General features: G+C 47.1%; 5 protein-coding genes, 1 long non-coding RNA gene and 1 pseudogene across 15 annotated transcripts; 6 read left to right on the forward strand and 1 right to left on the reverse strand.

Moving 5' to 3' along the window:
- The first annotated feature begins 774 nt into the window (after positions 1-774).
- On the forward strand, positions 775-2,690 carry LOC112890025. Of its 6 annotated transcripts, XR_003228241.1 has the most exons (8): positions 775-967; positions 1,210-1,375; positions 1,458-1,520; positions 1,645-1,699; positions 1,790-1,940; positions 2,031-2,081; positions 2,250-2,322; positions 2,416-2,690. It is a non-coding gene; the product is annotated as an uncharacterized LOC112890025 (long non-coding RNA). The 6 variants fall into 6 exon arrangements; XR_003228242.1 differs by lacking the exon at positions 1,645-1,699 and having other exon boundaries at positions 784-967; positions 1,224-1,375; XR_003228239.1 differs by lacking the exon at positions 1,645-1,699 and having other exon boundaries at positions 786-967.
- A 7,529-nt stretch (positions 2,691-10,219) lies between these two features.
- LOC112890689 (26S proteasome regulatory subunit 6A homolog) lies at positions 10,220-15,437 on the forward strand. The gene is made up of 9 exons (XM_025957537.1): positions 10,220-10,471; positions 10,593-10,709; positions 11,643-11,750; positions 12,552-12,743; positions 12,942-13,133; positions 14,071-14,189; positions 14,614-14,821; positions 14,911-15,051; positions 15,252-15,437. Exons 1-9 carry the CDS (start codon positions 10,334-10,336, stop codon positions 15,327-15,329), a joined length of 1,293 nt encoding a protein of 430 aa, XP_025813322.1. The 5' UTR covers positions 10,220-10,333; the 3' UTR covers positions 15,330-15,437.
- A 226-nt stretch (positions 15,438-15,663) lies between these two features.
- Positions 15,664-16,945, forward strand: LOC112890690. Its single transcript, XM_025957538.1, has 2 exons — positions 15,664-16,165; positions 16,243-16,945. Exons 1-2 carry the CDS (start codon positions 16,137-16,139, stop codon positions 16,667-16,669), a joined length of 456 nt encoding a protein of 151 aa, XP_025813323.1. The 5' UTR covers positions 15,664-16,136; the 3' UTR covers positions 16,670-16,945.
- Positions 16,946-28,156: 11,211 nt separating this feature from the next.
- Positions 28,157-31,239, forward strand: LOC112890782 (probable galactinol--sucrose galactosyltransferase 6). 3 transcript variants are annotated; one of them, XM_025957642.1, is made up of 6 exons: positions 28,162-28,432; positions 28,532-29,638; positions 29,743-29,952; positions 30,052-30,186; positions 30,289-30,601; positions 30,709-31,239. In XM_025957642.1, exons 1-6 carry the CDS (start codon positions 28,242-28,244, stop codon positions 31,045-31,047), a joined length of 2,295 nt encoding a protein of 764 aa, XP_025813427.1. In that variant the 5' UTR covers positions 28,162-28,241; the 3' UTR covers positions 31,048-31,239. The 3 variants fall into 3 exon arrangements, with proteins under 3 accessions (XP_025813428.1, XP_025813426.1, XP_025813427.1); XM_025957641.1 differs by having other exon boundaries at positions 28,161-29,638; XM_025957643.1 differs by lacking the exon at positions 30,709-31,239 and having other exon boundaries at positions 28,157-29,638; positions 30,052-30,197; positions 30,289-30,456.
- A 420-nt stretch (positions 31,240-31,659) lies between these two features.
- LOC112890780 lies at positions 31,660-37,627 on the forward strand. Of its 3 annotated transcripts, XM_025957638.1 has the most exons (10): positions 32,066-32,083; positions 32,163-32,356; positions 32,705-32,766; positions 32,910-33,059; positions 33,392-33,568; positions 34,430-34,645; positions 34,742-36,390; positions 36,498-36,563; positions 36,681-36,750; positions 36,876-37,627. In XM_025957638.1, the coding sequence occupies exons 3-10, from the start codon at positions 32,710-32,712 to the stop codon at positions 37,524-37,526; spliced, it is 3,036 nt and encodes a 1,011-aa protein (XP_025813423.1). In that variant the 5' UTR covers positions 32,066-32,083; positions 32,163-32,356; positions 32,705-32,709; the 3' UTR covers positions 37,527-37,627. The 3 variants fall into 3 exon arrangements, with proteins under 3 accessions (XP_025813422.1, XP_025813424.1, XP_025813423.1); XM_025957637.1 differs by lacking the exon at positions 32,163-32,356 and having other exon boundaries at positions 31,660-32,083; positions 36,876-37,579; XM_025957639.1 differs by lacking the exons at positions 32,163-32,356; positions 32,705-32,766 and having other exon boundaries at positions 31,947-32,083; positions 32,910-33,568.
- Positions 37,628-42,739: 5,112 nt separating this feature from the next.
- On the reverse strand, positions 42,740-44,224 carry LOC112890784 (annotated as a pseudogene).
- A 3,208-nt stretch (positions 44,225-47,432) lies between these two features.
- On the forward strand, positions 47,433-51,080 carry LOC112890781 (probable galactinol--sucrose galactosyltransferase 6). Its single transcript, XM_025957640.1, has 7 exons — positions 47,433-47,805; positions 47,908-48,213; positions 48,323-49,429; positions 49,520-49,729; positions 49,819-49,953; positions 50,053-50,362; positions 50,486-51,080. The coding sequence occupies exons 1-7, from the start codon at positions 47,615-47,617 to the stop codon at positions 50,816-50,818; spliced, it is 2,592 nt and encodes an 863-aa protein (XP_025813425.1). The 5' UTR covers positions 47,433-47,614; the 3' UTR covers positions 50,819-51,080.
- Positions 51,081-60,486: the final 9,406 nt, after the last annotated feature.

A 60,486-nucleotide genomic window follows, 5' to 3' on the forward strand; every position in this document is an offset into this window, starting at 1 on the left:
ACGACCGCTCGCTAGCATTTCTACCAAGGATCGGAGGAGAGTCATGGTCGCGACTGGGCGAGCGCGGTGCACGGTAGTGAACGCCGGCGGGCGGTCTGCACGCCTTTGCCGTTGGTCTTAGGCCGGGCGGCGCGGCGCACTCGGTCGACGAGACCCGTCCCCGGCGCCCCTCCTCCAGCGTCTCGCAAGTCGAGCCGCGGCCTGCGAGCTGGCCGGCAGCGCTGGCGTCTTCGGCACCCCGCAGCGGGCAGGATCGGCAGGAGCAAGTCGTTGGGCGCGTATGCCTTTTGGGTCCTGCTCTCTGCACAGTGCGGCGTTAGAAGAGACGGAGTAGTGCCCTCTAGTGGTGCGTGGTGGTCTCTTGGTCGGACGACGCCGCCCGGGCCGGACGCATGAAATGATGGGGCCGGCTAGCTAGTAGTACGTTACAACTAACGCAATGTTTGAATGCAGGCAACGCACGTAGCTAGACCGATGCATAGAAGCATTCTATCCATTCCCATTTCGTGGGGATTAATTAGTTAACCCCCTACGTGCATGCATGCCCTTGGGAAGTTAGCCTTTTCAAAACACCTTCTCGCTAATTTAGCCATGTGCGCATTAGTGCACTACTAGTAGTAGTCTACTAGCACTCCAGTAGATTAGCACTGACATTTATCTCTACTGCTAAAAAGAACGATTGGGAGATATTTTTTTCATGCCCGCTAACTCGAAGGTTTTCGTCATCCCGATTTTGGTGTCACCAAGCCGAGATTTGGATGCGGTTTTAGCGTTCGCCACCTCGTCCTGCTGTGGGCGCGATCGATCCGCTCGGGATTTACGCCCACGTCGTCGCTCGCCAGCTCGTAACCGCAACAACCTGGGAAGACAGCGCCACCACCCGTTGTCTCGCTGGGAAGAACAGACCACCACCGCCTCCTTGACGTCCAAACTCCGGCCGCCACGGTGCATCTCCGCCGCGAGCAAGGTATAAAACGGAACGCCCTCAACCTCCTCTCTCTTTTCCCCCACTTTCCTGGCTCTCCCATGCCCTAAATCGCGGGAATTTTGGCCGACAGCAAGCTCCTGTCGCCAGCCAAGGAGGAGCCCGAGTTTTTGGATGTAGCCCAGGAAAAACAGTGTTATTCTGCTATTTTTCTTGTCTCTTGCGATTTCTGGAGAAAACCCCCTATTAGATCTTTTCACAGCTCCTTGGTGTGCTCATTCTAGCCTTCCAGGTGCAGAGAGGGGCAGAGGGCAGGCGAGCAGGCGGCCGGCAGGGGCAGAGCGCCGCCCGCCGGAGCCGCGGAGGAGCGGAGGACGGAGGGGCCGCAGGCAACGGCTGCCTCGGCGCAGGCGGCCGCCAGGCAGCAGGCCGGCGGCGGGCGGGGACCATGTAGAGCCTGAGCAGAGCAGGCAGGGGCTACCGAGCCCTTAACCATCAAAGTTAGTAAGAATTCGTCCATATTTCTTTACAGGTAATCCTCCAATCTAGGATGTCAGCCAAGGAGTGGTGCCTCGATTCATCGAGTTTCTCATGTGTAAGGACCATCCGTCACTTGTTTTGTAAGAATATTCGAATGGCAAGTCCTGCTCATAGTAGAGGCAAGGGGATCTTTTGTTGCATTCAAGTGATCAATTAGCTTTGCATTAGGCCTGTTGAAGTGGGCTTTTGGATGGTACATATGGATTGTATTTTTGGACTGCATTTTTTTGTTCGGTCAGTCATCGGACTATCAGATTAAGAATGTATGCCCAGTTTTGGATACAAATAGTTTATATGAATTATTTTCCTGCCCCTGTATTTCAGGTTCCTACTCTGTTATCCAAGAGGTCTCCATAGTATGCCATCAAGTATGCAAAAGTTTACTAAAAGTATGTTTGAATGTGCCAGTCTTTGGGACCCGAGATGAAGCTGGATGCTCACGGAGGTGTCTTTTCTCCTAAAATTTGGCACCGAGGTGAGTGCAATCAGTCAGATATATACTACAGATTAATAGTTACATTTTAGATTATTTTTTTATGGCTGACTTGCTGTGCGACATTTGCAGATGCACAGAAGAAGGGGAAGATGATTTAGCCAGCAACGTTTCCTCCTGCAGGTGGATTACTCACTGCATTAGTTATATTTTATATTGCTTGCTTGATTCAGGCATTTTTGTCTGCAGTATATGATTGGAGTACTACTGTCAGATTTTGAAGTATATGATTCAGACATTTGCTCTTTGGAGTGTGCTGAAGTGAGAGATGTCCATATTTTGTGTCATCAGGGAGGCATTAGGGGCCATGGCGGCAGCCTTGGCAGCTCTGATACTGTTGCAGCTGGGAGGGCAAAATAAGATGGTAATATTTTGTAACAAAAGAGATGAATTTGTGTGAATAAATCTATTCTCGGTAGTCCCACTTGGCTTTGTTACGTCTTCATTTTCTTTACAGATAGGATATTTGCATCCAGGATACGTAAAGCTCCAGCGTGTTTTCAGTTGATCTACTGATATAAGCAGCAGAGAAGCTTGCTTGGTCCGAGTGGCTAAAGTGCATCATGGCCTGCTAGGAGGAATTTGGACATATTCTTGTGTTCGAAATATTGTATGATCGAGTAAACGTGCTTTCTTTATATACTTGCATTGTACGTGTGTAGCTCTTTTCTAACTAAGGTGTGCTTCTTTAGTTGACCCATCAATAAATCTGATACCTTATTCACTTATTAATATTCCTTTTCTTTTCTTTAGTGGTGACTGAGAAGTCCGAAGTGTCATTTGTATTACCCTCTTCTCTCTTATTTTACACATTAGCAACTTTTTCCTTGTTTAACTTTGTTTTTCTCTAAGAACGGTTCCTCATAGCTTTAGTTTAAGGTGTGTTGGACTGATCCACAGAGCAACCATTTGTTGAGAGACACTTCTAAAGCATTTGAGCAAAGTCAAACTTATATTTGAGGAATTGAAAGAAAGATCGGTAATTGACTCATTTAAAAAGCTTGCTAGAGCTACGCGGCTAAATCACATGAACGAGGAGAGCATCTTGGCCGTGTGCTCTCTAGCAAGCTTTTCAAAATTTTCAAATGAAGAATCAAATGCATGGTCACACATTCTAGCAAGCTGCGGAAAAGCTTGCTATATGCCTCCATGCACATTTATATTTATAGATAGGATTCATTTCACCTGTATCAACGCATAGGCATACACCTATACAAATTATTTTGCATTCTTTGAAAATACAGAGGTTGCTCACAGATTTTGGAAAAGAACCACCCAAAGATAATAGGAAGCTCAGCAGACATCAAGAGAGGATGCGATGAAGACCCCCACCTTCGGCACTTGCTACTGCTGCGGGCCAAGATGAGCCGGATGCCCATCTCAGCCTCAGCACGCAAGGCCAGGTTCCACTTCTTCCTATCTCTAATTAGGTGATTAGATCCAAGTTTTGCGATCATAGAGAAGGGATTTTGGTTTGTGATGAGGACTAATGTATTTGCTAAATGCTACTTATTTTGGTTATTGACCGGTTCACGTTATTGTATTCTCATAAACATTTTTTTTGAGTGCATGCATCAGAGAGTCCAAACAGCCTGGAGTTGGTTGAGAGAGTTCAACATTGAGGTGGAGAGGAACAACGTGAACATGAGTATACATATCTCGTTGCCGTATTCCTTAAATTGTTTTAGATGGCATCTTTCTTTTAGAATCTTGATACTGAAAGTGGCACCATGCTTTGTATAAAAGGTAATAGCAATTTGTGCTTTCTGAAAAATGATCGATTCAATTCAGAACACATGAGGTGGAGATTAAAAAAACGTTTTAATTGCTTCTACTATAATTATTGAGTTAATCACAATCACCTCTGGAATTAGCCAGCATGATTATTGTCTGGACTGATGACTACGAAAATGTATGTGGCGTTTCAATTTTCATACGAAATTTCATTTGGTTTTTTATTGTATTTTCTTCTGGATCTGCAACTACGACATAGCCTACTTGGCTTTCTTAAAAGTTGCAGTTTTCTCTAGCCCATCGAATGCAAGAGATCTATGCATACTTATTTTATTATTCATTATACGGAAAACTTTGGCGTATGATCAACTTATGCAATGGGAGGGGAGAAACCAATTGTTGCAATATTTTATCATTGTGAGTTGTTTATGGAAGCTTTAAGATGCACATTTCCCATGCAAACAAATTGAATTAGTATATACAGTTTTTGTTTCCCATAGCAACGCACGGGTACTTAACTAGTTACGCTAAAAAAAATTGCTACCAGTTGGTGCTTCAAAAGATGTCACTGCATAGGTGGCGTGTAGAAAATTAAAATACATGCTTCTCCTGTGTTAATAAGCCATCTAAACTTGCTTAATTTGTGCTCGGAGGTGCATGGCTAGACGTCTCGCCTGAGCAGAGGTTGCGTTGCGTTAACAAGATTGGATTGCAGGCTTGCAGCATGCCACCACGAGGGATTCCGCGGTTGGCCTTGTCTTCCCGGGCCCACAGAATCTTCTGATCCGATGATCATTTGCCGGACTCCACGGCCATATAATGCCGGCGCCCGGTGGGGAGACAGAGAGCACACAAAAAGCAACCTGACAGGAGACAACCAGCACTACTACTGTGTATACTGGTGATTGCTGCTGCTACTACTACTTCCGGGTGAGATCAACTCGCGGCTGCGATCCAGCGCGCCCGTTCCGCCCGCCTCCCCCGCGCGCGCGCGGTGCGGGACAGTACAAGGAGTCGAGGTCACGCCGGAGCTGCGGCGCGCGGCCGGGGGGGGGGGGGGGGGGGGGGGGCGTGCTGATCGATCTGGACCTGGCCGTCCCCACGGCGCGAGCGCGGCCGGCGTCCCGCCCGAGCTCGCCTCCTGCGCTTCCACAACGAGCCCGATCTCGCGGCGGCGCCTCTCCCCGCTGGTGAAGCTCCGCCGGTGCCGGGCATGTCGCCGGCCCGTCGCAGTAGAGACGGAGACGGCAGCGTGATGGCCGTGCTTCCCAGCCTCTGCGGGCCAGCGGGGGCCGTGTCACGGAACATCCTGGCCTCGAGCATGCTGCCGCCGATGGCGCATGCAAGCGCGAGCGCAGCCGCGTCCCTGTGGTCGTGCCGCCGCCTCCACAACAAGGCGGATGCCGGGGCAGCGCTTCTCGGCGTCTGATGAAGCAACGTGTACGGCGCCGTGCGGGACGACGAGGCGGAGATACGGGACCTGCTCGGGTGAGGTCCGCACGCGGCGCGTACTGGCCGGATTCTCCGTTCGCGCATCCAGGACCAGCGGCCTCTGGTCGCCAACCTCACCCTCTACTCCCCCCAGGCGAACCTTCATAGCAGCCGCCCGCACCCTGCACTTCGCCGTCCTCAGCGCCGGCTTCGCAGGGCTCTCGGTCGCGTCCCATTCCCATCTCCTCAAGGTCCACAGTTGCTGGGCTCGTTTCCTGTCGGTACCTTTGTCCTCGGGGCGTAGAGGGAGGTTGCCGGCGACAGACCCGTCTGGCGGTGGAGGCGGGGCGGCAAGGCGGCGGGCGAGGCGACAGACATCCGGTGGTCGGGGGCGTGTGGCGGCGACGGGACCGGCGAAGCCGATTTAGTGCGGCGGGGGCGGCGGACTTGACGGCGGCGACGCAGTCGAGGGCGAAGCTTCTGGTTCTGGACGGGAGGTGGGGGAGCAGGCATGTGTGCAGTAACGACATTAGGACACGAACACACAAAGGACTTGAGCCAGAGGTTGAAAAAGCTGCAGATATCGTTGATTCTCAATCCAACGGCTACAGTTCATCGCCTGAAAAAGAAGAAGAAATCAGTTCACCTGATTTCAAAAAAGATAAAATAATTATTTTCATCCCTCAATTATCATCCAGAGCTCAATATCATCTCTCAAATATCAAAGAGACCAATTTAGCCCTCAAGCTTTTCATTTACACACAATTTTATCTCTTGTGTCATGCGGCATGCCTATTATATGTGGCTTGCCAAGTTAGCTTGACATTCTTCGTATGCTACCAAAATCAAACATCAATATCAATTCAAATACAATGTTGACCCAATAGCATAACAAAAGTAACCGATTTTTTATTTTGTATCTATAAATAAAGAGTTAGTTTATACTTTTTTACATTTTCTTTGACCATTTGAACTATGTTTGTGTACTATACATTTAACGAAAAAAGAGTTTTTTATATTTATTGGCTCACTTTAGGTCACCCATCACTAGCTAGGCATGCCAATGTGTCACGTCACATAGGACCAGGGATAAAATTGAGTCCAAATAGAAAGTTTGAGAACTAGATTGACCAATTTAATAATTGAGGGATGAATTTGAACTAGAACCAAAAGTTGAGGGATCAAATCGACTATTCCGTCTTTCAAAAATGAAGTGCAGTGAAATGAGTAGAATGCTCTTTAGGGTTGGCTTCAAGATAAGAGACAGAGAGAAGGTAGAAAAGACAGATTGTACGACACCATGCCTGTTCCTGCGTTCCACCGCAAAAATGCCACTGTCACCTACTCTTATACCTCACTCAAATGCTTCGCTTCCACCTTTCAAGTACTAGTGTAGACTCACGTGCCCAGGCACATGATTTTTATTAGAAAATTAACCTATATCACATTTATTTATATTTACACCTTCCATTTTGATTTATCCTCGAGTGAAAAATATTTTTCAAGAAAAACTTTTCTTATAATATAAAATACTTCCGAACCTAAACGATTAAGATACGTTGATAAATGTGTGCAGACATTAATTTTCATAATATAGTGGCAATGGATTTCAGATGTTACATTGACATAAACATTATCGAGCTAATCATTTCATAAACATTATAGAGCTAGCTATTACTATGTAACATATAGACTTTTACAGCATCATCCATTGTGATAAAAAGCTATCACCACCACCGAAGACGTGCATTCATTCACGCGAATATCTACGTGCTCCCTTAGCATGTGTTCCACCCACAGTCCAGCCTTGTTGGTAAAGCAAAATGCATCAAAATTCTGAGTACAACTATATTAATATTACTGCATTTCCTCTATTATAAAAATGTAATTGAACCAGGTAGTCAATAAGCAACTAACATTATTAAGTACACTTGATATAACCATCTAGTCTTTGTTCTCTTTGTCATTCCCACAAGTCCATAAGGAAAAATTTATGTGCATCTCAAATTTTCTCTTTCCTTTCTAAAAAATGGGCACTTGCTTATGAGAAATCAAAGAAATATTCTAACCTTCATCACCAACAAGCCAACGGAAAACAGAGCCAACGCGCTATCTTATCTCACATACTATTCTTCATGCAAGGTCAATGCTGGTTAGCTAAAAGAAAGCCTACAATTTTTTATTTGACCTGTAAATCCCTTCAAGTACGAGTGCTATTCTTATCCATTGCAAATCAAATTCTTCTCTAGGGAACACAGCAGCCCTACCCTTCTCAATACCACCGCAAACCAAAACACAAGAATCGCCTAGAGCAAGTAATTCACCTCCCCTCACCAGTTCACTCTGTACATGAAACTTCACTATTCTTTTGTGTATGATCTAGTTTAGTGATGGTACAGAGTAGCAAACAGAGAACTAAAGCAAAATATTATGTCATTTTGCAGTGGTACCATATGCCATTATCCATGAATAGTCCAAAGTTAATGCCTGCTTGAAGGAAAAAAAGATATATCATCTAATGTCAGCACAACCATAAAAATGAGATCATATATCAAATTGTGACCTTGTTAGAAACTAAGAGGTCTCGGATTCAGATTTCCTTTACTACGATTTAAATAGATCAACCTTATTTTCTTATGTTTCCAGATCACCAGACTACTCAAAATTTTAACCAAGTCAATGTAATTACCTAGCAATCAGATCACATGAGAGAGGAAGGGCAAAGCAGAGGTGGATCTTGCTTAAAAGTCAGAGGGATCCATCACTTCCCTTGTTGCTTTGACAAAAACTCACCAATGCATAATTCCATTATGCTGCATGAGGATCACGAATAGTCAATTAATTCTTAATATGGCAAGATTTGGCATGTGCGTTTTTAAGATTAGCTTCTTCAAAAAAAAATATCTAATTGAACATCTAAAAGCATTCCATGATAAATTGGAATTGTGCATCCTAGTCATAATAAATATGTTCTGAGAACACATTACAAAAAATATTTCCCTAGCTGGATAGTTATAAGAACCTTACTACAAAACATGGGGAGGTCAAAATTCCATAATTTAGATCAAATTGTTTCAACGCTTCAGATTTTAGGCTTAATTCATGCCGATTATAGTGGATTTCACATTTTAATTACTAAAACATATTGGTATCCACTGAATTTGTAAAACAATCGAGATTTGGATGTATCCTAAATAACTAAATAAGAGTAGGAATTGGAGTGCTTGTCACTTCTGCCTTCATAAATAACTGGATCAGATTTCTACAGTGTTAGTTCTTCTGGTAGTCATCACTGGCTTTAGATCTAGAAATCAGAGATCTTGTCATAGCCAAAATCACCATAATAAAGTAATAGGCATCAAAACACGACATGTTAACTATTAACCATAGAGAGTAAAATATGTGGTTCTGTTGTCATAGACAAAAAAGGTTATATGTTACAAATTATATTTTTGATGTTTTACAATGAGAGAGTAATAACCATGGGGACACACGGATGCATTGTTAACTGAAACAATTTCATGATGCAAAGGATATCAGTCACCAGGTTAGTAAAAAGACATGTATATATATAGGACAGGAGAATTTAGATTTGGGCAGAAAGAGACTGCATCACCTGTTAACTTAAATTTAATAATTGAAAAGACTAAGGTATTTTGATGTTCTTATCCCTGCTTTGAAGTGTAATTGTGGTTTTGTCTTTTACTTTTCACAAGTCAATACGATTTTATCCTTGGTCTTTGCGTATTTTTCCCTATTTTGATTGTTGACTAGGCAGTGGCGGTGAGATCTATGTGAAAAATGTTTCTCAAAATTTCTTTATTTATAGTATAGATATAGACTTGGTGAGCAACAAGAGCTTTGAAAGTAATTAATTTTCACTGCAGTAATCAGTTTAGTTTTTTTTTGCAAAATATCAGTTTCGTTTACTTGAATATTATTGCCACAAAAATTAGCATGAAGCCAAATCAGATTAGATATATCCTTTACTAAATACCACATAATTTTCCTCGCAAGAAAATACTACTCCATCCACCCATAATATTTGACGTTGGTTCGTTGCATTTGTATAACCAATGTCAAATGAAGCGGAATGGTGGTAGGATATATCTAGAGTGCTAGGCATTTAAAATTTTCCTATAAATTAACTGATGTAGCTAAGAAGATTCAGAATGCAATTGTGTTTGATATAAAATTTTCAAATTATGTATTCGAAGAATCTTGTACAAGGTCACATGCGCTCTCAAACAGAGCTCATATATAATTTCCGGTGGTTAAGAGTTGTAGTTTTGAATCCTACAAGACTCATGTAGCTTAATCATTGCAGCCTACCAATCTCATATCAGTGACATTCTTTTAAAATTTTCTTATACTTCCTCCATTCTAAAATTATGTTTTGGCAAATTTTAGTATATAATTTTTGCTAAGTATCTAGATGCATAGAAAAAGCTATATATCTGAAAATTCTAAAATAACCTATAATTTAAAATGAAGGGATTATTTGATTAAACAATGTCCAAACTATATGCTAATTCAACATTTTATAAAGATCAGGGTGCACTGCTTTTTCCTCACCTTACCCAAGTTGCTCCCCCTCTGATACATATTTCATTATTTTCGTACAACTGGTTTAGCGATCAACAAACTTTGATTCAGCATTTTGGATAGGATGATTCATATTGATATACTGCATCTCCCCGGTTTAACCTTAATTATCCATCTACGGGTTAAATCTCAAACACTCAAAGTTTTATAATAAAAAAAGAAATGCTAAGACAAAGATGTCCGGACGGGATGAAAAATTGGACGCTCCGACATATATTTTAATAGTTGATCTTCGATGTTGCAACTATTATTTTCACGTATTTCATGGTGAATCTTGTATGAAATACAGTGTTCATGTTGCGGTGAGAATTTCTGTATCCGAGAATCAAACGACTTATTTAATTTTTTATATAATTTTTAATATTGCAACTGTATATTTTCGATGTTGCATCGGAGCTTTTGACGAGAAAGTTGGTGTTGGATGTCCGAACGCTAGCAAGGCTAGCCCACTCCCAATCGCGTGGAAAAGAAAAGGCCAAACAACGATTAGAAAAAACGAAGGAAAAGCCCAACAGAGCGAACTCGATCACTCCCAGCCTCTCCAGCAGTAGAACCCGCTTCTCCTCCTCCCTTCCTCACCCCGACGAAACCCTACTCCGCTGGCGATGTCGTCATCCGGCACCCCCGGGCCGGCGGCAGCGATGGCCGTGGACGACGCGGAGGACGACCAGCTCGCCTCCATGTCCACGGAAGACATAGTCCGGGCCTCTCGCCTCCTCGACAACGAGATCCGCGTCCTCAAGGTGAGCGAGCCCAGCCCTAGATCGGATCCCCTGTGGTCTGCCCCGGGGTTTCTGAATCCTCATCCGGCGTTAGGGTCTAGGTTTGATTCGTTGGGTTGGTTTTGTTTTTGGTGGCACGCAGGACGAGCTGCAGCGGACGAACCTGGAGCTGGAGTCGGTCAAGGAGAAGATCAAGGAGAACCAGGAGAAGATTAAGCTCAACAAGCAGCTGCCCTACCTCGTCGGGAACATCGTTGAGGTAGGATGCGCCGCAGCGCCCTCGGATTCGTTTCCAAATTGCTAGGCCTCTGGTTATTGTTGTTTCTGATCTTAATTTAAATTATCATGGAAGTGAATGGGTTATTGTTGTTTCTGATCTTAATTTAAATTATCATGGAAGTGAATGGGTGAAATGTATGTTACCTTCATTGTGAATTGTTCTCAATTTTCCACCTTCTAATTTTTTTTGGATCTTTACGTGTAAGGGCCACAATATGCAACAAAACAAATGTTCTGCTTGTTTTCCTTTACAAATTAGTAAGGAGTAGTTTGTCCTTATAGTAGTAATGATTCTATAATTTGAGTAACCATGTTCTGGTTATAGGAATCCTAACACCCAGATATTATTTATTGTAATTTTATTCAAACTTCCCCCCATCTCATGTTAGGCTTATGTGCATGAAAGGCTTAAGCACATGTTTCTCTTGCTCTCCTTTAGAAATTCAGCCACTTCAAGTTAGATAGGGGTAGTTTGTCTCTACAGCAGCTATCATTTAATTTGAGTAAACCATGATCTGGTTAGAAATCCTAATGTTCAGAAGCATTGGAACATGATTCCTGGTCTGTTTCAACACCCTTAGCTTTGAAGATTTCAAGTTCAAATGAACCCCATTAGGACATTAGCGCTATCTTTGAAGAATTGATGGTTTTGTAGTTTTCCTTTTTTTAAAAAAAAGAATCTATGCAGCATTCAAGTATCTCGATAAACCGTGATTTGCACAATGTAGTATGATTCACTGTGGTTGCTTACTATGCTCCACTCCACTCTTCATTGGGACATGTGATAAATAGTTGTTATTTGTTTTTTTTGGATCTTTGGCATTTGGTGAGCAGATGGTCTGTACATCTTTTGATTTGGAATATTTTCCTCTATGACCAACTTATCATTTTTCACCCTTATCAACTGTTTTAGATCTTGGAAATGAACCCCGAGGATGAAGCTGAGGAGGATGGTGCTAATATTGATTTAGACTCGCAAAGGAAAGGAAAATGTGTTGTTCTGAAGACCTCCACGAGACAAGTGAGCAATCTCTTTTCATCTCATTTCTGTCTTTTACATCATATTAACCGTTTCTCTTTTACTTGCGTTTACATTCATATAATGTGTGCAGTACACTTTCTAAACTTTGACCATTAATATGTGTAAAAGTATTAGATTTATAGTATGAAAGATATAGTTTAGTAAATTCTTCATCCAAAGTATCATATCATTGATAGTTAAACATTTTTTTGTTGTTACTAACATATATCTAAAGAGGGTAATTGTCAAAGGCTATATTGGATACCCTTTATAAAAGACAATAAGTCAATAAATTGGACGAATCATGATTACACTGCTTCTTTTGATCTTCAGATAGTGGATTTCAATTTAACGATAAATCTTAACTTACCAGGTCTAGGCATGTTGCGATCTAAATTTAACTTAATGTTGTTATGGTTTGGGTGCATGCATGACGCCATTAATATAAGTAAACTAAATGAAAAAAAGAGGAATATGTTTTAGCAGTCATAATTGGATTCGTTTTTTTTTTTGAAAAGTCAAGAGTTCTATAGAGCAGCTATATGCTTGCTCTAATCAGTAATTCAAAGGCTTTTCTTCTGTATGAGCCTGGCATTGCAGGTATGGATTATGTATATTTTACTTTGTCATTAGCCCATTAATTCTCATTCTTCCATGTCTCTGATTGAATCATGTTCTAAGGTTCAACTTTAAAGCATTGAAGCATTTTATGTACTGCATTTTTTCTTTGAGTATGATTTTGAGTTTAAGGAATCAAATTCACTGATTCAAAATCTTTGTTTTATATCTTGATGATTTCAGACTATATTCCTTCCTGTTGTTGGGTTAGTTGACCCTGACAAGCTCAAGCCAGGTGATCTGGTTGGAGTGAACAAAGACAGCTACCTTATATTGGATACACTGCCATCAGAGTATGATTCACGAGTGAAGGCAATGGAGGTAGATGAAAAGCCCACTGAGGATTACAATGATATTGGAGGTCTTGAAAAGCAGGTATTTTACTTTATGAATGTTGAAACCTTGTAAGTGTTCTGTTTAGTAAATGGCAATATGTAGAGCCAATTGTAGCTCTTTAGTGAATAGCAGAGCATGTGGCATCAGCCCATTCATTAACAAATGAGTAGTGTTGTTTTCCACTCTTTTGCTCCTCTATATCTTCTTCCTTGCATCTAATACAATTGAATATAATAGATTCAAGAGCTTGTGGAGGCAATTGTGCTGCCCATGACACATAAAGACCGCTTCCAAAAGTTGGGTATTCGTCCTCCAAAAGGAGTTCTTCTGTATGGACCACCAGGAACAGGGAAGACACTCATGGCTCGTGCATGTGCTGCACAGACTAATGCAACCTTTCTGAAGTTAGCTGGTCCACAACTTGTTCAGGTAACTATTTTAGTTGAGGAGCTCTGTTTTATCACTGAGTGACTCGATTTCATGTGATAATGTTTGTACTTGCTACTTCTTATTGCGCTTTGTTCATTCCTGGAGTTATCTCTGCTATAGCACCATACAAGATAATTTTTATGTACATGAATGGTTTTGTGTTTTCTTCCCTCTAACTCCTGTTTCAGGAAATGCTGCTATTTTGTTGGTTTCTGTTGTCTCCTGTGCAACCTTTTGGTTCTGGAGCAGTATTCTCCTATGTCAAGGTTCTCAGAAGCTAGTTTGGCATGTTTTGTGCCTTCTACCTTTGGGACATTGATATAAATATTGTTGGTTATCTTGTTTAGGTCTAGTGTGTTCTTCAATGTTTTAGTAAGCATTTTTTGCATGCATATTATTAGTAAAGGGCGTACCCAGTGCTGAAAGCTCACACACAAGGTGGGGTCTGGGGAAGGGAATTCCTAGGCAGCCTTACCCTTGCAAAATTCCTTTAAAATTCTGTTAAGAGGCTGGTTCGAGCCGAGGACCTCCAGGCCACAAGTGGAAAGTCTCTACCACTGCGCCAGGTCTGCCATTCACTTTCTGTTATTAGTGTCTGTGCAAGTAGATTTCATCTTTTTAATTATGGTGCTTGCACTCCAAATTTATTTAGTTGGACTTTTAGTCAGTTACATAAAGCACTTAGTGAATTAATTCAGGCTTTTGCATTTCATTTATATTTTATGTATTCTATTCTATGGCATTTGTAGACCAAAGCTGCATGGTTTAGTGGTTTGACTAAAATGTCAACCTGATTGCATGACTAACTTACCATGTGATCCATCTTTGAAGAGACACACATGAGACGATGCTTTGCCATGCAAAATCTGTTTATTTATTCTTTTATCTTGAGCATAGTTTCCAGTAGAGTAGTAATGACATTCTTTTGCTGTTTCAGATGTTTATTGGTGATGGAGCAAAGCTTGTCCGGGATGCATTTCAGCTTGCCAAAGAGAAAGCTCCCTGTATTATATTTATTGATGAGATAGATGCCATTGGTACCAAGCGGTTTGATAGGTATGTGTTTATGACAGTTTGTGTTATATTGTTTTGTTCCTGCATTAGTCTTGGCTGATGATTGTATCCTTCATGCACTGAAGACAGTAATCTCATCATGCATAGGATCACAGAAACCATATTTATTTGTCATTCAATGTAGTCCAAATAAAATATTCTTATTAGGAAAAAAGAATATCTTCTGTAGGATAACTATAATTTTGTTGTGTGCCTCTGCATTGAAGTTAGGTTTGTGTTATATTGTTTCATTCATGCATTAGTCTTGGCTGATGATTGTATCCTTTATGTACTGAAGACACTAATCTCGTCATGCATAAGATCACAGAAACTATATTTATTTGTCATTCAATGTAGTCCAAATAAAATATTCCTATTAGGGAAAAAAATCTTCTGTAGGATAACTATAGTTTTGTTGTCTCTGCAGTGAAGTTAGCGGTGACAGAGAAGTTCAGCGGACTATGTTGGAATTGCTGAATCAACTAGATGGGTTCAGCAGCGATGAGAGAATAAAGGTCATAGCTGCGACAAACCGTGCTGACATCCTTGACCCTGCTCTGATGCGATCTGGTCGTTTGGACCGAAAGATCGAGTTCCCCCACCCATCTGAAGAAGCAAGAGCTAGAATCTTGCAAGTAGGTCTCCCCAACTTGTTATAAATTCAAGCCTGTCAATGGCTTTTTCTAGGTCACGCTCCAACTAATGTGTTTATGGTTCCCTGTAGATTCATTCAAGAAAGATGAATGTAAATCCTGATGTCAACTTTGAAGAGTTGGCTCGCTCAACGGATGACTTCAACGGTGCACAGCTAAAGGCAGTTTGTGTGGAAGCTGGTATGCTTGCCCTAAGGCGGGATGCTACAGAGGTGACTTACATTCCTTCATTTGTATAATTCTGTTATTATACTTGCTTATTATGAACGTGAAAGCACAATAATATTGGGGAAAATGATACATTTATCCAAGTGGAGGATGGTATCTGTAGGTCGATCATAGTTCATTTTCTCTCTCTTCCTTTTGGGATGATTGTTTGCTGTAGTTCTTAAGACTGGTCTATCTTGTGCAGGTGACTCACGAGGACTTCAACGAAGGAATTGTACAAGTCCAGGCCAAGAAGAAGTCGAGCTTGAACTACTATGCTTAAGGAATTGTATGCTAAACGTTTGTAACTGTACTGTATGGATGATCCAGGATATATTTTTGCGTTTGCTTGGAGATGTGAGTTTTTAACACCATCAGGTCCTTTGCTTCAGCCTCTTATGCGCCAGAAAAGTGTAGTTTTAGGGTCTTTGTGTTCCCAGCTAAAATGCAGCATTTGTTTTTCTCAGATTCCATAATATATACCCCCCGAGAATCCACGATCCAGCACGCCCTTGCACTGATCGTAGGTGTTAGCTGTTCAGCGTGCTTCGAAGGTCCACGGCGTAGCATGGTGGATGACAGTGTGTACTGGCTGATCAGTGAGATGAGCTCCCCTTGCACCCGACCGGAAGCCGCTGCCTGCCCCACCACCGCACCAGAGGCCCCTGGCAGAGGCAGAGAGCGCGGAGGAACAGGATGCATGCATGGCGACAGCGGCTCCGGGTTAATTTGTTGATTGATGGAAGGAGCACCAGAATAAACTTTTCCTTTTGTTTAATGATGTTCAGGTTACAATTTGCCACAGCATAAAAGGAAACGCCACGCCGCTGTCGTTGTTGCGCGTTGCGTCTGTCGTTCCATGGATGCATCGAGCCCGGTCTCCTGCATTTCCCGGAGAAACTCAACAAATATTCAGACTTTTGGACATGTTACATCTACGACCAACCGCATTCCGTCTAAATGGGAAATGCCCTGTTTGTACAACATCACCTCTTCGGTGTTAAAGACCACGGAGTGCGTCAGTTGGGTGGGTGGCTCGTAAGACGACTCATGCAATCCCTGTTGCTGGTTCTGAAAGGATACTTCAGACATGGTCAAATTGGGAAGCCTTTTGTTGCTGTAAGTCTATCTTTTAGTTTACAGCTTGTGGATAGTCTTGCCAGCAATTTGTAAAAACAGTTAAACTTTTGACCCAGGAATCAGGAACATTGGCATTGTCCAGCAGAAAATGGATGGCTTGGCAATGGCACTCAGCGTCTCAGCTCACTTCCCCTGCTCTGGTCGACCTCCCAGCTCCCACTCGTCGCCACCGTCTCGCTCTGCGTAGCTTCCTACCTCCTCGCCCAGAGGAGGCGCCCGGCAACAAGCAATGGCCCACCTGACAGATTCCCTTCTCGCTTCCCGCAAAGCCACACCGGCGGCAGGCAGCCAGAGCCCAACCGCGCGCCCGCCCCCCTCCTCAGCGTCAACCACCTTCGCTTTCATCCGCCGCGACTCCACGACGCGGACGCCGCGTTCGCAGGTGCGGCGCACCACTCTGAGAACACGCCGTTCCAGGGGGCGCCGTGCTCGCCGGCGCGTGGCGTTTGGCCGCCGTGGACCGCGGCCAGGGGGTGGTCGTGATTTGGTTTACCGACCGATTGGTTGCCGGGGAGCCGTTCGATTTGTATTCCACGGTCTCGATTGAGCAACGAGGCTATAGCACGCTGTGAAAAGATCGTAAGAACAAGAGCGCGCCTCCGTCTCCGCCATCCCGACCGCGCCGCTTCGCCGGCCTCGCCGCCGCCGCCGCTCCCCGGCGATCTGCCGATATTGGATGCGCCTGTGCTTGCTCGAATGGTCCGCGGCGAGTTTCGCTTCCTTTCGCGGCGGTAAACCGATGCATTTCTTCTCTAACTGTTGGACATTCTGAACCCGTCTTTTGCTACGTCCATGGCGAAAGGCGAATCCATCATATATTGGATGCGAGTTCGTTGCGCAAAAGAAATGGAAAGGCATTGGCTCCCAATGCTTTGTATCAGTGCGTTATTGTCGGTTGGTGCTCTAAAATCTTCAGAAGTCAGAGAAGAACGTATTCTAGGCTTAACCACTCTTCGGTATAGGAGGCATAGAAATGTGGTTTAGTAAGCTTCTTATTTGTTTCACAATTCCAGTAAGTATACGTCCTATTCTGATCAGCTGAGATTCTGTAGGAAACTGAAAGCAGACTTGCCAATGCCAATGGACAGCAAATCAGCAACAGATTGCTCTTCAAATTTCTTCTGTCCTGGAAGACGAGCTGCAGCATCCCCAACCGTGTCAGCCTGATGCGTCCAATGGATCTACCATTTGATCATCTGTATATGTACCGTGATTGAGTTGTTCTCTTCTGCATTTCGTCAAGAAAAAGGAAGAAATGTTCAGACATTCTTGCCTACCGTAGTCCCTTTTTTGGAAACAAAAAATACTAGATGAAGGCATTGGGAATACCCAGCTCTTGACTTACAAGTATACCATTCAACCTCACACTTTCTGTACTGCTGATTCAACGAAAATGTTAGTCTTCCGTTGACTGAATTTCTTTACCCTCTTCATGCTTGTCTTTTCTGAAAATGTATGCAGTTCTCACTCGATTTTCATTCTAGCGAAGCACATTATTTATGAAATTATATCACTTGTGCTTGTCCCTAATACGCTGTTATTTAACTGAACTTTTGGACTATGCTTGGACTCAAATGCTAGTACCTTTGAGTTCTGTACTCCAAAGGATCAGTTCACAAATTTAGTAAGCCTGAATCGCAGTGATATCAGATGAAACAGAGTTGGTAGTAAAACAAACTTATTAGTTAGCACTCCTTGCCAGTGAAGCCAGCCCTGCTGCAGGAACACTCTGTTCCTCGAGCTCCCACTGGCCTAAACCATGTTTCCTTTGGAAGAAATTGGATGTAAAGATCGAGTCTACGTATAGGGTACTATGACGAGGATATCACCATACTGGATACATCCGAGATTTGATCTTCTACGAGTTACAAGTCGTCACCAATTTGATCTGTACGTCCGAGATTTGGTACAGTTCGTGCACACTAACTCCATCCATGGACACTGTTGCCTGCTTACGCTACTTCCTCAACAAGTACGACTACTCGGTGTCTCGATCGATTATTTTCTGAGGCTCGATCGACTACTTCAACAACTCATACGATTACTTTCTACTTCTTCAACAACTCGTACAAACTACTTCAACAACTTATACGACTACTTCAACTACTTATACGACTACTTCTTGTGTGACCACGACAAAGCGTCACCTATTTTAGGCCAAGTCAGCTTTGTATCATGTCAGGTCTTACATCCGGGTTGAGTACGCCCCCACCTGGTCACCCTCAACCCTAGGATATTTCCCCCTTCGGTATAAACTCAATAGTCGCCGCCACATCACGGTTTGTGTTTTATTTAATTCTAGTTTTCCATCGAGAAACGGATCTCTTTCATTGTAACTGTGATGTCGAGTCTTTTTCTGCGAATCAGAGCCTCCGTTCTTGTTCTACAGAGTTTGAACCTCATCTTGTTCCTTACTTCATTTATATCTGCAGTATCAGATTGCGAGCTTATCTTTCTTGCTTGTGTTCTTCAATTCGCTTTCAGTGAAAATCTTCTTGGCGAGATCAATTAAATTGTGTTTGGTTGATAACCAACGGTGCAGCGGTGTAACGGTTGCCAAGTTCGAATAATAACTTATTAGAAATCTAGATTGCCAACATCCTAACTCTACCAATCCAATTTGTCGTACCTACCGAAAGATGGCACCAGTGCTTCCATCACGCTGCGGAGTCAGTACGACGAAGAGGGCACCATCCGCCATGAGGATAGGAAACTCCGGCGGAGCCTCCGGAAACCCCGCCTCCTTGAAGCCGTCGAAACCCCAGCAGAGACCTCCTCCTCTTTCTTTCACTGCTCCCCAGGCAGTTCCGGCGTCCACAGCGTCAGCACGTCATCGGCGTATTCTGTGGTGCGATCGATGGAGACGAACCACATGGAGTCCCCGACGCGGGCCGTGGTCAGGACCAGATTGATCGACTGGTTCCTCGCCCTCAGCACCTGCTCCAGATCAAGCTGGCACTCGCCCGGAAACTCGATGAAGCCGAAGTCCACGGCGGGGTCGCTGGCGGTGGCACATAGGTCGCAGTACGCGAGGCCTTGCTTGACATCCGGCAGCTCTATTTTCTTGTGCATTCCCTGCAACTGCGGGCCGTCGCGGCGGCGACTCCTGCATGCTGCGCCTGCGCACGGCGGCGTGGATGTTGCGCCACCCATGGGCGCGCCTGCCACACCACGAGCGGGCTGCCCTGCCCACGTCCCGCGGGGCACGGGCGCACGCGGTTACTTGTTCCGGCGCCGGAGAGTTCCCGAGGCTGTCGTCGTCGCAGGCCGTGCTCTTGCCCCTCGCTTCCCTCGCCGCCTCCCGGGTCTCCGGCGGACGGCGTTTTCCGGCCTGGAATTTTACCCCTCGTAATCGGAGCGTTTATTTAAAATACTGGATCCATAATTTACGTATACCCCGATCGTCTTTATGTAAAGGGGAATATTAAAACCAGATTTTGCAAATAAACCCTCTTCTTCCTCTGTTCCTAGGAGAAATCCTCTCCGCCATTTCGCTTCTGGATAATCCGTCGACTCCGACGGCCGCCGCATCCTCCATCGAGGACAAGACCAAGGTCCAGCTCATGTACATCAAGTTATCAATTATAGAAACAAGTTTTCTCGGTTGGATATTCGCTATCTCCAGCGACCAGAACGTTGGAAGAGAGCGATTCGCGGCTCCAAATCTCCGATCCGCCGCCCTCGTCGTCCTTCGGCGAACAGGGTACAAGATGGACCTGCGGTTGCGTCGCTCAGGTGGAAACTGGATGGAGGGAGAAGCCATGAGCTGACCGTGGCAGGTCATCCTTACATCCGATGATGTCCGGTGAGGAGAGGAGGTTGTCTTGTCACATTCCAGTCCATGACATTGAGAAAGATACAGACAGATTAGGAATACACCTGCTACTGCGGACTACTGCTCTGCAGGTCAATTGCATATCTGTTCTACCATGTGCCCGTCATCAAGTGCATTATCATTCGCGCCTCCAATTCTTGTGCTATCTCCATTGATCTCGGCTCAATGCAGAGTAAGTTATTCTGACGCAAACCAACTCTGAATATTTCCTTGCCTGAATGACGTGTTTTGGTTTTAACTAGTGCAACTCTGTTACTGAAAAATTACAGGTGTAAAAAGGAAGATATGCACACATTCAACCGGCTGCTAGTGGCTAAAATTTGAAATGAAGATTGGACCGAGACTCATCTTGTTTTAGGTTGAAGTGCACCGAGGTATTCAGCTCGTGTCTTCCATTGCAGAAGTGCAAAGCTAGCTTTGTGCCACACTTGCATGACAGGTGTGAGCTGCATCTTGTGGCGTGCATCGCCCGTCTAGAGAAGGAAATGCCATGGTTGCTGAACTCGATGGTGACCAGTTTTTGATGTATCGATCAGGCTGGTCGGGATTGCAGCTTGCAATGCAATGTTTGTGCATGATCACAAAAAGAAAGGGCGTCTTGATGATCTCAGGAAGCCAACACAGCTTAGTTGTGTGTGCGTTAGTTGTCCAGAGTCTTCAGAAGTCACAAAAGAACTTACAGTCATTCTTCAATATAAGATGCACAGTTATGTGCTTTAATATGTTGCTTATCTCTTTTGCAATTTTATTGAAAAATAGAAGGTCTTGAAAACATATATACGATCCTACCGAACAAAACAATATGAATTTATTATAAGATGCATAGCTACGTGGTTCAGTAAGCTGCCTTTTCACTTTCACAGTTTTATTGAAAAATGGAAGGTCCTAAAAACATCGTTTCCTACAGGATAAATCAACATATAAGATGCACGGCTATGTTGCTTCGTAAGCTGCTTATCTCCTTCGCACTTTCTCGTGAAAACATCTGATGCTGCCAGATAATCATTGTTTCAATCTAAGATGCACAGTTATGTGGTTCATTAGCTGCTTTTCTCCTTTACAATTTTATTGAAAAACGGAAGGTCCTAAAAACATCTGATCCTGATGGATAAATCAACATTGCTAAATTCAGAACTCTAAAAGCTGAATTAGGTTGCAAGCTCGTGACCTTACCTTCTATTATCTTCCAATTAACTTACAAGGGAGCAACAGTTTACGTGAACCTACGATTTCTAAATCAAGCCTCTGAAATGGTATAAGGCATTACTATTTTCTTCATGAATTGCACAAATCCAGCATCATGGTTGCTGCACTACTGGTTCTACTGTACAGCGAAGTAGTATCACCATTTTCTTCATGCTGTCATCACTTTACTAGTTGAAGGCATTGGGAACACCCTGCTCATCAGGAGGTACAACATTGAGCATCGCACTTTCTATACTGCTGGGTCAACTAAAATTTTAGTCCTCCGATAATTGAATTTCTTTGCTTTCTTCATGCTTTTCTTTTGTGAAAATGCCGAGCTCTTCTCACTTGATTTTCATTCCAGCGAGACACATTATTCATATATTATATCACTTCTGATGGTCCCTACAACGCTTTTATTATTTAACTAACTGGACTCTGGGTCTTTGGCTGGATTCAAATACAAGTGCCTTTGTGTTCTGTATCGGTTGGTTCCAACAGGTCTGCCTCCAACCAATCATGCAAAGCTATCATTTTGCCTACTCCCATAACATGTATGATTTGAGATTTTAGAGGCAACTGAAAATGGGTGTTGACGATACTCGCCGTTGGCTTTACTAGTTGAAGGCACTAGGAGCAGCCGGCTCATGAGTACCATTATTCAGCATCACACATTTTGTACCGCTGGTTCAACTACAATTTTAGTCCTCTGTCAACCGAATCTCTTCAGCCTCTTCTTCCTTTGCGTGTTGTGTTTATTATGCTCTTCTCACGATGATACCTTCTACTCTGTTCATTTAACTGAACTTTTGCGTGCGAAAGAAATCGTCTACTCCCAACAACCGACGATTCAGCTTGCAGCCTAATGTTGCATATGCGTACATCATTGTCGCAGGAAAATATGCTTGGTTTTCCATTTGTGCTGCAAATTTTTCACAAGTCAGAGAAGATCTGCCCATTCTTCTATCTACGATAGATGGCTTACTAACTTTCTTATTTGCTTCATAATTTTGTAGAAAAATGGCAGGTTCTGAAAATTAATACGACCGATCCTGCCGGATTAATCAACAATGATAAATCATCACGAGTCACAACATATTTTCTACAGCTTATGAAGTACGCGCGCATCAGGCATCATTCAATGTCATACACCGAGCTGTTTTGCCCTCCGCTCTCCCAACCTCATGTTGCATTCTTAGACCATTTCCACCGCTGAGGTTTTTATGTTCCTTCAGTTGGTCGTCAGAGTGTGGCATGGCACTTTCTTATTTATCTGAACCGAATTTGTCCGTACCTTTGCCGATTGATCGGCTGACATTCTATGGGGAACTGAAACAAAACTTGCCATTGGACGATCAGTACATTGCTCTCGAGAGTTCTTTATAGTAAACGTGCTGCACCATCCCCAGCCGTCAGCCCTGATTGTGTCAAATGCACCCATCAGTTGAGAATCAGTGTAGCAATGTTGATTGGGTTCTCCTCTTCTGCATTTCCTAAATAAAAGCAACAAATATGTATTACGAAGGAAGAGTGCGTACAGGAAGGTATGTCAGACAAATATTCAGACATGCTGACATTCTGAACTCCGAACTAGGTATGTCAGACATTCTGAGTTAACTTGGAGCTCCAAAAATATTCAGACATTCTGCATTTCCAAATCTGAACTCCGAATTGGGATGTTTTTCTCCTCTGCGTTAATGGAGACAAAAGGGGACATTGCAGCGTCCATGCCTGAGCTTCCCCCGTGCGGGCGCACCACTCGGAGAGCAGTGAGCACTCCGTGCGAGGGGACGCTGTGCTGCGCTCGCTGATCACGGATAAGCAGCTCCCGGCTCAAGCAGAGTGCGTTGCCCACGCGGCGGCGCCGTCGAGGTGGTATGCCAGGGTTCTCTTCGTCAAATGCAGGGTTTGCGTCTGCCCTGCTCTAGGTCGACTGGTCCCTCGCCCTCAGCGTCTGCTCCTCAGCTCCTGCTTAAGCCGGCACTCGCCCGGTAACTCGATGAAGCCGAAGTCCACGGCGGGGTCGCTGGTGGCGGGCTGGCGGCGCACAGGTCGCAGTACGCGATGCCTTGACATCCGGCAGCTTTACTTTCTTCTGCATTCCTTGCGAGCAGGGGCCGTTGCGGCGGCAACTCCAGCACGCTGCGCCTGCGCACGACGGCGTGGATGCTGCGCCACCTGTGGGCGCGCCTGCCGCACCCGAGCGCGCGGCCCTGCCTGCGTCGCAGGGGCACGGGCGCACGCGGTGACGTATTCCGCCGCCGGAGAGTTCCCGAGCCTGTCGTCGTCGAGGACAAGCGTGCTCCTTGCCCCCCGCTCCCCTCGCCGCCTCCCAGGTCTCCGGCGGATGGCGTTGCCCGGCATGGAATTGTACATATTAACCCCGGATCGCGATCCAAACTAGGTGTTTATGTAAAGTAGTGCATTCATAATTTATGTATACCTCTGATTTGGATCGTGATTACTGATCGCGGTCCAAATTAGGAGTGCTCATGTAAAATACAAGATTCGTAGTTTTTAAACATATCCCTATTTTGAACCGTGATTATTAATTGCGATCCAAACTGGAATCTTTCTGTAAAATAACAATCCTATATTTTTCGAATAAGCCCTGTTCTACCTATGTTCCCTGAGAACAATCCTCTCCGCCATTTGCTTCTGGACGGCCGCCGTCGCGTCACCAAACTAAGCAAAGCTCACCGGCCCCGCTGTGAAGCTCCAGCTCCCTGTTCCGCCGCGTCCGCCTGCCTCTTAACCTTCTTGAAGCTCCGGGCAGGTGGGGCAGCGCCTAGAGCCTCCGACCGCGGCGCCCGGCAGTGGCAGGTGCCAAGCTTCCTTTGCCGAGGCTGCCTGTCATCGTGCTCCTCTGGGCAGGCGGCTTTGGCTGGCGTGTTCTATGGTCATTGGTCAGGGGACAGGGTGTGGTCGGTATTCCATTCCCTGACCAAAAGCGTTCGCCTAAAAATATTCAGATAGTCTGCACTTCCAAAGTCTGAACTCTGAATTCGGATGTTTTTTTTCCTCTTCTGCGCTAATGGACGAAGGGGACGTTGCAGTGTCGATGCTTGTGCACTGTGTCTTGGCGTGCTACTCGTACTCGGAGCGCACGTGGCGGTGTGGATGTTGCCGCACCCGAAGCCAGCCTGAGGTTGAAGATGTGCTAGTCTATAATGAACATAAAAATATACTAAGTACAAGCTAGCAATAAGGCCTATATAAACATTGTTGATATATTAAACAAACGACACGAGCACTACAATTATAAAACAAATCATAATACATGAAGAGATACATGTAGCGGTACCACATCGATGCAGCAAGTCACCATGGTTATCGCTATAAAATTATTATTTACTCCCGGTTATTAGTAGGAGTAATACTAAACTCTACCCACAAATATATTATTTTCTTCAACTATTTAGGTTGCCATCCATCTTATTTGGATACTAGACCATATCCATCACTTAGAACATGTCCATATTCATTATTTGGTCGTGAAATAAATTCCCAAGTTGATCACCGGCAAACCAAACCGCTCACTAGCCCCCATCCTCCTCCATCATCGGAGCCGTGGAAGAATTAGTAGCCCCAATATGTTGGTCACCAGCGCAAGCGGCCGCTTGGCTGCTGGTGCGCGGCCGCTTGCGCTGGACCGGTTGGCGCCGTAAAGGATGGGTGACTGCTGGAGACTAGTTGTTCATTGTGGCGTGCTGGCCACTGGAACCATAGCGGCTTGGGTTGTAGGCACCTCTGGCGAAGCTGAATCCTTCCCTGTTGGAAGTATTATTTTGAGCTCAAGGCTCGGCATCATAGAGGCTGACGTCGTTGATGCTATAGCGTTGCCTACGAGTAGGATTCTCCAGCCTTCGAAAGTACTTCTAGGCATGGTTGGAGACTTGCAATGGTGTTCTAGTGGTGACAAAGTACTTAGAGATGTTCTTTCAGTCTTCACGGCCATACACTTGCAAACCATGAAGGAATTGCCTGCATTAGCGCAAGGTTTAGGATGAACATGTCTGTCATGGTCCAAAATAGATAAAATACCACAACTTGTGTATGTAAGAGGATATAAGAATATCTAGGACAATAATATGTGCTACACCTTGGTCCAAAACCTGGTGCGTGCCCTCTCCATCCGAGGAGCGGGCTGCCTACGCGGCACCTCCTGTGCCACCCTCATAACCCATGTCTCCATTGTTTGATAACCAAGCAGCATGCCCATGTTGTCCATCGCAGAATCCTCTAGACGAATTTCAAAGTTGTTCACAAGGTCCCTACTCGCTGTCGCAGAATGGTAGGAGCCATCACCGGTGCCACTTGGCATCATCTCCACCATAAGATCAACATACAAGCGGATTACTTGATGCTTCTCCTTCACGGGGAACATTGTCTGGATCTCATTAATAATGTCACCGTGCTTCTTGTTCCTGTCACTTGAGACACTGTTGTTGGTATTGAACCTAGCAACGAGTGATTTCGCCATGTTGAGACGGTGGCTTGGGTCCCTGTAAACAATCATTAGCTGGGCTGGTCACTTGCAACGCTGGTTATATATACTAGGCTAGAAGAAGCTAATCAGCAATCGCAAGTGGTGGCCCTTTGAAAGCTACAGCTACGGCGGGAACCAAAAGATCTTCAGACAAGAAAAGAAAAAAAAAGCTTGGCATGATCGGAAAAACAAACAGCAACCAAACTTTGTTGCAGGCATTCACATAATCACATGCGTGCACGGTTGCTGTAACAGGGCTGCATGAGGTGCGCATCTCGCTTAGGATACTTTCGGGAGAGAAGAAGAAAAATATCTCGGCGATGCCGACCTCGAGCTGAACGATCGGGAGATGCACGGGCGGGCGCGGATATTTTCGTTCGCTCCCAGCGCTCTCTTGGCGCTGAGTTGGCCATCTCTGATGGCGACGTGGTGCCCCATCCCGCTTGTCTCTTCGCGGCGTCCATGCCGGCACGCACCTGCACGAGAGGACAAGCTGCATGGCTGTGCTGTTCCAGGTGGACCTGCATGCCGCCTGCAATGGCGGTTTCCTGAGTGCTCCATGGTGATTGGCGACGCGGCTAGGTCGGCTCGTGATGGGCGGCGGCGGCGGCCGCGGCTGGACGGACGAGTGGCGAGTTGTTTATGGTGGATCGGATCGGATATTTCGCCAATGGCGGTCGCGGCGGCGGCCGGCGGCTGGGGCACTCTAGAGCAAGCAAGAACAGTAGTTTAGCCCGCTGCCGACTACAAGAGTTTGCTATGTCATCTAAAATTAATATTGTAGTTAACAAATATAATAGATTGGCTATTATGTTGGCTAAAAGAGTGTTGCGTAATTAATATTAGACCCACTTGCATACTCTCATTCTCTCACCTCAGTCTGGGAATTTGTGCTATAGCCAGTTATGAGCTGGCTACTATCCTACAGCCAGCTCCTTCTCTCTCTTCTCTCTTCTCTCCTCCACCTTAGCATAAATATAATAAAATAAGGTTTATAGACAGCTGACTACGTTATTGTACCTGCTCTTGCACGGACGGAGGCAAGCGGGCTGCGGCAGATTCAGCCATTCGTGAAATGATGATGAATATCTGAAGATATAAATAAAACGTCATGCGGTTGATTAGAGCCGGTGGTCCCAGCACCGCAGAGGCGCCATGCCCGCCGCACTGTGGCGCTAGTGCTATCAGCGGTCCATGATTGTTGAAGCGCTCCCCCTCCAGTTCTACTGTAGATATGGATAGATATGGTAACGGATCATGATCTTAGCGTACTTTTAGCTCAAAATTGAATTATATAAGAGATTATCTAGATTAAATTTAAGATATTTTACCATCAATAGCTGTGGATGGTGTTACCGTGCTAGGGATGCAAGTTTGTGTCTCATTGGCTTATTTGGATCGACTTAAAAGCTTAATAAAATAAACTGATCTGTACTGTCGAAGCATAGGAAGTGGGATAAAAATTGTACTAGCGAGCTGACCCACCAGTGGGTACGTGGCAGCTAATTAATTACATGGCTATTTTAGTTAATCCATTTCCGTTAAATTAATAAAGTGGCATGCATTCTAGTTCATTTTAGCAAATTTAGTATTGACTTTTTTCTTCTTCTTTCTTTTCTTTTAAAAGAATACATTGGTTGTGGATCTCTAGAGGGAAATGGTGGCCATTCTGATAGATATACTGCGCAACTGGTATTCCAGCGGGTGCATGCAAGCAATGGCAGCAAAATTAACAAGTTATTACCATTGCGTTGCATTGCTCGGACACTTGTCCCCTACACACGTGCTTTTCTGAGAGTACACGTCATAACACAGTAGGCAAAGTGCGCATGCAATGAGGGTAAACCGACGAAAGGAAAATGGTGATCGGTGAAGAGGAGGCGCAAAGCTGATCGAGTGATTGCTTTGCTACTGTGCTGCAGTACTGAAGGTTCAGAAACTGAGAAATAACTCTGTCAGAGAATCTGCAGATAAACGAAGAAACATATACAGTCTTTTCCCGACCGTGAGTTCCTTAAGTTGATTTTTAACAGAAAAACGTGAAGGATCAGAAATGAGTTTCTTCCCTCTTGCGGTTTCTTGCTTGGTTTCTGATCAGGGCAAGATAGATTTTTCTACACGAAAAGAAAAAAATAAGCATATGGAACTATCTTATTAGTTCACGCGGGACGAGGAACTATCTTATGGTTACTATTACCAGTGATGCTTTGTCTCTGATTATGGCATTTCAGAATCGAATGATTGGCTGGAGTTAGCGATAAGTCCATAGCGACACAACACTGATGGGTGGCTGACATCATGCCATCACTAACCCATCTCAACTAGCAAGTGGTAGCAGATCGATCAGCCGCGGACGCCCGTGTCTCCGTGATGGTGATGGCGCATTTGGCGCGCAGGATGATTCCGCTCGCCGCCGCCGCCTCTGCTGCTGCGGCGTATATATACGCGCCTTTCCCGTTCCCGGCCACCCTCTTCTCCTGGTATCCTTGCCAAGCATCTCGCTATCCAACTCACGGAGTAAGGTCGCTTAGGTCGGCGAAGAGGAGATGACGATCGCATCATCCGTCAAGCTCGCCGGCGGCACGCTGTCGGTCGGCGGGAGGACGGTGCTGTCCGGCGTGCCAGCCGCCGTGGCGGCGTCCTCTGCGGCAGCGGGGGGAGCGGTCGACGGGGTCTTCGTTGGCGCCGACCTCGCCGAGCCGGCCTCACGCCACGTCATCTCCCTCGGCGCCTTAAGGTTTGGGGTTGGACCCGAGAACACGAGAGAAATGACATTTTTCGATCCATTCCGTAGGCATTGGGTCCGATTTTGGCGTTCAATTTTGCGATTGGGCAGGGGCGTGCGGTTCATGGCGTGCTTCCGGAGCAAGCTGTGGTGGATGTCGCAGCGGATGGGGGAGAAGGGCGGCGACGTCCCGCACGAGACGCAGTTCCTCCTCGCGGAGTCCAGGGGCGCCGGCGGCGAGGACGCGGAGGCGGCGTACGTCGTGTTCCTCCCGCTCGTGGAGGGGGCGTTCCGGGCCAGCCTCCAGGGCGGCGCGGGCGACGCGCTGGAGCTCTGCGTCGAGAGCGGGGACGACGACACGCGCGCGGCGTCCTTCGACCGCGCGCTCTTCGTGGGCGCCGCGGAGTCCGACCCGTTCGCGGCCGTCGCCGGCGCCGTCGCCGGCGCCAGGTCCGCGCTCAAGACGTTCCGGGTCCGCGCCGAGAAGAAGCTCCCGGGCATCGTGGACTACTTCGGCTGGTGCACCTGGGACGCCTTCTACCAGGACGTCACGCAGGAGGGCGTCGAGGCCGGGCTCCGCAGCCTCGTCGCCGGCAGCGCGCCGCCCAAGTTCGTCATCATCGACGACGGCTGGCAGTCCGTTGGCACGGACCAGCCCACCCCCGACGACCAAGCCGGAGAGGCCAAGCAGCCCCGCCTTCCCCGGCTCACCGGTATCCGGGAGAACAGCAAGTTCCAGAACGTCGACGACCCGGCCGCCGGCATCAAGACGGTGGTGCGCGCGGCGAAGGAGGAGCACGGGCTCAAGTACGTCTTCGTCTGGCACGCCATCACCGGCTACTGGGGCGGCGTCCGTCCGGGCGCCGCCGGGATGGAGCGCTACCGCTCCAGCATGCAGTTCCCCAGGATCTCGCCGGGCGTCGCCGAGAACGATCCCGGCATGACGACCGACTGGATCACCGCCCAGGGGGTCGGCCTGATGCACCCCCGCGCCGTGTACCGCTTCTACGACGAGCAGCACGCGTATCTCGCCGCCGCCGGGGTCGACGGCGTCAAGGTGGACGAGCAGTGCATCCTGGAGACGCTCGGCGCCGGCCACGGCGGCCGCGCGCAGCTCACCAGGCAGTACCACCAGGCGCTCGACGCGTCGGTCGCCAAGAACTTCCCGGAGAACGGCATCATCGCGTGCATGAGCCACAACACCGACGCCCTCTACTGGTACTGCATCAGCCGGAACAATTCCCATCCGCGAATTTCGTAGTCTGTTTTTCACGGATTTTTTGACCAGTTTGATCCTGGCGTGCCGTGTGTCGAATTGGCAGCTCGAAGCAGACGGCGGTGGTGAGAGCGTCGGATGATTTCTTCCCGAGGGACCCGGCGTCGCACACGATCCACATCGCCGCGGTGGCGTACAACAGCGTGTTCCTCGGCGAGTTCATGCTGCCGGACTGGGACATGTTCCACTCCCTCCACCCGGCCGGCGAGTACCACGGCTCGGCCCGTGCGATCAGCGGCGGCCCCGTCTATGTCAGGTTGCGATCAATTCATCCCCCTTCATTAATCTTCAGCATTGTTCATGCTTATGTTTTGTAATTGGAAGTTTGATGGTGTTCATGGTGATGAATTTGCAGTGATGCCCCCGGGAAGCACGACTTCGAGCTGCTGAAGAAGATCGTCTTGCCGGACGGCTCGGTGCTCCGCGCGCGCCTGCCTGGCCGGCCGACCAAGGATTGCCTGTTCACCGACCCGGCACGCGACGGCGTCAGGTGTGAGACAAGTACCCTCCGCTTCACCGCACTTCGATTTGTTCACATGCGCCAATGGTGCTCTGCTTTGTTGTGGTCTCTGACGTTGCTCTTGCCGTGCAGCTTGCTCAAGATATGGAACATGAACAAGTTCACCGGCGTCCTCGGCGTGTACAACTGCCAGGGCGCGGCGTGGAGCTTCGTGGAGAAGAAGATCATGTTCCACCACGCCGGCGCCGGCGCCCTGACCTGCGGCGTGAAGGGCAGCGACGTCCACCTCATCTCCGAGGCCGCGACGGACCCCGATCAGTGGAGCGGCGACTGCGCCGTGTACCGCCACGGCAGTGGCGACCTCGTCGTCCTCCCCGACGGCGCGGCGCTGCCCGTCTCCCTCAAGGTCCTCGAGCAAGACATCCTCACCGTGTCGCCGATCAAGGTCAGCACCCAACGCCAAATGTCTCGAATCAACCTCTCACATGACAATTTTGATCACCATTTCTTGACCGAACTAACTGACGGGGACCATGGATCGCGCCATTGCAGGACCTGGCAGCCGGGTTCAGGTTCGCCCCGATCGGGCTGGTCGACATGTTCAACAGCGGCGCGGCGGTGGAAGGCCTGACCTACCACCTCCTCGACGGGGGAAAGCTTCTCGGCGACGGCGGCTCTGCTGCTTGTAGGTCAGAGGAGGCCGTCGGATTGGTGTGCATGGAGGTGAAGGGGTGTGGCAGGTTCGGCGCCTACTCTTCTGTCAGGCCAAGGAGGTGCATGCTGGGCTCATCTGAGATGGAGTTCTCCTACGACTCTTCGTCTGGGCTGGTGGTTTTGCAGCTGGAGGAGATGCCCGGGGAGAGGGTTCACAAGATTGTCGTCGAGTTGTAGGCGGAGCGTGAGCATTTCACAGATTCAATTAGCTGAGTTAATTTTTATATCTTTAATAGACTCAATAGATGAGAGATGGGTGTGAAGTATGCATGCAGCCATGCAAAATTAGCATGCACACGATACATATATGTTCTAAATTCTTCAGAAATTTATGATTGGCAAGGAGGCCGGAGCCTACTGTGACCCTAACTGAGCTCCGCCTTGTTCTCTCTGCTATCAGCGAAGGGAACTAAAAAGTGAGCGAATATAACTGCACCGTGTTTCGTAAGAAAAAAAACCAAATAAATCACGCACACATGGGACAGGACAAGGCAAGGGCAACGAACCGACTTGAGATACAAAGTCCACTCATGCACGCTTACATTCCATTCCACGTAGGAATTGAAGGAACTCATGAACCAATCGCGAAGTAAAGCAACATGCCATCCGCTCGCACGTACGCCTTGTCCAGGGCTGCGGGCGCTGCGGCGGCCAGCTCGCCGCGTCGACGCGTTGTTTTGATGCTACCGACGGCGCGCACCTCATGGTCCTCACGTACCGGGCTCTCCTGTGGAACCCGATCACCTGTGGTCTGTGGAACCTCATGTGCAATCCGCTTCCGCTTTGGGTTGGCGTAATCCTCTGTGCTCTTTCCGCATCTCCGCCTCGCCTCGTTACACACGGCTTCCCTCCACCCCAACTGTCGCGCCACTCCTCTTCGCGCGCCCAAATCCGCCCTCCACCCTTCGCGCCAAAAACCAAACCCTAGACCTCCGCGCCGCGACCATGCCGCCGCCGCCGTCGGTGGCGCGTGAGGTGGCGGAGATCGCGGCGGAGCCCGACCGCGCTGCGGCGTACGCGTGGCTCCTCCACCTGCAGCGCGGCTGCGCCGACGACCCCTCCGCCGCCGCGGACCTCGCCGCCGAGCTCCCCTCGCCCCTCCTCCCGCTCCTGCTCCGCGACGCGGCCGACCCTGACGAGGCCGTCGCGGCCCCCGCGCTCAAGTGCCTCGGCTTCGCGCTCTACCACCCCGTCCTCGTCTCTACCATCTCAGGTACTAGCACTTCCCCGTGCCCGCATTTCTTCGGTTAAATGCTCAGTGGTGGTTGAGCACAATTTGAATCGGTGAACAGATCGACGGTAAACTAATTCGATTCAGCAAAGTTCACACCGAAATTTGTGCGAGTTGCTCGGTGGGAGGAAGCCTATGTTGTGAACATGGAGGCATTGCTTTTCATTGAGAAGTATATTGGCCTTTAGCAGTGTGGTTTTTATGTTTAAAAACTCACCCCTTTGCGGCATTGCGCACATGTATTTAGAATACAAGGTTACGCATCTGAACCCACCTGAATGTTTGAGGACTTCACGTGTCTAAAACTCTTGCTTTCGATTAGTGCTCTACAATTAACTGAGCTTCTTTCGTTTTAGAATATTATCTGTACGATTTTCTTTGAGATAGCATCATCATTTTGCCAGCCAACATCATTAACTGTTTGGACTTTTATTTGTCAGAGAATCAACCTGACCATATTATCTGTTTTCACACATTTCCTAGAATGCCACCGGTATATATCTATGGGGTCAAACCCATTTTGCCCTCATACATGATGAGCTGTAGGCACTGCACATTTGTTTTATTGAGCATAGCGAATAATATATTTATCTTATCCTTCAGCCCAGATGGCCCAGGCTGTATTGGATACCTTGGTGCAGCTAATCATGAATACTCGGATGAAGGTAGATCTGGCCAAACATTTTTTTCTGTCAAGTGCTGAAGGCGCTCAATTTTTATGTGAACAATATGTGTTTTGGTACAGTTTTTTTAGCTAACTGAAGTCCAAAATGATTCCCATTTTCTCCTCTTAAATTTGATATTGCAGTCTGTTTGTAATTTGGGAATCTGGTGCGTCTCTGTTCAGCAGTTGGAACCATCGATTATAGAGGATAGAGCATACCCAGTGGTTACTGCTATTGTTCATGCACTCGACAATCCATTTGGTTCCTTGTCAACAACATTTGAGGCAGCTCAGGTTATTCTGCACACGTAAATTATGTTCTATGTCATTGCATTTTTGTGTCTAGCATGTTGAACTAGCAATCAAATTTTTGCTGTAAAATAACTGCTTCGCAGCATCCATTATTGAACAGCCATATTCCTTCATGATGCTTCTAATTTCATCAAAATTTGCCTAAAATGATGTAAAATCATGTTATATGAGTCATATCTGTAGGTACTTTTCTCATGTACCATAGACTGCAAGACAACTACTTAATATATACCTTGATCTTTGTTCTCTTGTGTTATCGTGTAATCTTTCAATATAACTTGGGAGTGCTGCCTTTTTGGAAACTTCTATTGAAGGCTATCATGAAGCTTGCTTGTCAAAGTCACAAAAGAATGAGGGAGTTATCAAGCTTATGGGTTCCACCAATATACCGAAGACTCTTAAGTGCTGATAAACCAGAAAGGGACATGGCAGAAAGATGCCTCATTAAAGTTTCATGTGTTATCCTACCACCTCAACCACTTCTTTCCAAGGTAATTGAAAGATTGTTGTTACTACAATTGTGTTTAATTCACAGTTTGATCTATCTGGTAAGTAACTACTTGTCTATTGTATGCAAATTCATTGGATATATGCACACTGTGGAGGAATTTTATTTTTCTCTAAACAGATTAACTTTTTGTTAGTGTGTAAACCAACCCAAGTACCTGACTACCTGGGTGCAACTACTTTAATACAGTCACTCAAAGGTATAAAGAAATTAGGTAACACTTTGTGATAAACTCGAGCAGCTTCATATGGATAAGTCCTAATTCGTACACATTTTTCTTGATGTGGCTAGAATGCTAAAGAAATTCAGCTGAATTGCTTTAGTTTGACCAATTAGTGAAATTAATGTCCTTGTGACACAATATAGTAACCACAGTGTAGCTTCGGTAAAAATGAGTAAAATGACACTGAACTAATTCGCCATCAACAACATATCAGCGTTAAGAAGGCTTAACATCATATTCATAGGGCTTGGGAGCTACACAAGCATTTCCTCCTTTAGTTTATAGTATTGAAATCCCTGTAGTTTTATTACTTATAGTCTAAAATGATTATGGAAGCCATGTACCAACACAAGATGGAAACTATCATTATTAGATTAATTTAGAGAACGCATACATCGCAGAATGTTTGTTTTTATACTAGAGTTTGTATGGCATTTCATATGTGAATTGTTTTAGATACCTCTTTTGTTTCCTGGATTTGGTTTATTGAATGATTCACTGCTGTGACCCTGCAACTTTGTATATTTCATCTGTTTTACTTGCTGTAATAATTCAGTTTCTTATGAGCTCATCTGGTGATTATTTTCTCAGTTTAGCTTCATTTTGATGCTTTCTGTATAGGCTGTAGCTTTAGACCTTGAGCGAAAGCTTCTCTGCCGCATGATGAGTATGCTTGATGATCCTTCGAAGAAAGTTCAAGCAGTGAGGTCATGGGGATGGATCATATCTTTACTTGGTACAGATGCAGTGAATAATAGACCTCTACTTAATAAACTGCTAAAGGTTCCTGAACAGATGTTCATCGATCTAGACACACAAGTTCAGATTGCTACGATGGTAGGTTTACACTATTTTTTCTTTTAATGATGCACAGTAACTTTTCTAGTAACATGAATTCTCTATTACATTATGATAGTCATTTCAGATCCACAGGTTTCCTGGAGAAATTTGGTAGATGCATTTTTTCCATCTCAGGCTTCAGAATCTGTGGGTCAAGAAACTGTGGTTGCCCCATTAGAACCCAGAGAACATGCAACTGCTCAGGTGAAAAGAACAAGGTTAATTATGGTGCCTTTATGTCGAGTTCTTTCGAGGAGTCGTAATATTGTTCTGAGCTCTTCTTGTTTGAGTACATGGAATTACCTTCTACATAGACTCGGTAATTTGATCAATCATTTACCCATACTGGAGGCTGCTTTTGGGCCAATACTCAAAATAATTTTCTCATTTGGAATCAATGATCAGAACAAGCCACTGTGGTCATTTTGCATGAGTCTTTTTCATGATTTTAGTTCATCAAAAAGCAGGCACAGAGAGGATTTGTGTACTCCAGTGAATCAGAACTTGGTTGCCCAATCTTGCATGCATCTCAAGGCTTTGCTGAATGCTCAACATATCAAATGGCTACCATGGGAAATTGGTTGCTTTCATTTTCAGATCGACATTCTTGGCACAATTCTGAATCCAGAACTGTTTCAGGACATGATTCCTGAAAAGATGCTAATTGTTATGGATTCTGCAACAGAGATATTCAGGTTTGTTCTAGTAGGAGTTCAAATTGAACTTAAAGAAAAGGGTTCTTGTGAACAAGTCAGGCTTTGCATTACAGATCTTTGCAGGTTTGTAAAGACGAAGTTGTTTCTGGATCATGTAGGAAAGCATAGTGGTAATAAGTGTGCAATGCTACTGGATTTTGGTCTTCAATTTGTGAAAGTTATTGTGGGGGAGTTGGATCATTCTCTTTTAAATTCTGAAAAGATTGAGATATGCTTAGACATCAAATACATAAAGGAGAACCAATCTGCAGAATGCAGTCCAAAGGTCTCTTTTCCAAGAATCAGACCACTTTCTTACATGGAGATGGTTTCTCCAGCAGTTTATGCGACTGCACTGTCTCTGTCCATGGTAGCTCAGTATACTGGAGAGCTGTCGCATGGAGATACTGAGAAGTTGGCTTTTATTCTCTCTTCATCAGATATCCTGAAGAGTCTTCATGCTGTCGTTTCTTTTATGTATATGCAGATCATGTGTCCGATGTTTAATAGGCAAAGATTAAAATGGTTGATGGTCTGGAACATAGTTGCAAAACACTTGAATGAGAAACTTATCTCTTATTTGAACACTAGTTTCCGAGCAAGTTCCTGCAATGTGCTCCATCAGTTCTTTTGCTATCCGTTTTTTAGTTTTTTATACCCTGGGGGCTTATCTGTTCTTTGGAATGCTGAAAATAGCTCATGTGCTCCTGTTATGCAAGACCTGGAGGTGGAATTAGCCGTTGAAGTTTATAGATCCCTCTGTACAAGCTCCTGTAATTCAAAGGCTGCATCCAAGGTTTTCTTTGAGGGTTTTTATGACTATTTGGTTAACATTATTGATGAACACATGGCATTGAACATTCAGCATTGCCCAGAGAAGTTTGAAAATACCGCTATCCTTTCTGTTCTCGGTGAAGTAGTTATTGGACTGTTAGAGAATGATCAAATTTTGGCATATGCTAACCAAGAGTTGAATGAAACAAATGAAGACTTTACCGGATGTAGGCTGCCTAACCTCCTTTTGAGCTGCTTGAACCTTGCTAACAGGTTTGTTGACTTCACTTCTAAACAAATCAGACCTAATATATCATATCTAAAATAGCAATGGCCTCAATCTGTTTCAATAATCTCCAAGCATTTGATGATATATGCAGATTTATGAGGTTTTCAATATTTGGTTTCAAAGCAAATCCAACTGGACAGCACCAAGTCACAAGCAGGTAATTGAACAGATTTACAAAATTGCAGTCTTGTTTGTTGGTTTTAATGGCTGTAAGCTGCTATCAACTGAACACCTGAGTTAATCTCATTCCTTCTTTAACTTGGCTTTGCTTCAGGTTTTTTCAATCTTTATCCAATTTTGTTGGTCATGCCATATTAAAGAAACATATTCTTCTTCTTTTCGAGGTTTGCGCATATTTCCAGAATAATTTACTTATATAGCTCCTAATTTTTCTATGAGGGTCAGCTTCATTTGACAAGCACATATACTTTATGCCTAACTGCATGAATACACCATTTCGTCCTTGCAGATTATTGGAGATCAACTTACTGAGTGGTTCTCTTTATCTGCCACATTGTACTGTGAAATGCAACAAGGAAAAATCATTTACCAGCTTGAGAAACTTTGGCTCAAGATACTCGAGTGTCTGAACATGAGCCAGCTCATCAGTGATGGCCCCTTTAGACAGAAGCAGCGACTTCTTCAAGTGGCACTCAATCACCCGCATCATGTCATTTCAGCTGCAACAGCATCAGCTTGCAGAGCAGAAGCAAATATCAAGATAAGTCTGCACTCTGGTTGCTTAGGTCCTAAGTTGGATGGATTGTTGATGGATAGAAGAAAGGATCATAATAGCTCCAGCAGTACTGACAAAGCCATTGCACGTGAAGAAATCGACACTTCGAGCAGGCTTGCATTGCCAACATCGAAGAAAAGAACCAAGCACACAGATAGGGATGCTGGATCTCTGAAGATCTCTGCGGGTCTGGGGCGGAAAAGGCTGAAGATCATGAAGTATTCAACTAAGCCAAAGGAACTCAACAAAAATACAGCTCGTGTTGGCGGCATTAGCTCTAGGATAGATAGCGTCTTCTCACCACGTTGCGTGGAAAGTAAAGAATGTAGGAAACCGGAATTGATACTGGAAATGCTCAAGAGAAAGAGAACATTTTCGAACTGATTGCTGTTGTGGTTCGAAGAACTCAAATGTGTTGGTAACCGGTACACAATTTATGCTAGTGGTGGGGGAATTTGTTCATATATATATACACTCGTTTGTAGCTACTCTCCGTATCAGTATACTACTGTGTGTACATACTTATTTATTTATATATTTATTTATATATAGACACGCGGAGGAGGTGCGCGCTGGTTGCCAGGGCGCACGCCGTGGCGAGGGCCTCTGCCTCCCCCGAAGCCTGTCTCGAAGGCCAGAATGCACGCGGCGGGGGTTGCGTTGATGGGTGCTCCGGGGGATCTGCTGGGCGCTGCGGCCGGCGCCGCCTCGCCCACGGCGGCGCTGGCGTTCCCGAGCAGCGTGCCCCGCGCCGCCTTGCACGCGGCGGCGAGGGCTTGGGGCGCCGCGGCCAGCGAGCCGCGCGGCGCCTCGCACGCGGCGGTGAGCGCCCTGTGCACCATGGCCAGCGCGCACGCGGCGTCGGCGTCTCTGGTCGGCACGGTGCCCGCACGGCCGTCGGCGAGGGCCGTGAGCGCCTTGGCCAGCGCGTCGCCCGCGGCGGCCGCGGGTTGTCTAGCATATTACTGCATATTCGAGAACATTACTGCTAGTTATTCTAGCATGAACATTACTTACTTCTTAATAAAAAGATACGCATCTCATGCGTATTCAAGAGAGAGAAAAACTAGCACGAACATCACACACTACATGGAATACGGCACTTAATATAACAACATTCACAAATGTCTCGGATGAGTAATAAATTAATAACATATCTTGGGAGTGTTTACTAGTTTGGCTCTTAACCGTACACGAACGCCAGGCCACTCAATCCATATGATCATACAAAATACTCAATCCTATGTGCTGTGTGCTAAACCTAGACATGGCCCTTCTCATTTGTCAGTTTGCTAAATAATTACTAGTGTTACGTGACATGGATGCAAAAACCACAATTAATGGCCCACTTGACGATGTAAGAAATATAACCATTATTTACATGCTCGCACAACCAGATAACAGCATATAGAAACTATGAACCCTAGGCACCACTCACAGTGAAGTGTCGCCGACAAAGGATATAGTGGATTTTTTTCACTCTACATTTCAGCCCACTCATATATTGGTCGCATAACTCTGACATTGTAGAACAGTAAAAAACATTATATTCTTTCTTTTCTAGACTACGGTCCAATAATAGGAATTTTAGCCCACTAATTAACAATAGAACGATTTATTCCCATTCCTTTATATATGTTTGTTTCAGTCAAAATAAAACAATGACAAAAAAAACAATGTCTCACCTTAAACTATAGAAAATAAAAAAAATTTCTATTGCAAAATTTACAAAAGTGAAAAATGAAACTTTTAGAAATAATCCAACTTGAATGAAAAGTATTCTAGCTTTGAAAGAAAATTGCTCTACTTAAATAAAATATGTTCTATATAAATATGTGTCATCAATACCTAAAATAACTTCAAGAAATATTTTTGTTTCACAAAATATGTTTAGAAGAGAGAAAAAAATATTACAGTAGAACTTAGAAATTGTTTTGATCACCAAGAAAAATATTCCAAGCTAACAAAAAAATATGTTCAGAACAAAAAAGGAATTTTTCAAAGCACTAAGAAAAATGTTCCATTCAAAGAAAAAATTTTGGTAAAAAAATATAAATTGATACATGTACCATGGAGAATTTTCTAAATAAATAAAAAATATTCAGCATGATAAAATGATCCTATGAAGAAAAATCTGATCCAATAAGTAATAGGAATTGTTCTGAGAAAAAAGTTCCAGAAAAAAATGTTCAAAGCATTAAACAAATTTCAACCAAAACAAAAAATATTCTGAGCGCAGAGGAAAATATTCCAAATAATGAAAAATATTTTAAGCAAGCAACTAAATGTTAAAAAGACAAAAATAAAATGTTATATGCACTAAGGAAAGCAGATACAAATAGAAAGACAGACATTTTTTATTTTTTATTTTTCTAATGTGGAGAAGTTATTCTAAAGAACATTAATTGAACCTTAGCTTGCTTATTATCGCTGGTTGTGGGTCTTGCGTGGGACTCTTAATTACGAGGCAACTTGGTTAACTCCGTCGATAGTAACTTAGAGATTGTCTGATGGGCCACCTTAAAATTTTTGGGATAGATGGTAGGATTCAGAAAAGGCTGCCATTGTAGGGAGGCAGGAATATACTCCTTTGCAGGAATGATACAGCTAGTCGGGCTAAATATATAGCAGTTCATGCGCTCTGCACGATCTCTCTGCACTTATTAGCCATGCAGAAGCTCCTTAACCAAACCGGGCAGCTAATTGCCCACATCTCACCATACGTGCTCGACCGATCACCATTCGCAGGAGCAGCTCGTAGTGTGAGGACGCCGCTCGGATGGTTGTCGATTCGTGGTGTGATAGCATTAGTACATCAGAAACTCAGAGATGCATCGTACATTCGTACTATGATGAGTACCGGTCATATGTATTGTTTGTGAGCACAAGCGGAAGGGCAGCCATTACCGATATGTGCTCTTTATGAGTAGTGAAGGGGCTTACAATGAAACTGATGTTATGCAGGGTTAAAGTGCTGATCATATGCAGTAGTACTGTGCCGAAGTTAGTGTTATGTTAGACGCTAAACGGTAACAGCGTTTAAACGGTTCATACCTTAAAATACAAGTATTCTAGCAAACATGCGTATTTATGCAGACTCGGAGGATGCATTGCATTTGCTTCGGCCTACTCGTCAGGCTCACATGCAGTGTCACTTTGCATCCATCATGCAACCACCCAAACATCGTGCTTCATGAGAACTTGTTCCAGAGTCCTCTGTTCACGCACAGTTTTATAAAAAGATGTAGGATAGAGGATACCGACTAGAAGGTGGTGAATAGGCGGTTTGAACTAAAATCATAATACTAATAAAATTTGATCAGTAACACAAGAGAAATTTTATTTCTATTTAACTCTAATCTAGATTAGAAGGTTTGCAACCTAGGGTGACAAGTATCAATTCAATCTCTAGGAATGTAAATGCTCAAGTAAATTAAAAGAAATACCTTGAACAAGAGAAATAACTAAGGACACAAGACATTGAATTTTTTTCCGTGGTGTCGATGACTTGCCAGTCACCCCTAATCCACGTTGAGATGAATTCAAAGCTTCAACCGCTCCTCTATCAAGTCACACTTGATGTATGAGCCGACTTCAATCAATGAACCTCTCCAAACCTCGACTCCACTAGAGTTGCCCTTCACCGCTCCGGCGAGGTAAGCACAAGACCTCTCACAAGAACAACCGGAGCTCCTTCACAATCTCCTTGAAGGGCTCAATGGTTCCACAGCTTCAAGCCGTCTAGGAGGCGGCAACCTCCAACAGTAACAAGTCGATGATGCTTGCTTGAAGACTCCCTAGTGCCACAAAGCTTGAACTCTTGATGCAATGCACTAGGATGCTCTCAATCTCATGAAGATGCAACCTCAAAGCCAAGTGAGTGAGAGAAATGAGGAAGAAGGCTCAAATATTTCAAGGAAGCTTTTCAAAGTGCCAAGAGACCTCACCCACAGCCGAGCATGAGGAACAGGGCATTAGCGGACCGTCCGCCTCACAAGGATCGGACAGTCCGCCGTTCAAACCAATAGCTATATTCAAAGTTAAACTGTGTCAGACGTGTCCGCAGTTCAACGAAGCTCCAACACAAAACTGTCGAGTTTCTGTCGTGATTCAAATTTTAGGCGGTGGACCGTCCGCCCCCAGGACCGGACCGTCCGCCGTACATGGTTAAAGAATACACAGAAACAACCAAGTTTCTATCATCACGCAGCATCAGCCGGCGGACCGTCCGCCCCCGCGGGCCGGAACGTCCGCCATTCACGGTCAAAAATTAGACAGAAATTTTTGAGTTTCTGTCGACGCGTAGCAAGACCAGGCGGACCGTCCGCCAGTACCAGCCGGACCGTCCGCCGTTCAACGTGAAAAGCCCACTAGAAATTTTGAAGTTTCTATCGATTCACTCACGTTAGCCGGCGAACCGTCCGCCCCCAGGGTTGGATTGTTCGCCATTGAAAACTTCAGCTCGACCAAACAACTCGAATTTTGGCTAAGTCATGGAACGGTCCACCGTACAAATGGCGGACCGTCCGCCTCTCAAGCATTGCCAATAAGTGTTTCCTCAACGGTCTTTTCACTTTTTCAAACACGATTTTACTATATATATGCAATGCAATTGTTTGAGCGGAGTGGCACTATAGAACCATCAAGCAAATGAAATTGATGTCTTAGTAGTACGGCTATCTAGCCTATTAATCCGGTCAAATATCATCCGCTAATCACCTCTTGACCGGTAAAATGCAAAAGCTCCTATCTTGTACCTTTGTCTTGAGCCATCCATCATGCATTCGTAAAGAATATCTCCATAGCACATATAGAGGTTCAAATCATCTCCGGAACTAACCTATACTCAATTCTCAAATAAAATTGTTAGTCCACAACCGTTATCATTAATTACTAAAATTCAAATTAGGAACCTAGATACTTTCAAAAAGGTACATAGCTGACCTCATTCAACCTGAACAAGGTGCAGCCAGAGGACCCAAACAGCATGTACCTGCATGGATCGCGCCACCAGAGAGCGTGACGAAGATAAACGTTGACGCGGCGATCTCCAAAAACACTGGTAGAGCAGCTGCGGCAGCTATAGCGAGAGATGTAGCAGGAATTTTCCAGGGGGCTTCAGTACTGATTATCCAGGGTGTGACAGACCCAGAATCGATGGAGGCCTTGCTAGCGATCTTGCAGTCAGGAAGTTCCGTCTCGCTTTTGACAACATTAGCGTGGTAAAGAACATCAAGAGCGGGAGCAAGGGAGTCTACGCACACATTGTTGAGGAGATCAGGGCTAGGGCAGGAGCCTTTGTGTCTGCAGAGTTTGTTCATGAAGGTCGAGCATCTAATGTTGATGCTCATAACTTAGCTAGAAGTTCAGTTTATTGTGAGTTAGGTAGATTGGTGTGGTTGCTGTCACCGCCTGAAGGCGTTTGTATCTCGGTTCCTAGAGTCATCAATCAATAAAGAGTGATGATTCCCTCAAAAAAAAGCTGAAACGCTATATTTATACTAGCATGATGAACGACATTAAGTTAACACACATTTCCTCAGGTCAAGAATCTCCATTTTCGTTCTTGGAATTGAAAAATTAAGCTCCAGGTTGGAACACAATGACCTTCTGAGTGGCTGGTGCTCATCCATCCAACATCCCATTACATTCAGTTTTACTCATCCAGCCATCCTACTCCATGTAAATGGAAGTTCCGCCGATTCGGAAAAGAAATGGTGTAGGCATGAGTCGAACATTTCCTCTTGCTGTTGAGTTCAGACTTAGTATTCGCCAATCTGTTTGGGTAACATTTACAAGTATGGATGATTACAGATGATGAAGAAGAACAGGGAAGGACTTGTTTTAGTTGTAGATATACAGATCACTCTCTAGCTGATTTAGTCACCAATAACATCCAATTCATCGCATGTGGTGCCTGAAAAAGCAGACAGAAGTTCAGTGCATCAAGTAGGAATATGCGACGAATAATCCAAGCTGGAGAGGATGGTCTGACCTAAGTGTTTCTTTCGTCCCTCGACGGACTTTGCAGCGGATGGTTGGGAGAACAAGGCGCTGGTGTGCCTCGTAGCGGTGGCATCCAGAGAAGCCTGAAGATCACGCAGGAGCATATTCAGCACAGGGAAATGGATATATAGATCTTGAAGTGATGAGAGGGCGAGTGATCAATTGGATCTGGAGTCTGGATTACGCACCATAGTAGACCCCATCAACCTCTAGCACATCAATCTGCGGTGGTCAAGAAATTGAGCCAAGTAAGAATCATTGGGAAGTAAACCAACAGCATCGGAAATCCAACAAACAGTGCATGAGAGAGTGTCCTATGGCACATATAGATGATCAACAAGCACTTTGGAATGTTGTAACATGATCCCATAAGTGAACAATTCTGACTGAACTATGTGCTCTTAAAATGGCAGAAGAAAAAGCTAGGAAGACAGTGCAGATATATATCCCTGCTTGAGCTATCGGCTTGAAGAAGCATTCATGCAGCTAACCTTAAGCAAGTTACACTCATCAATAAAGAAAGAAACTGAAAAGGAAACTACAAAATCAGTCAAATGAAATTCATACTGATATGTATTCACTATTTAGCGATCAGCACCTTAGTAAACAACACGTATATTAAGCAAATTGAAAAACTACTCTGCTTGTGTTCAGAGCATTCTTTGCGATTTGAATTCAGCAAGGTGGAAGTATGGAACAGGTATATGCATTAGCACAGAGTTGCGTTACTGTTGATTCATATGTACTGGATTCCCAATAAGAGAGTTCCAATAATTGTACTTCTGGATGAAGTAATATGAAAGGAAAAGAAAATACCCACAGGTACTTGGAGGCCGATGACACGAATACTGTCCATGAGCTCTTGCACCTTGGCTGGATCATTGGCACGTGTTCGCATCAGTGGCCTTCGGATCTAGTCCAGTGGAATTTCCATGATCACACTTGTCAGGGATCGAACTGCTGCACCTGCATCGCGGTGGATTTATACATTCAGCGCCATGAACACCACCGGCAATCATTTCCCACCACAGGGTAACAAATGTCAGCATGCTGGAACAGTCAGTTTCCGAAATACATATTCAGCTTCATATTGCTCAAAAAAAAAATCAGCTTCATGAATCATGATCTCAAATTATCTCATTCTGCATAAGACTCATCCCCAAACGAATGTCTTAATTTATTTGCAGCTACTTCAGTATCTGGGAGACAGAACTTGCTGGCAAAACTAAACTGAACTTCCAGTGAGTTGGAAGTGGAGTACGAAATCAAGAACCCTCAAATTTATTTTCTTGAAACAACGCACTTGGGCACGCCTGCACAACCTAGAGACTACATCAAGTTCAGTAACACCAGGATCAACCCTGACATACAGTGTTTGACCAAGATTCAACCCTCCGCATCAGTTCTTAAGCTCAGCGAGACCATTTCTTGAACTGAACTAAAGCAAACACACCGGCAATTCTGAATTTCGAAACTATTGCAATACGAGAAGGGATCGAAGGAGGGGGGCAGGTATCGTTGGAGGAGGGAGCGGAGAGGGCCAGATTCCTTCCCCTTCCCCTTCCCCGGATGAAGGAGGCGTGCGTGACCACGCGGCGGTGGAGGAGGACGGCGGGGGCCATCGCCAAATCCAGGCTCGAACTCGACGCCATTGCTTGCGTTGCGCTTGCGCCTGCTGGCAACAGTTTCTTGCCGGCCGTCAGAGGCCGTCATGGCGTGTCGGAGCGTCGAGTCGATGTGTGCCCCAAGAGTTCCCCGGGCCTGATGTTGGGTAGGTTGGGCCGACTGGGAAAGGCCTCCTCATGCGGGGCTGGGCTATTATGGTCGTGTTGGCTTTGTTGTTGGGCCTTACAAGTTAAGCGCGCGCTGGGCCGGGATGCCCAAGTACTAAACCAAAGCATTTTGTTTTTCAAAAAATAGTCTGCTATAGATAACCTTTGTGTCACGGCTACTTCCCTAGTCCCTGGTAGGAGTACCCATATCTCCCCTCAGAAAAAGAAAACGTACCCATATCCATCTTATCATTCGATATTATAGAGTATAGACATTATAATCTATTTTGTAATGGCTTTGATGACCTATTACCCCTATGAGGCAAGAGGTCCTATTTTTTAATACTATCTTATGGATGGTGTGTGGATGCATATTGATCCGAGAATACCTTAAAAGATCCTACAAATATGTACATTCGACAAAATTATACATATTTAATTAGTGCCATGCAAATCATGAGAAAGATACGCATGTTTGATTCAATAGTTCATGGTCATTTTTGAGATAGTACTTACTATATCTAAGACAATCGATTATGATATGAATATGATATGACAGTTGCATATAGTGAAGTACTGGATTCATAAAACTTCCTGAAGATGAAGTCAACTACCGTACCCCGAATAAACCAAGCACTGGTATCATGCTATCCCGTGTGATTGAGTAGTGACAATGCCGGCTTGCTAGCAACGGTGGTATGGCCATGCACGACCACACGTATGACCATGCCTCTAGGACATGCAGGTGTGCATCTCTTGCACATGTCTCTTAGGCCAAATGATCACGCCCTGTGATGTGCGTGCATTACATCCTTATGGTCAATAGGCACATTCATACTTAGGTACAGGCCAGAGCTGCTGGTTTTTTAAAAGAGGTCGTCGATTGTCAACAGTCGGCTCGCCTGCAACCTCCAACTTGGGTTGTGTGCAACTGGCGTCTTATACACGTGCATAAACAGAATAATGCTCTCCTTAGTTAAGCCACAAGGTAATTTTTAAATGCAAGACTTTGGATCTATGATCTCGGGTACAAGTTTAATAGATCGTCGATATCTCACTCTCGTTGATCTGAGGCATTGATCTGTTGATCAATGACACCAGATTAGAACTACGAATAGAAATGCTATTTATTTTTATATTATTCTTTCACCTGAAATATATAGTATACATTAAAATATTTTTTAAATAATATATGATTAGATATGACTTGATATCTTTGACCTTACTATTAAGCTATCACTATTTGACTTAATATCAAAGTTGGTTTTCTAATTAATTGACACCACGATGAATAGATTTGCCACCAAATCTATAAATATTTGTGCTTGTCATTCTTTGCATCCCAAAAATCCTCTTTGTAGTTCATACTAGCCGGAAGCATTTCTTCATAGTACACAACACTCATCCCATGGACTCCACCATGTCCAAAGAAGAGTGGAGTACCCCGCACGCATCAGAAGTACTTGTCATATCCTAGGGCGGAGCTAGATAATATCGCACCCAGAAAAAATTCATGATCTCCTATTACCTCTAGATTTTCATCATGTTAATTCCAATATCATGCATATACAATGAACCCGAACCAGCCCCCAAACCGGCCATCCGGGGACTTCAAGCCGCGGCACTCCGCGACTTTCCTTAAAAAAAATATCATGCATATACAATGAAGCACGGCACCCTCCCTCTATTTTTCTCAAGCTCCGCCTCTGGTCGTATCGCCATGCATCCTTCTGTGTTTAGGACAGTACTAGACCTGGCATTGTTTGCGTGGTTACTTTCAGACGTCTAGCTCCCTGTCTGTGCATTATTGACAAGAGATGGCGTGCTGGTCTGGTCGAGGAGGGCGCTTGTTGTACGACGACTGGGTAGCTGGCACGCTGACGTGGCAGATCTTATTCCACAAGGTACGCCAGAAATAAACTACAGAGCATGATTGGCGCCGACGTGGCACGGGGAAGGGAATAAGAATATCCGTGCAAAGACGTGCCGGCAACATGCGGTGCTGTATTATCACTGTCCATCAGGCTTCCTTTTTTTTTCCTTTTGGCTTCTCACAACGGAATACTCCTGCGATTCCTTCCGGCGTTAAGGTTAACCAGGCAGAGCCACATGAACGCGTGGAAGTTGCCGACTTTTCGGCATCGCTTGCGTACCCGGATCTGGTTCGGCAGCGCCCAGGCTGACCAGCGCCAGCGCGCACGCTCACCACTTCCTCGTTTGACCCGGCCCCGCCCGCGCCTGGCGCCCGATCCATCCAGCGCGGATCCAACGAGGCAGCCTCGGCTCCCCAACTGGCTCGCCCAATCGCTCGCGCACGCTTGTCCGCCGCGGCGCGAGTCGGTTCGGTCCGGTCCGGTCCGGTCCCCGCGAGCCAGTCGCGTCGCGCCACCGGCTCTTCCGTCCGCCTCCCGTTCCCTCTCGAGCCACGGCCCCCCCACGTGCCGGCCACCGGGTGGATGGACGATCCCGAACGGAAGCCTTGCCGTTGCCGGATATGAGCAGGAGCCGAGAGCGAAGCGCACCAACCCCCGAGTCCCCAGCCCGAGGTCCCGACCGAGCACGGCAGCACGCACGAGCACAGTGCCAGTCTGCCAGACCGGCTGACCTCACCACCCGCCCGCCCAATCCGATCCGGTCCCGTCGGCAGCTAGCTGGAGCGCACGCCCCGAGCAACGGATTTAACCGCCGCCGCCGATGTCCGCGATGGCGCGCAGGCTGAGCTCCAGCTGCGGCCGGGCCGTCGCCTCCACCTCCTCCTCCTTCCCGCCATCTCCACCGCGGCGTATATATACCCTCCCTCCCCGCCCGCTGCTCCTCGCATCCTCCTCGCCGCGCCCGCGCGCTCCGCCTCCGCGCCCAGTCCCTCCGCCTTCCTCCCCGCCTCGGTGCGTGCGAATCCGTCCCGAATTGCGTCTCCTGTCGTTCTCCGGGTCCGTCTTTGTCTTGATTGATACTCACCGCGTCTTCTGTGTTGGATTCGGGGGCAGGTGCTCGTTCAGGACTCTCGCGGCGACTAAGGGGCCGTCGTCGCCGGCGCCGCCGTCCAGCAACGTCGTCCCGCCGACCCAGCGGCAGCCGCGGAGTAAGAGGAAGCAGGAGGAGATGACGATTTCCTCGTCCGTCAAGCTCGCCGGCGGGACCCTGTCGGTCTGCGGCCGGACGGTGCTGTCCGGCGTGCCGGACGCGGTGGTGGCGTCGTCCGCCGCGGCGGGGGGAGCGGTTGATGGGATCTTCCTCGGCGCCGACTTCGCCGAGCCGGCCGCCCGGCACGTCGTCTCCCTCGGCGCCCTGAGGTTGGATCCTGAATCCTGGAATTCGAGGGGAGAAGAAACGATTTCTTTTGCCCCCAATCCGTTGGTTCGTCGTGCCGATTGGCATTGATCTGATCTGGCGACTTCGCAGGGGCGTGCGGTTCATGGCGTGCTTCCGGTTCAAGCTCTGGTGGATGGCGCAGCGGATGGGTGAGAAGGGCGGCGACGTCCCGCTCGAGACGCAGTTCCTGCTCGTCGAGTCCAGGGGCGCCGGCGGCGAGGACGCGGAGGCCGCGTTCGTCGTGTTCCTCCCGCTCGTGGAGGGCGCGTTCCGGGCCAGCCTCCAGGGCGGCGCGGGCGACGCGCTGGAGCTCTGCGTCGAGAGCGGGGACGCCGACACGCGCGCGGCGTCCTTCGACCGCGCGCTCTTCGTCGGCGCCGCGGAGTCCGACCCGTTCGCGGCCATCGCCGGAGCCGTCGCCGCGGCCAAGTCCGCGCTCAAGACGTTCCGGGTCCGCGCCGAGAAGAAGCTCCCGGGCATCGTCGACTACTTCGGGTGGTGCACCTGGGACGCCTTCTACCAGGACGTCACCCAGGAAGGCGTCGAGGCCGGGCTCCGCAGCCTCATCGCCGGCGGCGCGCCGCCCAAGTTCGTCATCATCGACGACGGCTGGCAGTCCGTCGGCACCGACCAGTCCGCCACCGACGAGCCCGCTGGCGGGGACGAGCCGCCCCGCCTGTTCCGGCTCACCGGCATCAAGGAGAACAGCAAGTTCCAGAACGCCGACGACCCGGCCGCCGGCATCAAGACGGTGGTGCGCGCGGCGAAGGAGCAGTACGGGCTCAAGTACGTCTACGTCTGGCACGCCATCACCGGCTACTGGGGCGGCGTCCGCCCCGGCGCGGCCGGGGCGGAGCACTACCGCTCGAGCTTGCAGTTCCCCAAGGTCTCGCCGGGCGTCGTGGAGAACGAGCCTGGCATGAAGACCGACGTGCTCACCCTCCAGGGGCTCGGCCTCGTGCACCCGCGCGCCGTGTACCGCTTCTACGACGAGCTCCACGCGTACCTCGCCGCCGCCGGCGTCGACGGCGTCAAGGTGGACGTGCAGTGCATCCTCGAGACGCTCGGCGCCGGACACGGCGGCCGCGTGCAGCTCACCCGGCAGTACCACCAGGCGCTCGACGCCTCCGTTGCCAAGAACTTCCCGGAGAACGGCATCGTCGCCTGCATGAGCCACAACACCGACGCCCTCTACTGGTACGCGATCCGATCCATCCGCTTCTGTAATTCCAACCCTGAAACTGTCACCGATTAATTTGATCGTGATGCCATGTGACCAATGCGCAGCTCCAAGCAGACGGCGGTGGTGAGGGCATCGGATGATTTCTACCCGAGGGACCCTGTGTCGCACACGATCCACATCGCCTCGGTGGCGTACAACAGCGTGTTCCTCGGCGAGTTCATGCTGCCGGACTGGGACATGTTCCACTCCCTCCACCCGGCCGGCGACTACCATGGCTCAGCCCGCGCGATCAGTGGCGGTCCCGTCTATGTCAGGTTGCCAATTCATTCTATTGCTGAGAAATTGGGATGCTTTGTCTGACGAAATATCTAGCTGAAATGTGTTTTTGGTGTTGAATTTGCAGTGATGCACCAGGGAAGCACAACTTCGAGCTGCTGAGGAAGATTGTCTTGCCTGACGGCTCCATTCTTCGCGCATGCCTGCCAGGCCGGCCGACCAAGGACTGCCTGTTCACCGACCCGGCACGCGACGGCGTCAGGTGAGCTCAATCCCCATTTTCCGCAGTTCTGATCTGTTCACAACTCTGTTGTTTCGAGTGTGTTCTGACAATGCCTTGCCATGGCATCCTTCCCTACAGCTTGCTCAAGATATGGAACATGAACAAGTTCACCGGCGTGCTGGGCGTGTACAACTGCCAGGGCGCGGCGTGGAGCTCCGTGGAGAAGAAGAACATCTTCCACCAGACCGGCACCGAGGCCCTGACCTGCGGCGTCAAGGGCAGCGACGTCCATCACATCTCCGAGGCCTCCACGGACCCCGAGTGGAACGGCGACTGTGCCGTGTACCGCCATGCCGGTGGCGACCTCGTCGTGCTCCCGAACGGCGCGGCATTGCCCATCTCTCTCAAGGTCTTGGAGCACGACGTACTCACCGTGTCACCGATCAAGGTCCGTGCTCAGTTTTCCCCACTCAACTCTGGAGTGCGCAAATTTGGCATATATTTTTGGCAAAATGTTTGGCAATTGTGAACTCAACGATGAAAGCTGAAACTTTGGGTTATGTCATTGCAGGACTTGGCACCTGGTTTCAGGTTCGCCCCCATCGGTCTGGTGGACATGTTCAACAGCGGCGGCGCGGTGGACGGTCTGACCTACCACCTCCTCGACGGCGCAAAGCTGCTCGACGGCAACGGCTCCACCTCTGGCTCCGAGGCTGTCGGATTGGTGTGCATGGAGGTGAGGGGCTGTGGAAGGTTCGGCGCCTACTCTTCAGTGAGGCCAAGAAAGTGCGCGATGGGTTCATCTGAGCTGGAGTTCTCCTACGATTCTTCCTCCGGTCTGGTGACGGTGCAGCTGGAGGCCATGCCCAGGGAGGGGGTTCACAAGATTGTTGTTGAGTTGTAGGGTGGTACTGGTAGCATCAGAGCATCAGAAATCCAAAGTATTCTGCCATGGGTGATCTGTCCGCTGATGATGAAAGGCCACTCTGATAGCATGTTGATGGTAGGAATTGGATTGGGGTATGATTTTATAGTGCAAATCTGATTCTTGATTCCATTGGAAGGAATATAGGCGCATAATGTCTCATCCTCAGGCACTCCGATTCTTCAGCTAGCCTGGACTCTGAACAGCCGGCCTTCAGAACTGTGTTCTCATTAACAGCTTATATCTCTGAACCTTTCAGTACAAGGCACAGGGCAATGTGTGAGATCAATCCACTGGCCATTGCTCTGCGTCTAGAATGCAGTACTATCAGGAAAATGTTAACAATCCACTCAATTGAACACCAAATCACTCCAACACTGCATGGTACATATAACTGACAAACTGAGAGAGGGATGGACTTCGGGATAGGCAGAAATGCAAGGGATGGGAGAATGGATCAAGGACACATCAGAAGTAGTGGAAGGTAATCTGTAGGAGGAGGAAGAACAGTAGAGGACGAGGGTTGGGGAAGGGGGAGACGTATTCGCCTGTTCAGTGTTACTGTATATCGGTGGATCCTATCCTCACTGATCGCTGCTCAGTGCTCCTCCCTTCATGTATTCCGTCCGTGTCCAGGAGAGCCAGCCCACTAGCCCAGTCTCGCAAATAGCCCACGGCCCAATGAGTAGCCACTTTCCAGGTGACAGAGCATCCTTTTGCTGGCAACTCGGCACACGTAGTTGATGCCTTGATGGTGATTGTCACAAATACGAAGAATAGTGTCAGTACTAGAAAACATGGGGCGCGCCAGGTTGGGCTGCCCAGTGGAGAACTTGGTAATGTATGTATATATTCTTTGTATTATGATGAAATACTGATTTTCTCCATCAAATTCAAAAGCTATCTTGGACCATAGGTTCCTTTCTCTTTCTCGTACAACTTGTAATAATGCATCAAATTAGACACAACGTATTGAAGTATGCCTTGCACAACAATCATGATTATAGATCACCTAAAACTTCATATCATTTACAATTTTTCTTGGCTGAACCTGGGAGAGTAAACTTATACAGATATGGACCCAATAATTAACACAGAAGTTAATTAGTAACCATTTCTTGAAGTTAAATTGATTGAAGCATGTCTCCATAGAGTAAATTTCATGTTTCGCTCCCATTTTCCAGCAATATTTTGGAACTTTTTGCTCGTTACACGTGATAATGCAACATAGAATTATCCATGTGTAAAGAGATGTTTTTTAAATATACTGCTAAAATCGGTCATATATATGAGTCAATGCCCCGTCCTTGGTGGGTCAATTTTTCTCATCTCCCTCATTGCTGCCTTGTTGCTTATTTTGCGTGTAACCTGCACAAAGTTTTATCCTACTAGGCAATATTTTTCTATTAATTTGGTTGGCATAATATTGTGTCATAAACCTCACTTTTCAATGACACAGCTGCTAATAGCTTTTTCAGTGAACTGAAGTAGTAGCAACTTTTATCTAGAACCACGGTGATGGATAGATTAAGGGAAGAAAACATCAAAGTTCTTCCTTTTCCACCAACACCTCGCCGAGCTCCTTACTATGCACTGGAGCTTGGTGTCACATTCCTGTGTTGAATTCAAAAAATTCAGTAATACAAGAATCTTATTCCTGCATTGAACTCGAGAAGTTCAGTACCAAGATGCTACAACTAACAAACTAATCATGGAGGTTTTTGAAAAGTCTAACACTAACATATTTTTGTCTCTATTGACATTAAAGATTCAATCCTTTTTAAGTAAATTGACAAATTATTGTGCTCAGAGCTCCCCCTCTTGATGAAAAATGTGCTTAGGCACGGTCGCTAAAAAAATTATTTTGCTCAAAGTTGTATGAGGCGCGCCGAAATTACTTGTACAATATAATAAGTTAAGCACAACTATTCTCGAGCTAGCTGGAATTACTGTAATTTGTACAAAACTAACATAAGGACAATGTTAGAAATTTCTTAATTCTAGCAAAATTAAATAATGTTTTGAAGGAAAAGAAGCAAAGGTTAAACTTACTAATGACAGCTGCAGTTTGTCTATGCCAATATATGATCTACTAGGCTGGCTTGCAGTTGCACCCACAATGGTTTGGACAGTATTTGGATTTGATTGTACCTCGAGCATAAGAATCTGCAGCAGGTATGGTTGCTTTGATCGCTCAACAAGAAGACAGGCATTTTATCAAACAGCTGGGAGGCGTAGCGGTCCGGTGTGGAGGCAAAAAAACTCAGTTAGAGGAGTGGGCTGCGCAGGATGAATGAAAAGCCTGAAAGGGGAGGCAAACAAACTCAGGTAGAGGAGGCAAACAAACATGGAAGCGACCTGAACTGGTACGCAAGGTCTCAGTGCCATTCGTCAGTGCTCGTTCATCCTCCGCTTGCTTTTTGAGCTCATCTCCACCCACGCCGTGAGCTTGTCTCCATCCTCCAGCTTGCTGCAAAAGCCATCCTTCGCAAGCAGCAGCTTGAGCCTTCTTTCCGTCTGGACTGCAGATCGGGCTGGTTCGTTGCCGCTCGCCGCGCCATTACATCGAACGGGTGTTATATTGAACGGGTTGTGAGCACCCAAAGTGTACCATAAATAGTAGTGTCTTGAACATTGTTGCCGTCTGGACTTCAGCTCGGGCTGTTTCGCTGTGGCTCGGCGCGCCATTCCTTCGAACGGGTAGGGCCACGCGAGGTCTGCCACACCCTCGTACAGCCAGGGAGCTCGCGGCTGCCGATGACGGGAGAGCGCTGCTGCCCAAGGCTGACCCGCGTCGAGCGCTGAGCGAGCGAAGTAGGCATAGCCCCCGGCGGAGCAGTCGCAGCATGCAGCGGAGAAGGAAAAGGGGCGCCGACAGTGTTGATTGTTTGATTGAGGGAACGAACAGCAGGGAGAGGAGGTGGCGGTGAGTCCGGCAGGCTCTCGTCGAGGCCCGGTGGCCGGCAGGAGAGGAGCAGAGGCCGCGCGATGTGGAGTGCGAGGTGGCGGCCGTAGCAATGCATGGTGACACCGACGGGGAGAGGAGGAGTGGAAGCTGCACAAGGCGTTGGCCGCTGCGCCGCTCTCGCGAAAGCTTGAGAAACCAAGCCCGAGATCCACGGCCGGAGCATACGCTGCTTGAGATCCGACGGTCGGGAAAAAACAGGCGACATGGCCCAATAGAATCTCTCGGTTTGGACCCAGGATTCGTGTGTGGAGATGGCAGGATCGTCAAAATCAAAACAGCTAAAATTCGTAATAACCCAGAGTTTGCACTCAAGGTTGTTTTTTTTCTCAAATATATAGGAGAGTTACGTATCTTTATATTAAGAGAAAAAATTTAAAATTCAAATTACAAATACAACACGCCATACAACAACAGGTGAACCCATCACTACTAGCTATTAGATGGAAGCAGCAGCAAGCGGAATGAGGAGAGAACAAAGCAACACTAAATCTATTACTCGCTAAACAGATAACTTAGTTTCTTCACGCCGGCTAAAACCCACTGCTCGCCCAAGTGCTTGATTGTCTAAACTCAAGATTGTTAGAAACAATACATATTTTTTCACTACAGGGATCCACTAATAAGCTTTGTGAAAAGTTTCCACATTTTAAAGAGTTCCAATGGAAAATGTAGTACAGATAGATTCCATATAGTGCACAGATGAATTATACAGATAGATCAAAACAGCCCCTGCACCGTTTTCCTGGGCGGTTCAAGTGGCTCCCCCATCACACCGTCCTACCCCACCCCGCCGCTGCCGGAGCTGCCCGCCGAAAGTCCAACGAGCAGCAAGGAGGACGGTGGCGGGGTCATCGTCTTCTCTCTCATTCCCATCTCTATCTCTCTCTCTCTCTCTCCATTCTTATCCCCTCCATTCTTCCTTCCTCCTTGCGCCCTGGACACGGCTGATGGCCAGATCCGCTCTTGTGGAGGCTAGATCCGCGCGATGGTGGGTCGGACCCGCGCGATGGTGGGTCGGACCCGCGCTCCACGGGCCGTTCCGGGCTGGTTCCGGCAATGGCTGCCTTCGGCCTCGGCGGCAGCGTGCGGCAAGGCGGCGCCCGTCTCAGCCATTGTGTCGGCTGCCACGGCGACGGCCCCCATGGCCACGATAGTTGTAGCAGTGCACGGCACGGGCGCCACAAAGGCGACGGTGACGGCGGTGTGCGGCACGGAGGCGCTCGGCTCAGCCGCGGCGACGACAGCCATGGAGGTGGCGCACGTGGCCCGGCAACAACGACACACGCAGCGGCGCCGGTGGTGCGCGGCCCTGCAGCGGAGGCGCCCACGGCTTGACAGCAGCGGCACCGTGCGTGGCCCAACAGCACCGGGTGGCTGTCGCGACGCGACTCGGCTTCAACTACTTGTGGGCGCGCTACGATGGACGGTGCCGACATTCTGGGTCCGTGCGAAAGTGGGTCGGCGGCGTCGTGGTGGTGTGATCGACGGCGGCTTGCTTGGGCGCTCATCAGCGTCGCCATGGTGGCGTCATTGGCTGCGCCTGCGCGAGGTTGCACATGTAGTGACCTTCTTGAAGGCGATGTCAGGCAACTCTGGCAGGAAGGATTCGCTTCGGCGGTGGTTGCTTCCACAAGGGTTTCTTCTCTTCCATTTTTTCCTTTCTTTCATTCTCTCTCTTTCTCTCTCAAAAAGGGGGGGTTTCAGTTGGTGGCAGTGATTGTGCGGCGGCTCGTGTCGACATCCCAATGTGACCAGGCAGAGTTTGTGGAGGCTCGTGTTGATGATCCAATCTGGCAGAGCAGAGTTCTCGCTAAGGCTCGGGTTGATATCCCAACCGACCGGGCAGAGTTTTGTTGAGGCTCGTGTCGATGTCCCAATCCGACAGGGCGGAGTTTTCGTTGTGGCTCGGGTTGATTTTCCAATCCGACCGGCCGATGTCGTGTGGTTGAGTGGAGTTTGAGTCGTGCGTTGACGTTGTACGTCACAGGTTGAGGTCCCAATCCAACCAGTCAGAGTTATTTTTTTTGTTTCGCCCAGTCTAGGCTTATTCTTCTTATTAATATAATCGGCACCTCTCTTACCTAGTTTGTTTAAAAAAAAATTATACAGACAGAACTTAGACAGTAACCCTGTTTTCTGTCCCTCTCGTCAATAGCTATACTACTTGTTTTCTGTCCCTCTCGTCAATAGCTATACTACTTTGAAATGTGCACGGTGGAGAGAGACTAAAAGGATGTTTGGATCCAAGTGCTAATACTGAAAAGTATTAAATTTTAGCACTAACCCATCCAAACACGAATGCTAGTGAGGTGGGCTACACTTTAACTAAGATTTAAAAACTTTAACATGTGTACGAATACTAATAGATGCTAAACTTTAGCACTCAATTTTAGCGGATACAAAACAGATCATAAGACGACGATAATCAGACATCAGGCGTGTGGAAACGTGCCATGGGCGCGAGCACGAACAGTGTATTTCCGTGCTCCACGTGATTCATTCAACTCAGCAAAACTATAGGTGCCGGTTAGACTGCACACGATCCTCTTACCTGACCCTTTAGTTTGGAGATATTCAGAGCGCAGGAAATCTTTCGTTTTCCGTCGAACGAAGCCAATCTTTTGTTTCGTCTTCGATTAATGTGTTGCATAAAATTGACATGTTGTTGCAGAAGTGGGGAATTTTGCTGCTTGAGGAGGACCGTAAGAAGATGGAGGCGATTAAGCGTCAGATGCGTGTCTGGGTGCGGGGCTTCGTGACAGAGATCGGCCATCAAGAAGTCGTAGAAACTTTCATGTGACTTTGGTCTTTCGGTCGCTCTGTGGATGTTGCTGTTAGCCCGGCCTTTTGTTCTTTTTATCTTTCGTACGCTGTCAATGTGAGCTGGTGTCCGAGTGGGAGGCTGTAAGAATTCTGTTAGGTAGGGTTTTGATGTAAATATTGAAGTCTAAAATTTAAAATTGGTATTAAGTGCACGTAATATCAGATGTTTGGATGTTCTTAGAATTAGTATTGGAAACTTCCTCTAATACCAAGCGGTATTTATCCTGTTGTTGCACCACCTCTCACCATTCCAACGTCTAACCCTCAGTATTCAATTGCATTCACCGATTCACCCCACCCCTTCTTCTTCCCCGCGCTGCTCCCTCCACCACGCCGCTCCCTCCACGTCCGCGCCTCTCTGCTCCGCCGCGCCCCTCGGCCCTGCGCTACTGCCTCCGCTGCCGCTCTGCTTGCCCGCGACATTCCCTCCGTCCCGTCCTCCCTCCGTCGTGCCACTCGGCCCCACCCCACGCTAGAGTTGGGAGGGTGGAGCTCTAGCGAGAAGAATCTGGAATCGGAGGAGGGGTCGCTTTCCGAGCACGAAGGACGCTACGAGCATGCCGCCGTGCCGGCCCCTGGTCGCCGGCCGGTTCCATCAGTCCACATACCCCTCCCACCCGGTTTCATCAATCCACATACCCCTACCACCGCTCCGCGCCCCGTGCGGCGCTACCATCCTCCTGCAGGCCATAACCATGCACGGTCACCAGAAATCAGCAATAAGAATCGAGCAAGGAAATGCCCAATCTAGTCGGAGGGGCATGTTGATCGAGGAGCCCAGCCAGGGGACTCCCTCCGCCACGCCCTCGGCCCCGTGCCGCTTCCTCCTGCTCCTGCGCACCTCCAAAAGGAGCAGCCCCCGAAAACGAAGATGGGTCAATTTTCAAATCTACGATCTGCACATCCAAACATGTTTTGGTATTTACCTCTTGTTGAATTCTATCTAGCAATTCTATCTACATCCAAACAATTATTTTGGTATTAAATCCATTTCAATGCCTAGGCTGATTTGGTATTGGATCCAATTTTTAGTGCCAAACCCTCCAATATCTATATCCAAACGGAGCCTTATTGCTTTCTATAAAAGCAGGAAGGTTTTCTGGTTCAAAAAACATAGGCAATCAAAGGCCAAAGTTACCCGGGCCCAAAAAAAACAGGAATTTTACCAATTACCGCGTGTCCAGGTTCTTTCTTCGCCCAACGGAATCCGGATGCCGGAAACAAAAACTGGATGAGCAGCAGGAGGCCAGGGCCAAGCACAAGCTGAAAGGCTGGTGCAGGTGATTGGTCATATCTCCTTCCATCCATGCCCTGTCAAGCCCTGCTTCACCTTCTGTGCTGGGCACTCATCATGGCAAGGCCCACAGGCAGCGACAGAAGGCAGCTTTCTTTTCTTCCCCGCAGCGAAATCACCACTCCGCAGAAAGCTTCCCTTCCCTCTGCCGCCTGCCCCGCGCACGGCGCACGCCCCGTCCATCCGAGGTGGGGCGGGCAATAGGCCCCAGCTGCCAGGACGCGAGACGCCAGCGCCGCGACGGCCCATGCGCGCACTGCCGCCTGGCCCTGGGTTCTCGACCCGCAGCCGCACGCTGCGGGTCCACGCGCAGCGCAGCGGCTCGTCCTCTGGGCTCCCTGGCAGGTGAGGCCGTCAGGGTCAGGCGCACGCTTGCTGGTTGCTACGGTAGCTTTTCACCTTCGAGATTCTTCGGATGTTTTGACAGTTTGGGGTCAATCCGTACCAAATTTACCTGATGGCTGTGCGGTGCAGGGCACGGCCAGGGCTTCGCCGCCATGGTTTTTCACTGTGCGCGCTGTGCAAATGCAGTGGCGAGCCTGACGAAAACAGGCAGACCGCGAGTTCATTCAGTGGTAAAAACAGCGATCGGGGGTATACGGATAGAAGCAACACCATGAATTTTCTAGCTCTGAACATTGTGATGCGGTTCTTTCAAAAAAAAACTCGAAGGAAATAACAATTTTAGATCACTCCCTCCGTCCACAAAATAATGCAATAATAGGATCCGCTCCGATCAAACTAGTTCAAGTTTGATCAAATTTATAGTAAAACAATATTAGCGCGTATATATATAAATAAATTTATTATAAAAATTTATTCTACAACTAATCTAATGGTACTTATTTTGTATCATGAATGTTATTACTGTAACTTTAGTCAAAGTTGAAACTGTTTGACTTATTGAGAATTACATTCTTTTGTGAACGGAGAGAGTAAAACATACCATCGGCAAACTGATCTGTGGGGCCAGGCCATTTGATTGCACAATTTTGGCCCTCCATCTCCGCATACATGTGTTACTGCAAGTCTGCAATAATTGAGCTATATAATGTTGGTGTATTATTCAGCTAAGAGCTATGTACTAGTGAGCATACAGTATGCTATGCTTCTAGATCCTAACCTGCCACTAACCCTAACTCGCCACCTGCCACAGTCATCTCCGGCACCATTTCCTTGTGCTTTGCAGCCGGCCACAGTGCTCCACTAGTCCACTGCTCTCAGGGTGTGACAAGATGCATCCACCCACCCTGAACCAGCAGGCCTCGCACACGCACAGACATCCATCGCCATCAGATCGCAGGCCGAGGACTGTTCAGGGGTAAGCGAGGTCGGCCTGCCCGCCCGACCATTGTCAACTGCTTGCCGCAGCCGGTGCGCACGCAAGAGAGGCAAGGCCGCACGCAAAGCGATGCGCAGCGCGGCCGGCAGCCGGCAGCCGGCAGCGGCCGCGGCAGGCCGGGAAAAGAACAATCACTGGGAACGGCATGCGGCGCGTGGCTATTTAAGGAAACCCCCTTGACCTCGCCGTCGCCGGCGTGCTGCCGCGCTGGGGTTGGTGGTGGTGGCGAAGCAGAGAGCTCCATCCACCTGCCGTCGCCTGGGCTTGGCCGGCGACTGGACGAGGTGGTAGGGCAGTGTTTACAGCGAAAGAAAGGGGGGAGCCAGCCGGTGCTGCGAAGTACTGGTACTGTGATTTGAGGCTTCAGGGCTCTTTGGCAGTGCCTTTTCATTTCGCCAGCAAAAGATCTACTCATTGCACCCCTCCAGCAGCAGCTTTCGCCGGGCCACCTTTTCAATCAGTTTTCTTTTCCTTCAGAAAGGCAGAAAGCTGTGCTCTCTCCCTCTCTCCTATAAGAAAAACTGTAATAATAATTAGCACAGTAGTAAACAGACACAGTAAGAATGAAAAACATGAGCGGATAGTAATATATATGGCACTGCAAGTGATACTTTGTGTTTTTCAAAAAGAAAGTCCTTCAAAAATTCCAAGGCGATATGCAATCTAGAGTAATCTAGTCAGTCCATGCGTTATCGAGTGACATTGCAGATATTATGAAAAGGAGCATGAACTACCCTTAGTGGTAAAATTGTACTACATGATGTGTCCCAAAATAAGTTCAAGGAGGCAGTAGATTAGCAGTGAACAAATACAGAAAGAAGGGAAAACAGCAGCAATAGTAATATACTAACATGCTGCAAGTACCGAGTGTTTTTAAAAAAAACACAAGTCTTCAAAAATTTCAATTCAATATATGTGAAATCTTGCGTTATCTAGCCTGTCAATGCATTATCAAGTAACATTTGATTGAGAAAAAGGAGCATGGACACTGCCTTTACGTACATAGACATAGTGACTAGTGAAGGGGCCTACCTTAAAGATTTCTTTGAACTTGGAGGAATTTGTGAATGGCTTGTTGGTCCTCGTGGTCTAATTGCTCTACCTCTACCTGCATGCTTCAGCTAGTGCATGGTTTGGTGGCTGATTTTCACACCGGAGCTGATTATGCACGTGTGCCTTTTCACTGAAACTCCCTACGGGAGAATCTTAAAATTGAACTG

This window comes from Panicum hallii, chromosome 4 (genome assembly GCF_002211085.1).
Source record: "Panicum hallii strain FIL2 chromosome 4, PHallii_v3.1, whole genome shotgun sequence".
Lineage (NCBI taxonomy): Eukaryota > Viridiplantae > Streptophyta > Magnoliopsida > Poales > Poaceae > Panicum > Panicum hallii.

Excerpts from the sequence above, each read along its gene's own strand:
- LOC112890689 (XM_025957537.1), top strand. The coding sequence starts at position 10,334 with ATGTCGTCATCCGGCACCCCCGGGCCGGCGGCAGCGATGGCCGTGGAC. Across the intron at positions 10,472-10,592 it reads ACGAGATCCGCGTCCTCAAG|GACGAGCTGCAGCGGACGAA; the intron begins GTGAGCGAGCCC and ends GGTGGCACGCAG. Across the intron at positions 13,134-14,070 it reads CTGGTCCACAACTTGTTCAG|ATGTTTATTGGTGATGGAGC; the intron begins GTAACTATTTTA and ends TTGCTGTTTCAG.
- LOC112890690 (XM_025957538.1), top strand. The coding sequence starts at position 16,137 with ATGGTCAAATTGGGAAGCCTTTTGTTGCT. Across the intron at positions 16,166-16,242 it reads TTGGGAAGCCTTTTGTTGCT|GAATCAGGAACATTGGCATT; the intron begins GTAAGTCTATCT and ends CTTTTGACCCAG.
- LOC112890782 (XM_025957641.1), top strand. The coding sequence starts at position 28,242 with ATGACGATCGCATCATCCGTCAAGCTCGCCGGCGGCACGCTGTCGGTC. Across the intron at positions 29,639-29,742 it reads AACACCGACGCCCTCTACTG|CTCGAAGCAGACGGCGGTGG; the intron begins GTACTGCATCAG and ends TCGAATTGGCAG. Across the intron at positions 30,187-30,288 it reads CCGGCACGCGACGGCGTCAG|CTTGCTCAAGATATGGAACA; the intron begins GTGTGAGACAAG and ends CTTGCCGTGCAG.
- LOC112890780 (XM_025957637.1), top strand. The coding sequence starts at position 31,816 with ATGCCGCCGCCGCCGTCGGTGGCGCGTGAGGTGGCGGAGATCGCGGCG. Across the intron at positions 36,391-36,497 it reads TGCTTGAACCTTGCTAACAG|ATTTATGAGGTTTTCAATAT; the intron begins GTTTGTTGACTT and ends TGATATATGCAG. Across the intron at positions 36,564-36,680 it reads CAGCACCAAGTCACAAGCAG|GTTTTTTCAATCTTTATCCA; the intron begins GTAATTGAACAG and ends GCTTTGCTTCAG.
- LOC112890781 (XM_025957640.1), top strand. The coding sequence starts at position 47,615 with ATGTCCGCGATGGCGCGCAGGCTGAGCTCCAGCTGCGGCCGGGCCGTC. Across the intron at positions 49,730-49,818 it reads GGCGGTCCCGTCTATGTCAG|TGATGCACCAGGGAAGCACA; the intron begins GTTGCCAATTCA and ends TTGAATTTGCAG. Across the intron at positions 50,363-50,485 it reads TCACCGTGTCACCGATCAAG|GACTTGGCACCTGGTTTCAG; the intron begins GTCCGTGCTCAG and ends ATGTCATTGCAG.